The sequence below is a fragment of the Martes martes genome (genome assembly GCF_963455335.1).
Source record: "Martes martes genome assembly, chromosome: 6".
In the NCBI taxonomy this organism is placed as follows: Eukaryota; Metazoa; Chordata; class Mammalia; order Carnivora; family Mustelidae; genus Martes; species Martes martes.
The window spans coordinates 52914576-52986664 of NC_137893.1; positions in this window are offsets into that span (position 1 = coordinate 52914576).

Consider the following 72089-nt stretch of genomic DNA (forward strand, 5'->3'; position numbering starts at 1 on the left):
TCTGAAACCTGACGCAGTGAATCCCTTGTGACTTGAACTGGGGAATTTATGAAGAAAACAGAATGAACCCTGGAGGGCACCTGCATCTTTGCACTCAGACAACTCCATGGAGCAAAGGAGCCCATCACCCATGAGGCGAGTCAGGATCCCTGAGGGTGTGGGCTTTGCTTCCTGGGAAAAGGTTGTGTCTTCATCCTCATCTGAACCAGAGCCATGTTGTCTGGTTATGGAGACCCAGACTTTTATGTGACCACCTCATTATTATTCTTGTTATTTTAAGCATGCAATGTAGACATTCACTTCGAGATCCAAATATCAAAAGGAAAAACGCAAGGTTATATATATATATATCTATATATATATATATATTTATACATACATACACTGAACTTGTGGCACCTCTCATTAGTATGGGCAGTGTAGGGCTGTCCGGATGAGAAAGAACATGGAATTCTATTTGGATAGAAGTGTGCTGTGCACCTGGAGTACTTTATTCTATTCTTTCCCTTACTTCTCTGAGGGGAAAATAGGTTTTAAGAAATGGGAGACAAGAAATTTGAAGGAGCAGTGTTCATGCTGACGTGGAGCTCCATGCCCAGTGAGTGAGGGTTTGAAGCTTGGACTTGGAAGCATTGGTGTTCAGGGAGGATGTGGTCCAAGTTTCCCGCACACAGAGTCGCTCAGCTGGTCTGCCTAAACGGACCCATTCCTGCCTTTTGAAGGGCAGCTTGAAGGTGGCTCAAAACCCTAGGGCACTGGAGGAATGATCTGGAAGGGACACCTGGCTGGGCCACTGTAGACAAACCCAGGGAATTCCAGAGCTAATGATGCACACGTTTCTGAGGCTGGAGTTGGCTTCTCTGTGAGCAGCATTGAGCTGGGGAGGAAAGCAGTCTCTGGGTCTTAGGAGCCACCGTGTCAGCAGGGTGAGCCTGGCAGGGCAGTCAGATCATAGCTGGGAGACTGTGGGGCCGCGGCGGTGGGCCTTCGCTCTTGACGCACAGGCCAGCTTGCTCCAGGGACAGGGCTCTCCTCCCCAGCCAGCCCTCCTACTGCAGATGTGATAGGAAACTTGCTGGTTCTCCAGCCCTCATCTCTGCGGGGGGCTTGGTGGGAAGCAGGCCACAGGCAGCATTCTGCATTCTTGCCCAGTGTGCCCCTTGCTTCCTCGGACGAGGCACCACAGGTGTCCTCTCCTGGCGTCTGTGAATTCAGCTGGTGGAAGCTCTTCTTCCAAAGCCACACCCCTGAGAAATCCTCCACTTTCCTCTGCTGAGTGGAAGAGGCCAGTTTTCATCTGGAACTGAAATCTTAGCTGCTGCCATTATGTTCCAAGGCCACATGGCACACCAGTCTCCTTGAAGCTCTAGTTTCACATGGGGCCTCACATGCGAGCCTGAGACCAAACCTGGGCAGCCTGCTTCTGTTGCTGCTGCTGCTGCAGATTCCTTCCTGAAAACTGTGCAGCAAACCCTGGTTTGTGATGACGTTCCAGGAAAGAGGGACGGGTACACCATTCTGCCCCAGCACAGGAGGATACCGGTCATCAGTCACAGGTGGCTGGTGCAGGGAGGAGAGATGTCTGTTTCCTAGAACCTTGGCCAGAGGGAGATTTGGACCCTGGGATGCTTCTCTGCTCAGCTTTCTCAGATGAGCACATCAGGCAAGGGGAGAATGTGTGTGTGCTCACCTGGAATCGAGGAAGGTGTCTGGTTTCAGGTTTCATGTGCAAGTGGATTCCTCTTAGGGCTCATTTTCCGGGTGGTCTTCAAGGTGCCCAAGGGGGACCCATTGTCCTGGGCATCCTGGCTGTGCAAGAGCTCTGGTCACCTTTCCCCCCAGGGCTCTGGACTAGGAAATCGGAGGGAGTCCATGGTGAAACCATCTGAGTAGGGCTCTGTTTCCCCTTTGACAAGATGGCCTCATGACTGTGATAACTGCTCTGGAAATAGAAAGCAGGAGACAGGGCTCGGTGCTGAAGGGGAGGTGGTGGTGGTGCTTGCTATTCACATGGGGGTGAGGTGGGTCTTCACTAGGAAGGTGATGCTTGAGTCAAGTTCAAAAGAAGGTGAGTGATTTCACACCAAGAGCCTTCTAAACAGAAGGGAAAGCATGTGCAAAGGCCCTGGGGCAGAAGCATACCACATATGTCCAGGAGCAGCAAGCCCTGTGGCCGCAGGAGACAGCTTAGGAGATGACCTCAGGGAGGTGATAGTAGGGTGACAGTAAGCCATGGCAGGGCTGTGACCCCATTGGACCCTGTTTCACTGGGCCATCCTGGCTACAGTATTGAGATCAGATGACACAGGATTAAGGATGGGCAAGGGAGGTCAGTGATGAAGCTTTTCCAGGAAGTCAGGCAAGAGATGGGCTCCAGTGTGGACCAGACAGGCAACTGGGAAGGGTTAGTACTATTCTGGGTACCTACTGAAGATGGAGCTCACAGGATTTGCTGATGGGTTCGATATTGGGAATGGGAGAAAGGAGGAATTGAGGTAAGTCAGAGCTCTTGTGGGTTGTCCCAAGTGAGGCGAAGGAGGAGGTTTCTGAGGGTGGGAGGTAGTCCCTGTTCCGCCTGCTGAGGAAGGTGTCTTTCACAGTGGACTTGCCGATGTTTGTGTCCGGGAGAACTCTGAACTTCTACCCCCTCAGCTACTTTTAAGTACAGGTCTTCCCCACTTTTCTCAAAGTTCATGGTAAGATGGTAAGACACTTGGCTTTTTCAAAAGATCTTTGTTATTACATAGCTCCAGTAGCAGGAAGAAACCTAAAGAGGATTTCTCTCCTATGAAAAAAGTCAAAAAGCGGGCATCGTGTTCAGCATCTGTTTTGTGGGGAACAACTACAGAGGCAGCGTGCACCCCAACCAGCTCCTTCCTGGGCACTGCTCTCTGTGTTCAGCCACCCCACTTTGAATTGTGTCTGTGAGCATCTGCTGTGCCTTATCTCCACTTATTTTGGGCATCTGTTAGGATGTTTTGTCCTGAGACCTAAGAAGAGCCAAAGAGAAGGAACTTTCGGTGCCTGAGCACGCTCACTCATTTTTCTGTAGAAATGAATGGTCATTCCTTTTTCCATTTATGACATTCTGGTGTGAAAGAATTTCCTAGGAACACTGTACTTTCAGGTAGTGGGGGAGCCTGTACCCTAACCTGCAGGGTTAGCTGTCATCTCCATGCTGCACAGAACATTCCATGACTTGCAGATTTTATCACTCAAACATGGCACCTTTAACTACCTTCACCCGTTTCCCCCACACCATCCCCAAATCTGGCAACCACCCATCTGTTCTCATTACCTATGCGGTCAGTATTTTTTTTCCATGTGGAATGTCCATGAGAGTCTCTGGTGTTTTTTTGTGTCTGAGCGACTTAACATAAGGCTCCCAAGGTCAATGTTTCCATGTCTGGTTATTGTGAATAATGCTGCTGTGAATATGAGAGTGTATCTCTCCTCTGGAGGGAGTGTTTTTGTGTTCTCCAAAGAAATACTCAGTAGAGCAGTTACTGGGTCATGTGGTAGTTCTATTAATTTTTCCTGGAACCTCCACGGTGTTTGTCACAGTGGCTGCACCCGTTTCCATTCCCACCAACAGTGCACAGGGTCCCCTTGTGTACACATCCTTGACCTCACCAGTGTCTGTCTCTGGGATGATTGTCATTTGCACAGTTGTGAGGTGATAGCTGATGGCTGTTTTGACTTCTGTTTTCCTGATGACAGTTAGTGATGTTGAACAACTTTCTCTGTGTCTTTTGGCCACCTGTATGCCATCTTTGGAAAGTGTCTATTCACATATTCTCCCCAGCTTTAATTCAGTTTTTGTTTGGATTTGAAGGAGTGTTTTGTGTATTTTGGATATTAGCCTCTTCTCACACATATGATGTGCAGATATTTTTTCTCCTTGGGGAGGTTGGCTTTAATGGTTTGATGGTTTCTTTGGTCATGCAGAAATTTCAGTTTGATGTCCTTTCACTTGTTTGTTTTTGCTTTTGTTGCCTTTGCTTTTGGTGTCTGATGTAAAAGTCTCTTCCCAAAACCAGTATGGAGAAACTTAATACCTGTGTTTTCTTTTCGAAGGTTCATGGATTCAGTTCTTATGTTCAAGTCATTCATCCATTCATAATTTTCATGTGAGGTGTGAGAAAGTGATCCAGTCACATTCTTCCACATTTAGTGTCCAGATTTCCCAGTACCGTTCACTGAAGAGACAGTCCTTTCCCCATTTTATATTTTCTGCTGTGTCATAAGTTAAGACCATGCATGTGTGGGTTAAGGTTTCTGAGGTTTCTATCAATCTTTTTCTTTCTTTCTCTTTCTTTCTTTCTCTTCTTTTGTTCTCTTCTTTATCTCTTCCTTCCTTCTTTCCTCCCTTCCTTCCTTCCTTCCTTCCTTCCTTCCTTCCTTCTTCCTCTCCTTCCTTCCTTCCTTCTATCTGGTCTTACAGGTTATTTATTGGGAAAATATTTTTCCTGTCAGCATGTATGCATTGTGGACTCCACTGGTGACGTCTTCATACTCTTTCTTAGGACTTTGCTATGACATCTGTGTTTTTGTACATTAGTAGCTGGATCTATAGCTTTCACCAGGTTGCACATTTGGGCAGAACTACTTAAGTAGTATTCTATTCTACAGTCAGACACCAGATTGTGTCTCACTGTCTTCTTTTGTGATATTCTCAGTTGTGATGATGGATATCTATATTTCCTTTTCTGTGGTAGGTTTCTTAAAGTGAATGTAACTTTTCCTAAAAGTGTGGATTCTAAATTATCCTTATAACATATATGTATATAAAAACAGCATGTTTTAAAAATACATTTATTGGTAGCAAATGTTGGAACAGGACATCAATATTATAAATTCCCATTCAGAGTTAATTCTATCAGAGCTGTTTAAATATACCTTAATATAGGAATGAAAAAACTTTGCCAAAATCACTATGATTATCAGTTTCCAAGCTTTCTGTTGTGTTCCATTGTCCTGTGTGTCTGTTTTTATGGCAGTGCTATACTGTTTTGATGACAAGAGCTTTGTAATCTAGCTTGAAATTGGAGTGTGGTGACTCCAGGTGGCTTAGTCACTTGTTTACATTCTTGCTTTCTTTCTTTCCTTCTCATCAGTGACATTATTTATTTACTTTTACATAGTTTACATTTGTATGCTAAATGTTTTTCTTTCACTTCTTTTTTATTATGATCATATAATGTGTTATTTGTTTCAGGGGTACAGGTGAGATCCTTCTGTTTTACACAGCACACAGTGCTCACCACACCACATACCCTCCCCGTGTCCATCACCAGCCATGCCATTCCCTCACCTTCCTCTCCTTCAGAAACCCTCAGTTTGTTTCCTGGGATTGTCTTTTTTGCTTTGAGTCCCTCTCTGGTTTCATCTCCCTTTCTTTCTTTTTTTTTTTTTTTTTCCTCTTCCACTATAATCCTGTCTTATTTCTTAAATTCCACATATCCATGAGATCATATGATAATTGTCCTTCTCTGATTGACTTATTTCACTTAACATAATACCCTCTAATTCCATCCATGTCATTGCAAATGGCAAGATTTCATTTTTTGATGGCTGCATAATACTCAGTGGTATATATATCCATATAGATCCACTCATCTGCTGATGGATGTCTGGGCTCTTTGCATACTCTGGCTCTTGTGGGCATTGCTGCTGTACACATTAGGGTGTAGGTGACCCTTCAGATCACCACATCTGTATCTTTGGGGTAAATACTCAGCAGTGCAATTGAAGGGTTGCAGGATAGATCTATTTTCACCTTCTTGAGGAACCTTCACGCTGCTTTCCAGGGTGGCTTCACCAGCTTGCATTCCCACCAACAGTATGAAAGGGTTCCCCTTTCTCAACATCCTCACCATCACCTGTCTTCTCCTGACTTGTTGATTTTAGCCATTCTGACTGGTGTAAGGTGGTATCTCATTATGGATTTGATTTGTATTTTCCTAATATCAGTAGATGTTGAGCACTTATTTAAGTGTCTGTTGGCCATATGGATATCTTCGTTAGAGAAGTGTCTGTTCATGTCTTTGGCCCTTTCTCTTGATTGGATTATTTGTTCCATGGGTGTTGAGTTTGGTAAGTTCTTTCTAGATTTTGGATATGAGCCCTTTATCTGATAGGTCACTTGAAAATATCTTCTCTCATTCTTTTTGTTGTCTTTTAGTTTTGTTGACTGGCTTTGCTGTGTAAAACCTTTCTATCTTGAAGTTCATTTTTGCTTTTGCTTCCCTTGCCTTTGGAGACGTGTGTAGCAAGAAGTTGCTGTGGCCGAGGTCAAAGAGGTTGCTGCCTCTGTTCTCCTCAAGGATTTGGATGAATTCCTGTCTCACATTGAAGTCTTTCATCCACCTGGAGTCTACTTTTTGTGTATGGTATAAGGAAATGGTCCAGTTTCATTATTCTGCATATGGCTGTCCCATGTTCCCAGCACCATTTATTGAAGACACTCCCCCCAACCCCCCGTTGGATATTCTTTCCTGCTTTGAAGAAGATAAGTTGACTCTAGAGTTGAGGGTCCATTTCTAGTTTCTCTTTTCTGTTCCATTGATCTGTGTGCCTGTTTTTGTGCCAGGGCCATACCGTCTTGGTATTACAGCTTTGTAATGGAGATTGGAGTCTGTAATTGCATTGCCATCAGTGTTGGTTTTCTTTTTCAACATCCCTCTAGCTATTTGGGGTCTCTTCTGCTTCCATACAAATTTGGGGATTATTCATTCCAGTTCTGTGAAAAATGTGGATGGTATTTTGATAGGAATTGCATTGAATCTTTGGGTGTTCTGGGTAATATAGAGATTTTTACAATATTTGCTCTTCCAGTCCATGACCATGGAAGGTTTTTCCATTTCTTTGTGTCCTCCATTTCGTTCATGACTATGGTATGGTTTTCTGAGGACAGATCCTCTGCCTTTTTGGTTAGATGGAGTGCTAAGTGTCTTATGGTTTGGGGTGCGATTATATGCAGGATGGACCCCTTAATTTCTCTTTCTTCTGTCGCATAGTTGCTGCAGACAAATGCAAGTGATTTCTATGTATTGATTTTATATCCTGCCACTTTACGGAATTGCTGGATGAGTTCTAGCAATTTGGGGGTGGAGTCTTTTGGGTTTTCCACAGAAAGTATTCTATTGTCTGCAAAGGGTGCGAGTTTGACTTCTTCTTTGCCAATTCAGACGTTTTTTATTTCTTTTTGTTGTCAGATGGCTGAGGCTAAGAATTCTAGTACTATGTTGAATAATAGTGATGAGAATGAGCATCCCTGTCATGTTCCTGACCTGAAGGGAAAAGCTCTCAGTTTTCCCCCATTGGAAATGATATTCTCTGTGAGTTTCCCATAGATGGCCTTTATGATGTGGAGGTACCCTCTATCCCTCCACGGTGAAGAGTTTTGATCAAGAAGGTATGCATTAATTTGTCAGATGCTGGGGTGCCTGGGTGGCTCAGTGGGTTAAGCCTCTGCCTTTGGCTCAGGTCATGATCCCAGGGTCCTGGGATCGAGCCCCACATCGGGCTCTCTGCTTGGCAGTGAGCCTGCTTCCTCCTCTCTCTCTGCCTGCCTCTCTGCCTGTCTCTGTCTGTCAAATAAATAAATAAAATCTTAAAAAAAATTTGTCAGATGCTTTTTCTGCATCTGTTGAGAGGATCCTATGTTTCTTGTTCTTCCTTCTATTAAGGTAATGGATTCCATTGATTGATTCGTGGTTGTCGAACCACCCTTGCAACCCAGGAATAAATTCGATCTGGTCGTGGTGAATCATCCTTTTAATGGGCTGTTGGATCCTATTGGCTGGTATGTTGGTGAGAATTTTTGCATCCATATTTTCAGGGATAATTGTCTGTAATTCTCCTTTTGGGTGGGGTCTTTGTCTGGTTTTTGGGACCAAGATAATGCTGGTCTTATCAAAAGAGTTTGGAAGTTTTCCTTCTAGTTCTATTTTTTTTTTTTTTTTTTTTTAAGTTTCAGATGAAGAGGTACTAAATCTTCTTTAAGTGTTTGGTAGAAATCCCCTGGGAAGCCATCTGGTGCTGGGCTCATGTTTCCTGGAGGATTTTTGATGACTTCTTCCATTTTGTAGCTGATTATAAGTATCCTCAGGTTTCCTTTTCTTCCTGGTTCAGTTTTGGTCTTTTCTATGTTTCTGGGAATGCATCCATTTTTTTCAAGACTGCCTGATTGGTTGACACAGAGTTGGCATCCTATGTTCTTTTTTTTTTTTTAAGGATTTTATTTATTTAACAGAGAGGAAGAGATCACAAGGAGGATGAGAGGCAGCCAAAGAGACAGAAGGGGAGGCATGCTCCCCGCTGAGCAGAGAGTCTGATGTGGGGCTCGATCCCAGGACCCTGAGACCACGACCTGAGCCGAAGGCAAAGCGTTAACCCACTGAGCCAGCCAGGCGCCCCTCCTATTTTCTTATGTTTGCTTGTATTTCCTTGGTGGTGGTTGTGATCTCTCCTTCTTGATTCGTGATTTTATTTATTTGGGTCCTTGCTGTGCTCTTTTTGAGAAATCTGACCAAGTGTGTATCAATCTTATTAATTCCTTCAAAGAAGCATCTCCTAGTTTCATTGATTTGTTCTACTATTCTCTTAGTTTCTACTTCATTGATTTCTGCTCTAATCTTTATTATTTCTCTTCTCCTTCTGGGTTTAGGCTTTCTATGCCACTCTTTCTCTAGGTCCTTTAGGTGTAGGGTTATGTTATGTATTTGAGACCTTTCTTGGTTCTTGAGAAACGCTTGTAGTGCTATATACCTCCGTCCTAGGACCACCTTTGCTGCATCCCAAAGATATTGAATGGTTGTATTTTCATTCTCCTGTTTCCATGAATTTTTAAAATTCATCTTGAATTTACTGGATTACCCACTCATTCTTTAGTAGGATGCTCTCTAGCTTCCATGTATTTGAGTTCTTTCCACCTTTCCTCTTGAAATTGAGTTTCATTTTCAAAGCACTGTGGTCTGAAAATATTCAGGGAATGATCCCAATCTTTGGGGATGAGAATGAACATGCGGCCTCCCTATCTCTGGCCCTGGAGCTGAGAGCTCGGGGCCCCACTCTTCAATGCGCCCTCACAGAAAAGTGGTCTGTCCTTTGTGTCTCCCTGGTCTCTGTCTGCACTCTGCTCATGGGACCTGTGACCAGGCATTTCTGTCTCTGGCACATGACCCTGTTTGGAGTCTCCAAACCCAGCAGACTCCTGCAGCATGCTCAGACACCACTCCTCCAGGGGGAGGAAGGGGTCTCTCTCCAGTTATGCTGCTTCTTGGGCCCCTTTCCAAAGAGCAGTGGCCAGACTGTGCTGTGGATCACAGTTTATGGCAACCTCCAGCTTTGAGCCCACTCCTGGGCTCACTCTTTGCAGCCGGCTTCCCTGCTCTGAAACCTGGGAGCTCTGCTGTCCTCAAGCACCCCTGGTCTCCCTGGGACCCTGAGGATCCTGAGGCCACACTGTCCCATCAAGGGTTCCACCCCCTGCCCAGATGCCAGAGCAACATCCCTCACCAGAGCAGACTTCCAAAAGTTCTGATTTTGTGCTCTGCTGCCTCAAGCACTCGGCAGTAGCTGGCTGACAGAGGCTCCCTCCCCTCAGGGTTTATCTTCCCACCTATCAGCTTAGACTCACTTTTCTCTACATCCTACTTTGTGGAAAGTGGTTGCTTTTCTGTTTGTAGTGTTGCTGCTATTCTTTTCTTGGACCTATGTTTGAATTGCAGATGTTCAGAATGGTTTGATAGCTCTCTAGCTGAATTGCTTGTGCCAGATGAAATGAAGGTGTCCTACTCCTCTGCTAACTTGGACACACTCTCTCTTCTTCTTTCTCCAGATTGCTTTGGGTATGGTGGACATGTTCACATTATTAACTCTTCCAGTTAATGAGCATGGCGTATGCTTCCATTTGTGTGGGTGCATCTTCCAAATCTTTGGCCCATACATTCACCCACCAACACATACGTATTTTTCTTTCCCTTTCCACCATGTGTTCAGTATACCACGTCTTCCTCATTCTTGGTTACTTTTATTCCTAGAATTATTTTTTTTCTTGATGCAGTTGTCAATGGCATTGCTTTCTTAATCTCTTTGTGAAAGTTGGTCATCAGTATATAGATGAGTCTGGCATTGGGCTCCCTGCTCAGCAGGGCATCCGCTTTTCCCTGACTCTCTACTGCTCCCCCTACTTACGCGCTCTCTCTCTCTCTTTCTGTCTCTCTCTGTGTCAAATACATACATTCTTTAAAAAAAGGAAATGTAACATGTCTCTGTATATTGACTTTGTATCCTGCAGCTTTACTGAATTTATTTATTCTAATTTATTCAAATTCCTTTATTTGTTAATAAAAAATTTATTTTTTTTATGGACTCCTTAGGGATTTCTACATATAGTATCATGTCATCTGCAAATAGTGACCATTTTCTTTTCCAATTTAGATTTCATATATATATTTTTTTGTCTAAATGGTTTGACTAGGGCTTTCAATACAATGATGAATGAAAGTGGTAAGAGTGGGCATATTTATCTTGTTCTTGCTGGTAGTGGGAAAGTTTTCAGCATTTCACCCTCGAATATAATGTCAGCTGTGGGCTTTCCATGTAGGGCCTCTGTTTGATTGAGGTGTGTTCCCTCAGTTCCCAGACGGTTTAGAGTCTTTATCATAAATGCATATCGAATCTTATTAAGTGTCCTTTCTGCATCTATTGTAACAATCCTAGGCGTGTATCTTATATTTTGTTAAGGTGGTGTGTGCTATTGGTTGATGTGCAGATGTGGCATCATCCTTGTATCCCTGGAAAAATCCCACTGGATCATGTTGTGTGATTCTCCTGAGGGATTGTTGAATTGATGTTGCCAATAATTTGTTGAGGATTTTTCACCTATGTTCATGAGGGATTTTGGCCTTTCCTTTTCTTGTAGCATCCTCATCTTGTTTTGGTAGCAGGGTACTGCTGCCTTCATGAAATGAGTTTGCACGTATGCCCTTCTCTCCTTTTTTAAAAACAGTTTGGGAAGCGTTGGTATTAATTCTTCTTCTACCATCTGGTTGAACTCCTCAATGAAACTGTCTGGTCTTGGGCATTTGTTTCCTGGGAGGGTTTGATTATCAAATCAGTCTTTTTACTAGTGATCAATCTGTTCAGATTTTTTTTCCTTTCATGGTGCATTCTAGGTTGTTGTTAGGAACTTTTCCATTTCTTCTAGGTTGTCCAAGGTGTTGACCTCTACTTGGTCATAGTACTCTCTAACGATCCTTTGTATTTTTGTGCTATTCATGCTTATTTCTTTTTTAAGTTTTTCACATATTTAATTTAAATTCAGTTAGCCAAGATATAATTTTTGATGCAGTGGTCAGTGACTCATTAGTTGCACCCAGGGCTCATCACCATATGTCCCCTCCTTAATACTCATTACCCAACTACCCTGCAACCTACCTCTCTTCCAGTTCATTTTCTATGATTGAGTCTCTCATGGTTTGTCTCCCTCTCTGATTTCTTCCCATTTAGTTTTCCCTCCCTTCCCCTGTGGTCCTCCACACTATTCCTTGTGTTCCACATATGAGTGACACCATATGATTATTGTTGTTCTCTGCTTCATTGATTTCATTTAGTATAACCTCCTCTGGTTCCATACATGTCAATGCAAAAAATGGGCATTCATCCCTTTGTTGGCTGAGTAAAATTCTATGGTATGTATATACCATATCTTCTCTATCCATTCCTCTGTTGAAGGACATCTCACCTCCTTCCACAGCTTGGCTCTTGTGGACATTGCTGCCATGAACATTGGGGAGCATGTACCTTCGTTTCACTGCATCTGTATCTTTGGGGTAAATACCCAGGAGTGCAATTGCTGTGTCATAGGGCACTCTACTTTTAACTTTTTGAGGAACATCCATGCTGTTTTCCAGGGTGACAGCACCAGCTCGCATTCCCACCAAGAGTGTAAGAGGGTTCCCCTTTCTCCACATCCTCGCCAATAGTTGTTGTTTCCTGTCCTGTTAATTTTAGCCATCTTAACTGCTGGAAGGTGGTACCTCATTATGGTTTTGAATTCCCTGATGACAATTGATGTGGAGCATTTTTTCATGGACTGTTGGCCATTTGTGTGTCTTCTTTGGAGAAGTGTCTCCTCCTGTCTTCTGCCCGTTTCTTGGGTGCTGAGTTTGAGCAGTTCTTTGTAGATCTTGGATACCAGACCTTTATCTGTCATGCCATTTGCAAATATCTTCTCCCATTCTGTAGGTTCCCTTTTGGTTTTGTTAATTGTTTCCTTTGCTGTGCAGTTTTTACCTTGATCAAGTCCCAATACTTCATTTTTTGCTTTTGTTTCCCTGGCCTTTAGAGACATGTCTTGCAAGAAGTTGCAGTGCCCAAGGTTGAAGAGGTTGTTGTCTGTGTTATCTAGGATTTTGATGTGAGACAGGAATCAATTGTCTTTCTTTCCTGATTGTATTTGAGCCCTCTCTCTTTCTTGGTGAGTCTAGCTAAAAGTTTGTCAGTTTGAATTATCTTTCCAGCAAATGCAGCTCATATTTTCATTGATCTTTTGTCTTTTTAGTCTCCATTGGATTTATTTCCACTTTCCTTTTATCTGATTTGGGGCTTTGTTCGTTTGTTTGTTTTTTTTTCCTGCTTCTTTCCTGTATAAGGTGGTTAGTGGAGAGCACATCTGAGGGCACATCACAACTTCTATGGGGACAGAGGAAGGTTTTATAAGACTGGGGGTGGGGGGACGTAGTCAACCCTTGTTAGAGTTACTGATTACTACCATGCAAGCTGTGTACCACTATTCACTCTGTAGCCCTGAGGGACATGTATTTCCTTAGAAACATTTTCCAGGAGGCGCACGGTGGCCTTCTTTAACAGAAAGGTGCCCTGTGGGTTCATGGCATGGCCCTAAGTCATACACCAGGATGTATGATAAATTGGGGGATCAGAACCCAACTTTCTGTTGGAAGTGACAGAAACAGGGCATGGTGAGTTTCATGACAATAGCTGAGGTCCTGAGTGAGCCACTGCATGTTGATGGTCGGGGGGGGGGGAGTGCGACCTGTGGTCTGTCTCATCAGAACCTGTGGAATTCAGGGACACCTTCCTGTCTGAGTTATGTGGAGACAGGTAGACAGCAGTCTCTGGCCAGGCACAAGAGTCACAGTAGACCGCCACCAGAGGGGCAGTGTGTGGTGGGAGCCAGTGCTTGGCTTCCATGAAAATCGATCAGGATCTTGTGACTGTGATTCCTAGCAGCATCATTGGGAGAGGAGGGGGTGGTGGTATACACTTCCTGGGATTGTGGTCAGTACTAAACTAGAGTCCACTGAAGTGAACGATGCCTGACACAGAAGGCACCCAGTCACTGTCGCTGGGGGCACTGTGCCTGTGGCGCTTTCATGCCAGGGGCTTCCACACTACTGCCTCCTATTTTTCATCATCTTCATGGCCATAAGCATCTGTTCCATGGCCCCCCAGGGTATTGCCCTCCCTCCGTCTGGCCCTCATCTTCTGCCTTGTGCAAGATGATGCCAGGGTAGTTTCTCAAGAGGCGGCTCTGTCAATCCCCTGATGGAACACTTCCATCTGTCCCCTGTAAGGTGAGGATGATGCCCTGCCCTGGAAGGAGGCTGCAGTTTCCCAATCAGGAGAGCCATGTCTTCCTTTTCAACCTGGCCTACTCTCCCCTCAGTCCTCCTCAGAGAAGCTGTCCCTACTTCCTCAGGTGACAGCTGTGACTTTAAAAAACCAATATTGCTTTGTGTTTCTTCATGCCTTAGTTCATCCATGGCATATCTTTCAAGCCTCTAAGTGGGTTTTCAGCAGTCCTGTAGGGCTCTCTGCTCAAAGAGGGGATAAACTCGGAGGGCCACCTTCCCTGCCACTGCCCTCTGCATGTCCCTGAGCCCTGGAGGCAGCTGCCCCACTGAGTGCTGAGGGACCCGAGCCAGCCCATCCTGAGCCCAGCCTGTGTCAGCAGTGTAGACTGATGTGTGCCAGGAGTGATGGGCAGGTGGCATGAGCCAGGGGCAGGGAGTTTCTCTTTCTTATTCCTTCCCCCCTCTCCCTCCCAGAGGTAGCTCAGAGCAACCTCCATGCCCCACATCATGAGATCCCTTGACCTATGCCTCCTGCCTTCAGCTAGTGAGCTGGGTGGCTTCCCGTTGCTTCTGTCTTCCATACCCACACCCACGGCAGTTCCTGGATCAGGGGAGGGATCGTACCCTTGTCTGTACTTGACCCTCTTCCTATCCTGCACTGAATCCACCCACCTTTGCTTCTTCCATGGATGTGCTTGGAAGCAAGCTCATCCACAGGAAATCCAGTAGCCAAATGGATCCAAGTCATGACCACTGATTTAGTGATCCAGGATGGAGAACAAACCAGCTCTGAAACCTGTCCCACAATCTGTGACCATCTCATACTAAAACAGAAACAGTAATAGCTTCTTTCTCTACTTAAACTCCCTGGAATGCATAGGTGCTGATCCTGGATGAAAAGGGACCATAGCTCTTCTGGGCTAGGATTAACAGGTAAAGTTAAGAATTTAGTGAAATTTGAATTTGAGGCATTGAATGAATAAATATTGATGAGGAAATACTCCCAAGTAGAGCATATGACCATTGTGTATCAAAGCTTTTTCAAATAGGTTACTGAAAGAAAAATCTTGTTTACTGTTTATTTTAATTCCAGTCGAGTTAGCATAGAGTGTTATATTAGTTTCAGGTGTGCAATAGCTTGAGTCAGTAATTCTGTATATTACTCACTGCTCATCAAGAAAAGTGTACTCTTTTAATTTGAATCTCCCTAATGGCTAGTGATGATGAACATTTTTTCATGTGTCTGACAGCCATTTGTATGTCTTCATTGGAGAAGTGTCTGTTCATATCTTCTGCCCATTTTTTGATATGATTATCTGTTTTGTGTGTGTTGAGTTCTCATGATTCACCTCCCCTTCCAATTTCCCTCAACTCCCATCTCCTCTCCATCTCCCCATGTCCTCCATATTATTCCTTATGCTCCACAAATAAGTGAAACCATATGATAATTGACTCTCTCTGCTTGACTTATTTCACTCAGCATAATCTCTTCCAGTCCCATCCATGTTGCTACAAAAGTTGGGTATTCATCCTTTCTGGAGGCATAATACTCCATAGTGTATATGGACCACATCTTCCTTATCCATTCATCCTTTGAAGGGAATCTTGGTTCTTTCCACAGTTTGGCAACCGTGGCCATTGCTGCTATAAACATTGGGGTACAGATGGCCCTTCTTTTCACTACATCTGTATCTTAGGGGTAAATACCCAGTAATGCAATTGCAGGGTCATAGGGAAGCTCTATTTTTAATTTCTTGAGGAATGTCCACACTGTTCTCCAAAGTGGCTGCACCAACTTGCATTCCCACCAACAGTGTAAGAGGGTTCCCCTTTCTCCACATCCTCTCCAACACACATTGTTTCCTGTCTTGCTACTTTTGGCCATTCTAACTGGTGTAAGGTGGTATCTCAATGTGGTTTTTACTCTGAAAAACAACCTGAGGGTTTTGAAGGGGCAGGGTGGTGGGAGGCTGGGGGAGCCGGGTGGTGGGAGGCTGGGGGAGCCGGGTGGTGGGTATTAAGCAGGGCACATATTGCATGGAGCACTGGGTGTGGTGCAAGAACAATGAATACTGTTACGCTGAAAAAAAAAAAAGTGTACTCTTGTACTCCCCTTCATCTATTTCACTCATCCCTCCATTACCTCCCCTTTGGTAACTGTCAGTTTGTTCTCTGTTGTTAAGAACCTGTATTTTGGTTTGTCTCTTTTTTCTCCCTATTTGTGTGTGTTTGTTTCTTCAATTCTACACAAGAGCGACATCATACGGTATTGTCTTTCTCTGACTGACTGATTTCACTTAGGATAATCCTCTCTAGATCCATCCATGTGGCTGCAAAATGGCAATATTTCATTCTTTTTATGGCTGAGTAATATTCCACTGTGTATGTGTGTACATATCTCTCAGCTCATTTAGCACTTTGTCAATGGACACTTGGGTTGCTTCCATATTGTGATCTTGTAAATAATGCTGCAGGGGGCGCCTGGGTGGCTCAGTGGGTTAAAGCCTCTGCCTTCGACTCGGGTCATGGTCCCGGGGTCCTGGAATCGAGCCCCGCATCGGGCTTTCTGTTCAGCAGGGAGCCTTCTTCTCTCTCTCTTTCTATGCCTGCCTCTCTGCCTACTTGTGATCTCTGTCTCTGTGTCAAATAAATAAATAAATTTAAAAAAATAATACTGCAGGAAACATAGGGGTGCATGTATCCTTTTGAGTTATTGTTTTTGTATGCTTTGGGTAAATACACAGTAGTGTGGTTGCTGGATCCTGGGGTAGCTCTACTTGTAACGTCTTGAGGACCCTCCATACTGTTTTCCAGAGTGGCTGCAGCAGGTTGCTTTTCTACCAACGGTGCATGAGGGTCCCCTTTTACCACATCCTCCCATCACCTGCTGTTCCTTGTGCTCTTGATGGGAGCCATTCTAACCATATGTGCTAATATCTCATTATACTTTTGATTTGCATATTCCTGAGCTTGGGTGATGGTATACATCTTTTCCTGGGACCATTGGCCACCTGTATTTCTTTGGAGAAATGTCTGTTCATGTCTTCAGACTATTTTTAAGCTGGATTGTTTGTTTTTTGGTGTTGAGTTGTATCCACTTCATGTATTTTGGACACTATGACTTTACTGCATAGGATGTTTGCAAATATCTTCTCCCTTTTGGTAGGTTGTCTTATTATTATTACTTCTTTCTTCCTAGTTCTTCTGCTGTGTGGAAACTTTATTTTTATATAGTCCCAGTTGTTTATTTTTGCTTTTGTTGCCTTTGCCTCAGGAGACAGTCTAGAAAAATGTTGCGTTGGTCCATGTGAAGAAGTTACTGTCTGTGCCCTCTTGTAGGATTTTTATGGTTTCAGGTCTTCCATTGAGGTCTTGAAACTGTTTTGAGTTTATGTGTCTGTATGGTGTAGGGAAGCAGAGTAATTTCATTCTTCTGTGAGTAGATGTCGAGTTTTCCCAACACTGTTTGCTGTAGAGACTGTCCTTTTCCTTTTTGATATTTTTGCCTGCTTTGGGGAACACTAATTGGCCACATAATTGTGGGTTTTTATCTGAGCTTCTCTCCTACTCCCCTGTTTGCTGTATTTTTGTGCCGGTGCCATACTGTTAGGGTGACTGCAGCTTTGTAGTATAACTTGAAATCTGGAATTATGACTCCTCCAGCTTTTTCTTTCTCAACATTGCATTGGCTCTTCAGTATCTTTGGTGGTTCCACACAGATTTTTAGAAGTGTTTGCTTGAGTTCTTTTTGTTTAGCTGAATGTCATTGAGCCAACCTATAGAAATCATTAGTTTCAAGTGTAGTGTTCAATAATAGATCAGGTGTGTATAACCCCCAGTGCTCATTACATCACATGCCCTCCTTAATGCCCATCACCCAGTTACCCCATCCCCCATCCACCTTCCCTCCAGCAGCCCTCAGTTTGTTTCTGTAATGAAGAGTCTCTCATGGTTTTTCTCCCTCTGTGATGACTTCCCATTCAGCTTTCCCTGTCTTACTCTCTGATCCTCTGTGGTGCTTCTCCTATTTCACATATGAGTGAACCCATGTGCTAATTGTCTTTCTCTGATAGACTCATTTTGCTGAGCATAATACCCTCCAGTTCCAGCCAGGTGGATGTGATGGTTAAGTCTTCATCCTCTCTGATGGCTGAATAATATTCCATTGTAGATATGAACCACATCTTCTTTATCCATTCTTCTGTCCATGAACATCTGGGCTCTTTCCATAGTTTGGCTAGAGTGGATAATGCTACAATGAACATTGGGAGGCAGGTGCCACTACTTTTCACTCAATCTGTATCTTTGGGGTAAATACTTAGTAGTGCGTTTCCTGGGTGGTAGGGTAGCTCTATCTTTAAGTTCTTGAAGAAACTCAATAACATTTTCCAGAGTGGCTATACAAGCCTGCATTCCCCCAGCGGTGTGAGAGTGATCCTCTTTCCCCACGTCCTTGCCAACACTTGTTGTTCCCTGCCTTGATGACTTTAGCCATGCCAGCTGTTGTAAGGTGGTATCTCATTGAGGTTTTCATTTGTATTTCCCTGATGGCTATTGGTGTGGAGCACTTTTTCATGAGTCTCTTGGTCTCTTGTATGTCCTTTTGGGAGAAAGCTGTGTTCATGTTTTCACCAGCTGGCCATCTACCCCCGACACCCACACTCAGCTCAGCACATCCTCTGCTCTGCTCAAGGGCAGCAAACAGATGGACCAGGTACAGGTGGGAATCCCTCCTGTCAGGTATGGCTTGCTTCTGACTGGTAGGGAAGTGGGCCAGCTCACACATACGTGATGCATTTCCTTGGTTCTTTGCTATTGGCCTCCCCTTTCTGTCACCTTCATCCTGAACCTTTAGCTCCTGGGAGAACGTGGGTTTGCAGATTTCTGTTGACCTTTCCAAGTGTAGATCTGTGTTGCCTTTGTTCCCTGTCCTGGGGTTGGAGAGGAAGGAAGGATGAAAGCAGCAAAAAGAAAGATCAAGTGTGCTCTGCCCCCAGCACCTCAGGTTTGAAAGCCATGGCCAACTACGGACTTCATGTTCTACACAATGAGCTTTAGGGGCTCATGGATGCATGTGACATGAAATCATACTGAAAGATATCTCATTACTGAACTTTTGCCTTGCAGAGGACGGTTTAGGGACACCACCCCTTGCCTGACCTGTCATTTCTGGTCTGGCTGATGCCTGGTCACAATGACACGTGTAGTCACACAAGGGCACAACTGTGACATCCTCCTGGAAGATTCCTGGGCCCCCTGCACCCTAGTCTGGCCAACCCTGCACACCCGCAGTCCTCTTGAGCATCCCCCATTTTGATGCAGTTGTGATCACCCTCCTGGAGTACTCCCAGTCCCCCTACCCCCAGGTCTGGCCAACTCTGCACACCCCCAATACTCCTGAGTGTCCACTATCATGGTACTTGTCACACAAGGCTCTCATTTGTTGTCTCTCAGGCTATCCTTTCTGCTTGGAGTAGATCTCTCTCACAGATGCCTGGCTGGATGACAGGTGGACGAATGGTTTTGGGATCTTTGGTCCTGGAACAGCAGGTGTCCCTCAAAACCCTGATGAGCTGGGAGAGTCTCTGTCCCTCTGTGTGCCCCCAGCCTAGGTGGAAACTAGTGGAAACTAGGACAAGGGATTTGGGAGTCCTCCCAGATGAAGTCTGTTCTATGAAGGTGGCTTCTTCTGAGATCACTCTGCAGCCACATTGTGTGGCTGTTCCTGTGGGACAGAAAGCATACTACTGTATTGTATTCTCCTTGCACACTGTGGCTACCAAAGAAGAAACACATGCTCACACTCACAGGTTCACACTTACACCTCCCTTTCTGAGCATCACTACCATGGAAACAAGAGTGCATTCCCTTTGGGCTGTAGACCTGTAGATGTGCCATTTGAGGTGTCAATAGAGGAGGATGGAGATGTCATTCTGGCTAAAAGTATGGAAGTCCTTGCCTCTGGGGGTGAAGCAATTAGATTTGACCCAGAAGGCGCTATGTTCTACTCAAAGAAGGGACATGATCCTAGGATCTTTGAGACCAGGGATCTACACAGACTTGTGTGTAAAGTCTTCTATAAAGATTTTCTGTTAAGTGTTGCAGTCCATATGGTGTCTTTGACAATGACACAACTCTTGCATTGTGGCTTGATGGCAGCCAGAGACCGTTTTTAACCAATGTTTCACACTCTATTGAGAGAATACAGGGGGAGGTCCCATTTGGCCCATGGGTGGTAGCTTCCCACACCCCAGATCTGCAACACGATGGATGATGGGGGAGAGGGCTCTTCTTTTACAGAGGCAGAGTGGGAAGTCACTGGGATCTATCCTGCCTGATTCTGGCCCCTGCACATGAAAGGAAAAAAAGATGATAGATTGGCCAACAATGAAGGCCTTAGGAATCTCTCCCCACCCCCATTTCTCTGTAGGCATAGAGCTTCCCACAACACTTTTGTCTGTGGTTGAATTCCATGTAGGTATTGTTTGGCTGAGTCAGTCCCCATTGCTGATGGGTATATCTTGTGGGTTATATACCACACAGATGCTCATCTTGTTCCGGCCAAGACCATGAGTACATTTGGGGTTCTGCTGAGTTAGCAGAGGGTCTAGCATGTGTGGGCTTCAGGATGAATCTGATTGAGCCCTTAGCAATGTTATAGAGTACCTGGCTTCCTGGGCCCTCTGTGGCACTGGCACGGGCCTGGTCTAGGCCACTTGTGCAGTTGCAATGGATAAGCCCCTGTCCTGGGTGGTCCACCCCATGATTAGCTCTTTAGGCTGAGACTTAAAATTCCTCCCTCCTTATTGGCTGGGACCAGGTCATATGCCCATGGATGAGCCAATCCCTGGAGCCAAGATGTGGAGCCATGGAAATTGACACAGGTTATTAGGACCTCTGTTGTAATGACTTTTCTAGTGGCCATGCTGGCAAGACTTTCTGGGATGCATCTGCTTAATAAAATGAATATTAATTTCTGATAGTAAGTGGGTCCAAAGTGCTGGCTTAGCACCTAGCATCTCAGTCCCACCATGTCAGTAGTACGGTATTACTCTGCAGAGACAATGGCTGAGAATGAACAAGGTGGATGAAAACTGGTCTGGAGTGCACAAGGCAAGGTTCTCTGTGTGGGGTACAGGGATAATAGCTCTGACCAAGCTCTAACTCCAACTTATCTAGGTTCAAGAAGGTGCAGGGAATCCGTGACGTTTCTCCGTCCATTTTGCAGATGGAGAATAAGCCTTTTGCATGGAGTATGGCAAGCTTGTTCCAAGTATTCTCTAGTTGGTACGGAAGTCGGGGAGACATCACCCTCCAACTGCTAGGATAGGTGTGAGAATCTGAGTGCTCTCAAGAAGGTGTCTGGCTTTTGCAGGGCTCCCTTTGAGCCTGTACACAGGACTATGAGGACAGTCATGGTTTTGTTCTGAGGATGGAGTCTGGAAGAATGTGGTGCCCTGTGTGATCCTGGGCAGGGGACAGACCTGGAGTCCACTGTAGAGTTACTTCGTGGGAGTGGTGGTGATCTGCAGCATCTGCTTCATGAGATGTCTGTCCTTTACTGAGTTCTGGGTGTGGTTTCTGTGACCATGTCCTAACGGCTGGGATTTCCAAGGGGTGGGATTTTTTGGCTTCACTGTAGAAGTTGGTCCTCGGGGAGTGGACAAACCCTGTTCTGCTGCTGAGAAGTGTGTCTCTAGCGGTTGGAGTGTGTATTACCAGCCTAGAGGCCAATGGTGAGGTGGTTACAGTGGTCAGCAGCCTATTGTTATTGATAATTTATATGGATGAATTCCATAGGATGAGATGTTAGGTCTTATGGTTAGGGATCCTCATAAAGTGCCCATCAAGGGTGCTTTTTCTGAGTTTCATATTTGATACCTTCTTATTGCTTCTCAGAGCCCTCCTTGTACTTGGTATTCCAATGAGCAGTGCATTACAACGTTGCCTGCATTTTACCCGTGTGCTGAGGAGGATTTGGGAAAGGAAAATGTTGTCAGTGCTTCCACAAATCGTACACTGGAACAGCCAAATAATAAAATTTTATTGTTGGCACAAAGTAGGAAGTATCCTGCTGTGATCCTTAGTTTAAAGCAGGGGAGGGGGCCCTCTTTCAGTACTGCTAATGAGTACATAGGCTTTCCTAAGGAACACTATCAGATTCTATTGGAGACTTGGTCTTTGTTATTGTGGAAGAATCAGGAACCGACCAGTTACTTGTCTCCTGTTTTATTTTCGATGAACTTTCCCCTGACATTTAGTTTCACACCTCTAGCATTGTAGAGTCATCCCAACTTTGGCACCAGCTCACCCTTCTCTGCCAACAGTGTGTTTGGGCCAAGATAAAACCTGCTTTTGGGTGACTGGGAGACTCTATGACCAGAATGCTGTCAGTAGGAAGTTACTGGGATCCTAAATTACAAACCAGCTCTTGACACCCAGACGAAATGCATTTCAGATTTAGAAAGTTCAGATAGAAATTTTGTGTCCATGATGACAACTGAAAAAAATGTGTCATCCCTAAACCTAACCTTAACCCCTAACTTTAACACTGAAACCTAACCTGACCTTAAAGCCCCAACTGGAAACCTGAATCCCAAACCTGAAATTAAACCTGAATCCTGGACTCTGAACCTGAGCCCTGGATCCAAGCCTTGAACTATGAACCCAAACCCTAAACCAGAACTCTGAGCCATGAACCCTGAACCCAAATCCCAGCATGAACCCAAACCCCAAATTTGACCTTGAACTTTATCCCAGATGCCCTGAGTTTTAAACCCTAAATCATGAACCTAAAGCCCTAACCCTAATTCTGTTTCCTTGCCCCTCACTCTAAATCCTCACCCTGACCCTAAGCCTAAACCCTGATCTAAAACTCTGACTGAAACCTGAGCCTGAACCCAAATACAAACCCTTCAGCACGCTTTGTTTATGCATTCACTATTGATGGATATTTGCAGTTTCTACCTTTTGATTCTTATGAACATTGTTTGGGTTAGGGGCTAGGATTAGGGTCTTGGATTGGGGTCAGTGTCAGGCTTGAGAGCTAGCTGAGGTCAGAGTGTGGGTCTGAGTCAGGGCCAGGGTCATGTTCTGTGCCACATGGACACTGAGCAGCAGGTTCTCCCTTCCAGCCTCCCCTTCTGGCATCCCCAGCCCACTTTACTGAGGCTTCTCTTCATGCTTTTTCACAGTTCCAACCAGGTTGTGGTAGAGTGTTGTAGAGAATTGGAATTCCAAATCCCACTGTCACTCAAGACACGGGGGCCCCCGATTTCATCCTCCCACAAGTCTCTTGCTAACATGTGGCCTTCTGCAAGAGCGAGTGACCTCTCCACGGTGGGTGAACTGGATCTGGTGGGACTTGGCCTCCACCCCGAAGTCTGATGTCCTCTCTGCTTCTGTGATGTGGTGCTAACGTGGATGTTTGGGAGGGTCATTTCCTCTGTGGTGATTTCATTGTGCAGCCAACTTGTTACAGCAGCACAAATGTGCTTTATCTCCACACTCAGGTTCCCTAGCTGTCATTTCTTAACCACGTTTGACACTTTAGACAGAGTGCTTCAGTGTGTTTGACCCCAAACAGGGACAGTGTCCTGCAGAACCACCATGTAACCTGAAATGAGATCATTACAGGTTCCACCTTATCAAAAAGACCACAGACCCACTTCAACTGTGTCCACTTGCCTGACTGTCTGAAATGTCTTTTACCATTCTCAAGATTTCTTCTTCTGCTTAGGGTGAGGGCATTAGAGGTTAGGAGATAAGGTTACAGTTTAGGATTTAGGATTTGGGCTAGTTTAGGGATAAGGGGAGGGTCAGGCTCAGAGTTCATGCTCAGGGGGTCAATGAATGTGGGGGATTGCTGGGATGGGCCCAGCTTTGCCTTCAGATTTCTCCTGCCCTGAAACCTTTCTGGTGTTCCAAATGGCAGAGTTCTTCTGTGTTGCAGGCTTAGTCCTCAGGTATTACTCAGCTGTCCACACTCCCTGGGACATCAGAGGCAGACCTTTGGGGATGGACCTCTCAGAACACAACCTAATGTAAGTGTTTAGAGGCTTAGGGCATGGCAGGACCAATGTGAAGGTTCATCAGCAGGCTCCCTGGGGGGCTGAGATGAGGACGTGGCCTCGGGTGGACATGCAGATTTCTCCTACTCTGAATCCTTATCAGATTTCCAGTTGGCCTGGGTTCCTTCTGGGTGACAGAAGAGTCCTCTGTTATTGTTTAGGTGTCCGCAACATGTAGGGCATGCATGCCGGGACTCTGGGGACAGAAACCTGAAGTCCCAGCCTAGGGTTAAGGTTAGGGCCGAGGGGCATGTCAGGCATGAACTGCCCAGGGTGTTTCAATCTCTACTAGAGGATGAGTTGATAGACATTGTCAGGGTAGCAGACTCCAGCTTTGTGTCTAGGGGGCCACTGAACATGGGGGTAGCCTCAGATGGGCATGCTCCAAATCTTTTCCAGAGCTCCAAAGGGCAAAATTTCCTTCAAGAAGGCTGGTGGAGTCCTCTGCTATTGCCCAAGTGTCTCAAACTCCTGCCCTTCAGAGCACAGCCACTAGGGATGGGCCCCTCAGAACCCAACCAGGGGATAGGGTTAGGACCTAGAGGAATGGAAGGACTGATCTAAAGGTGCTTTTGGGAGTGTTCCCAGTACGGAATTGAGGGCATGGGTCAGGATGAGTGCTATTTCTGGGTTTGTATCCTGAGGTCCACTAAATATGGGCGTGGCCTGAGGTGGGCATGCACATTTCTCCTGCTCTGAAACCTTTCTGAAGATGCAAATGGCATGGTGTACTTCTGGCTGACAGGCTGTGTCATCTGGTATTTCTCCTGTGTCCCCGGTCCCTGGGGATTTGAAGCAAGGTCCTTGGGGAAGGTCCTCTCAGAACCCATCCAAGGGGAATGGCAGGACTGATCTGAAGACCCCATGGAGAGCTGTCTGGGGTGGGGGGGGAAGGAGGGAGCCGGTGTTGAGGGCATGGGTTATGTTGACTGGCTCTGGCTTTGTGCTCCCAGCTCAGCAGGGAGTCTCCTTTTCCCTCTCTTTCTGCCTCTCCCTCTGCTTGTGCTCTCTCTAATGAAGAAATAAAACTTTAAAAAAATTAAATGCATAACCTCCTTCTCTTTTTTACATGTGGCTAATTCTGATTTACCAGTTCAAACATAATTCATAGATTAACTTCTCCATTTTATTGACTCCCATGTAGATATCCAGAGTACACTGTGCATATTTTTATCATTACAATTTCCATAAAATGATTATCAGTGTGTGATTATGTGTTACTCTTTATCACTAGGCCTATAATAATGAATGATAAACATATATTTATTGAATGATAAATATATAGACTTAGATACAGATGACTTTATGACAGAAAATAATGTTCACACTACACAGAGTACATTTTTGAAAGGAAAAATTCAAAGAGGAGTTTGATAACATTCTTCTAGACTTTTATTCATAGTATTTGTTTTTTCATTGCATAACAATAAACTTTTCAAAAAGTTTCAAAGGAACAGAAAGGTTGCAAAAATAATTCTTTCTATGTACTCCACACCTACTTTCCCCTGCTAAGGACACTCGATACAGCTAACGAACAACTGCGTGAACATGATCATCAGTAACTAAATCCATTTCTTGTGTTGATTTCCTTAGTTTTTACCTACTGTGCTAGTTTGTAGGATTCCTGGTCAGGTATTTTACACAGATTCCCTCAACTGGGATTTTTCTGATGGCTTTTTGGTTTTTTGGTCTTCTTTTTTTTTTTTTTTTTTTTTTTTTTTTTTTTATGCTTAGACTGGGATGAAGGATTTTTGGGAGGAAGAGCATAGAGGTAAAAGTCAGTTCTGGGACACCTGGGTGGCTCAGTGGGTTAAGCCTCTGCCTTCAGCTCAGGTTGTGATCCCAGAGTCATGGGATCGAGCCCCCCATCGGGCTCTCTGCTCAGCAGGGAGTCTGCTCCTCCCACCCCCGCCTCTGCTGACTTGTGATCTCTGTCAAATAAATAAAATCTTAAAAAAAAAAAAAGGCAGTTCTCATCATATCATATGGAAGGATGTAGGTTATCAACACAATAGGTCATTTATGGATGTTAAGTTTGGTTATAGTTGAAGGAGTGTTTTTCAGGTTTTGACACAGTAATGTTATTCTCCCCTCTCCTTCCATACTGTACTATTTCAAAAAAGGTCACTATGTACAGACCAGTTTTAAGGGCTTGGGAATTATGGTACAGTTGCTTGAGGTAGCAGAATCTACATGCATTAACTGGAATTCTCTTGCTCAGGATATTTATCTATTTTTACCAATTTATAATCTATTTTCTTAATTTCAGTATAGGCTAAGGGATATTCATTTTCTAACTTGAGCTGTAATCAAATATTTTGTATTACAGAACTTTCGTTTTTGACCACTGAAAGTTCTATCAGTTGGCTCTTATGCCCCCTTTGACATATTCCAGCTGGTTTTGTTTTTAAGCACTTTCTTAGTTTCTGACACAAAATTGTCTTGTGTATTCCCTGCATTAGCTCTAGAGTAGTCATTTTTTCTAAGGAGTCAAAGTTCCTTTTGTTATACATGGTATTAAAAATCTAAATTAGAACACAGTGCATGCTTCTTGTTAAGGGGTGCTGTTGCTTCTAGAGGCTAGTAGTTTACAGAGTCAAGAGATATGTGTGTATAGTAAAAAGTGTATGAAACTTACATATCATTCTTTTTTCCAAATTTACTAATATATAATTTGCATATAAAATTATGTTAATTAATTGTACAATGTGATGATTTGATACATGTATATATCAAATATATATATTTATATTTATATATAAAATATATATAAATGTATATATTACAAAATGATTACCACAATAGGGTTCATTAGCACTTTTATTATCTCACATAATTACCATTTATTTTTTGTGGTGGTAATATTTAAGCTCTACTCTCTTAGCAACATTCAAACACATAATACAGTATTGCTCACTATAGACTCCACGTTATACATTCAATCCAAGAAATTTACTCATAAATGGAAGTTTATACCTTTGATGAATTTGTCCTCATTTTCCCCAATATTCAGCCCCTGGCAGCCACAATTCCAATCTCTGTTACTAGAAGTTTGGATATTTAAAATTCCACATTTAAGATCGATCATACAATGTGGGTCTTTCTCTGTCTGACTTACTTCACTTAGCATATGTCTGCATATTCTATCCATGTTGTCACAAATGGCAGAATTTCTATTGCTGAATAATATTTCATTATATAGATAGATACACAGATATGATAGAAATATAGTATGTGTATGTATACATCTATATATTTTTCTTTATTCATCAATGGATATCCATTACTGGTCTTTTCCATGTCTTGACTCTTTTGAATAATGTTTTCATGAATGTGGGCTATAGATACTCTTTTTAAGATACTGATTTCATTTCCTTAACATATATACCCATAAGTGGGATTGTTAGATTATATAGTAGTTCTATTTTTAATGTTTTTGATGAACCTCCATACTAGTGTCCATGGTGGTTGTACCAATGTCCATTCTAAGAGCACAGAGTTCCCTTTTCTCCACATTCTTATCAGCATTTCTTAACTAATGTCTTCTTGGTAAGAGCCATTCTAACAGGAGTGATGTGATTTTTTTTTTTACTAATATATAATATATTATTTGTTTTAGGGGTACAAGTTTGTGATTCATCAGTCTTATACAATTCACAGAGCTCAGTGTCCATCACCTAGCCACCCTATTCCTCTCAGCCCCCTCCCCTCTGTCAACCCTCTGTTTCCTGAGATTAAGAGTCTTTTGTGGTTTCTCTCCCTTTCTGGTTTTGTCTTGTTTCATTTTTCCCTCCCTCCCCCTGTGATCCTCTGTCTTGTTTCTCAAATTCCTCATATCAGTGAGAGCATATGATAATTGTTTTTTCTCTGATTGGTTTATTTTGCTTAGCATAATACCCTCTAGTTCCATCCAAGTTGTTGCAAATGGCAAGATTTAAGGGGGGGGGTGTTGGTGGCTGCATAATATTCCATTGTATATATACATATCATCTTTATCCATTTATCTGTTGATGGACATCTAGGCTCTTTCCATAGTTTGTCTATTGTGGACATTGCTGCTACAAAATTTGGGTACACATGACCCTTTGGAGCACCACATTTGTATCTTTGGGGTAAATGCCCAGTAGTGCAATACCTGGGTCATAGGGTAGCTCTATTTTCAACTTTTTGAGGAACTCCATACTGTTTTCCAGAGTGGCTGCACCAGCCTGCATTCCCACCAACAGTGTAGGTGGGTTCCCCTTTCTCTGCATCCTAGCCAACACCTGTTGTTTCCTGGCTTGTTAATTTTAGCTATTCTGACTGGTGTGAGGTGGTATCTCATTGAAGTTTGGATTTGTATTTCCCTGTTTCTGAGTGATGTTGAGTACTTTTTCATGTGTCTGTTGGCCATCTGGATGTTGTCGTCTTCTTCTGTGTGTTTTTTTTTTTTTTTCCCCCATCTGGTTGTCTTCTTTGCCAATATGTCTGTTCATGTCTTCTGCCCATTTCTCGATTGGATTATTTGTTCTTTGGGTGTTGAGTTTGAGCAGTTCTTTGTAGATCTTAAATACTAGCCCTTTATCTGATATGTCATTTGAAAATATCTTCTCCCATTCTGTCAGTTGTCTTTCAGTTTTGTTGACTGTTTCCTTTGCTGTGCAAAAGCTTTTGATCTTGATGAAGTTCCAATAGTTCATTTTTGACCTTGCTTCCCTTGCCTTTGGTGATGTTTCTAGGAAGAAGTTGCTGTGGCTGAGGTCAAAGACATTGCTGCCTGTGTTCTTGTCAAGGATTTTGATGGATTCCTGTCTCACATTGAGGTCTTTCACCCATCTGGAGTCTATTTTCATGTGTGGTGTAAGGAAATGGTCCAGTTTTATTCTTCTGCATGTGGCTGTCCAATTTTCCCAACACCATTTGTTGAAGAAACATTTTCCATCAGACATTCTTACCTGCTTTGTCAAAGATTAGTTGGCCATAGAGTTGAAGGTCTATTTCTGGGCTCTCTATTCTGTTCCACTAATCTATGTGTCTGTTTTTTTGTCAGTACCATACAGTCTTGATGATGACAGCTTTGTAATAGAGCTTGAAGTCCAGAATTGTGATGTCACCAGCTTTGCTTTTCTTTTTCAACATTCTTCTGGCTATTTGGGGTCTTTTCTGGTTCCAGGCAAATTTTAGGATTATTGGTTCCATTTCCTTGAAAAAAGCTGATGGTCTTTTGATAGGGATTGCATTAAATGTTTAGATTGCTCTAGAGGGTATAGACATTTTCACAATATTTGTTCTTCCAATCCCTGAGCATGGAATGTTTTTCCATTTCTTTGTGTCATCCTCAATTACTTTCACGAGTATTCTATAGTTTTCTGAGTACAGATTCTTTGTCTCTTTGTTTAGATTTATTCCTATGTATCTTATGGCTTTGAGTGCAATGGGTAAATGGAATGGACTCCTTAGTTCCTCTTTCTCCTGTCTTGTTGGTGTATAGAAATGCAATGAATTTCTGTGCATTGATTTTATATCCTGACACCTTACTCAATTCCTGTATGAGTTCTAGTAGTTTTGAGGTGGAGTCTTTTGAGTTTCCATGTAAAGAATTGTATCATCTGCAAAGAGTGAGAGTTTGACTTCTTTGCTGATTCAGATGTATTTATTTATTATCTGATTGCTGAAGCTAGAACTTCTAGTACTATGTTGAATAGCAGTGGTGATAGTGGACATCCCTGCTGTGTTCCTGACCCTAAGGGAAAAGCTCTCAGTTTTTCCCCATTAAGAATGATACTTGTGGGGCGCCTGGAAGGCTCAGTTGTTAAGTGTCTGCCTTTGGCTCAGGTCATGATCCCAGAGTCCTGGGATCAAACCCCGCATCGGGCTTCCTGATCTGTGGGAACCCTGCTTCTCCCTCTCCCACTCCCCCTGCTTGTGCTCCCTCTTACTGTGTCTCACTCTGTCCAACAAATAAATAAAGAACGATACTTGCTGTGGGCTTTTCATAGACAGCTTTTATGATATTGAGGTATGTACACTCTATCCCTACACTGTGAAGAGTTTTGATGAAGAAAGGGTGCTGTATTTTGTCAATTGCATTTTCAGCATCTACTGAGAGGATAATATGATTCTTGTTCTTCCTTTTATTAATGTATATCACCTTGATTGATTTACGGATGATGAACCAATCTTGCAGCCCAGGAATAAATCCCACTTGGTCATGGTGAAAAATCCTTTTAATGCACTGTTGGATCCTACTGGCTAGAATTTGGGTGAGAATTTTTGAATCCATGTTCATCAGGGATATTGTTCTGTCATTCCACTTCTTGATGGGGTCATTGTCTGGTTTGGGAATCAAGGTAATGCTGGCCTCATAAAGGCCAGAAAGGACTTTGGAAATTTTCCTTCCATTTCTATTTTTGTAGAACACTTTCAGGAGAATAGGTATTAATTCTTCTTTAAATGTTTGATAGAATTCCCCTGGGAAGCCATCTGGTCCTGGGCTCTTGCTTGTTGGGAGATTTTTGATGATTGCTTCAATTTCCTTGCTGGTTATGGGTCTGTTACAGTTTTCTATTTCTTCCTGGTTCAGTTATGGTAGTTTGTACTCTCTAGAAATGCATCCATTTCTTCCAGATTATCTAATTTGCTGGCATAGAGTTGCTCATAATATGTTCTTATAATTGTTTGTATTTCTTTGGTGTTGGTTGTGATCTCTCCTTTTTAATTCATGATTTTAATAATTTGGGTCTTTTTTCCTTTTGGTAAGTCTGGCCAGGGGTTTAGCAATCTTAATAATTCTTTCAAAGAACCAGCTCCTACTTTCATTGATCTGTTCTACCCTTCTTTTGGTTTCTATCTCATTGATTTCTGCTCTGATCTCTATTATTTCTCTTCTCTTCCTGGGTTTAGGCTTTATTTGGTGTTCTTCTTTAAGTGTAAGTTGTATATTTGAGGCCTTTCCCGTTTCTTGAGAAAGGCTTGTATTGTTATATAATTTATCAGGACCGCCTTTACTGCATCCCAAAGACTTTGAGCAGTTGTGTGTTCATTTTCATTTGTTTCCATTTGTTTGTCTTGGAAGCTTTTTTATCTCTCCTTCTATTATCAATGACGGTCTAGCTGGATATAATATTCTTAGCTGTATATTTTTCTCATTCAGTGCTCTGAATATATCATGCCATTCCTTTCTGTCCTGCAAGGTCGCTGTGGATAGGTCTGCTGCCAACCTAATATTTCTACTTTTCTAGGTTACCTTTTGTCCAGGGCTACTTTCAGGATTTTCTCTTGGTTCTGAGACTTGTAAGTTTTACTATTAGATGAGGGAATGTTGACCTATTTTTATTGATTTTTGAGGGGGGTTCTCTGTGCTTCCTGGATTTTGATGCCTGTTTGCTTCCCCAAATTAGGGATGTTTTCTGCTATCATTGCTCCAGTATACCTTCTGCCCCTCCCTTTTTTTTTCTTCTGGGATCCTAATTATTCTAATATTGTTTCATCATATGGTATCATCTCTCCAATTCTCCCCTCATGATCCAGTAGTTGTTTATCTTTTTCTCAGCTTCTTTATTCTCCATCATTGGGTCTTCTATATCACTAATTCTCTCTTCTGCCTCATTTATCCTAGCAGGAAGAGTCTCCATTTTTTATTGCACCTTATTATTAGCCTTTTTGACTTTAACTTAGATTTTTGTTCTTTTATTTCTCCAGAAAGGGATTCTCTTATATCTTCTATGCTTTCTTCAAGCCCAGCTAGTGTCTTTGTAATTGTCATATACTCTATTGTCATGAACTTTCATTCCAACATCTAACTGATGTCTGTATTGATTAGGTCCCTGGCTGTTAGTACTGCCTCTTGTTTTTTGTTGTTGTTGTTGTTTTTTTTTTTTGAGGTGAGTTTTGTCCATTTTGTCATTTGTCCAGAGAAGAATAGATGAATGAGAGAACAAAATGCTAAAAGGGTAACAACTACCACAGAAAAATGCACACAAAACAAATCAGAAGGGATCTGAAACTGGGGGCAAAAGAAAGGGGGAAAAAAAAAAGGAAAATAAAGAATAGGGTCAGGCTGGTCAATAGAACAGAGCCACACCCTAGATTTGGGTGTATTTTGGTCTGTTAGAAGAAACTGTTTCCCAAAATTTTAAGGAAAGAAAAACTTATCTTTACAGTTATACTATGAAAGGATGGAATATGACTGTAAATACAAAAAGATTTTAAAGAATGAGTTGATAAGAAGTTTGTTGAAAAAAGAGGGAAAAAATTGAAAAAAAATGTGATTAGGCAGGGGACTAGAACAAGCCATACACTAGATTTAGGGTATATTTTAGTCTGTTGGAAGAAATTGTATCACAACATTTTAAAGAAAGAAACACTTATGCAAACACCAACAATAAGATTCAATACAATGAAGGGATAGATTATGACATTAAAAATGAAGGAATTGATAAGATGTTGGTTGAAAAGGGAAAGAAGAAAAATTAAAGGAAAAAAACTAACTACAAAGACTAAAGGATCATGGGGGAAAATCAATGAATTCTATATGCTGTATTCCCTTACCACTGGAGATTTGCAGATCTCAGTGACTGGTGAACATGGTCTTGTCTGGATGTTCTTGCTGATCCCCTGGAGGAGGGGATTATTGCAGTGATTCTCAAATGTCCTTGCCCAAGGCAGAGTTGCACTGCCCTTGCCAGAGACCAGGCTAAGTAATCTACTCTGGTTTACAGTCAGCAGCTTTTGTCTCCCTGAAAGCTTTCTGTGGAGATTTGGAGGATGAGAATGAAGATGGTGGCCTCCCAGTCTCCCACCCAGAGGAGCTGAGAGCTTGGGGCCCCACTCTTCAGTGTACCCTCTGAGAAAAGCAGTCAATCACTCTTGTCTCCCTGGTCTCCAGTGGCGCTCTGTGCTTACCCAGCCTGTGACCAGACATTCCTGTCTCTGGCACACAACCTCATTTGGAGTCTGCAAACCCAGCAGATTGCTGTGGCAGGCTCCTGTGCCACTCTTCCTGGGGTAAGAAAGGTAGTCTCCCTGGTTCTGCCCCTTGTGGGGTCCCTGCTCGAAGAGCAGTGGCCCGACTGTGTTGCTGATCATGGCTTATGGCAACCCTGAGATGAGAGCCCACTCCTTGGCTCCCTGCTCTAATGCTTGGGAGCTCTGCCACACTCAGGCCTTGGTCCTTCTGTGACCCTGAGGGTCCTGAGACCACACTATCCCAGTGAGAGCTCTATCCCCTGCTTAGCCACTTGAGTGACATCACTGGAGCAGACTTCTAAAAGTTCCGATTTTGTGCTCCGCTGCTTTCTCACTTGCCAGGACCTGGCTGACAGAGGCTCCCTCCCCCTGCAGCCCATCTTCCCAAATAGTGCCTCGGATTCACTTCTCTGCACATCCTACCTTCCAGAAAGTGGTCGCTTTTCTGTTTGTAGAATTGCTGCTTTTCTTTTCTTTGATCTCCTATTGAGTTTGTAGGTGTTCAGAATGGTTTGATAACTATGTAGCTGAACTCCTGGTACCTGATGGTAGTTAGGTCTCCTACTCCTCTGCCATCTTGCTCCTCATAACAGATGTGATGTAATTTTTTATGGTAGTTTTGATTCATCTTTTCCTGATGATTATTGACATTGGGCAAATTCTCATGTACCTGTTGGCCATCTATGTGTCTTCTCTGGAAAAATGTCTATTCAGGTCTTCTCAATTTTAAAATAGTTTTGTTTGTTTGTTTGTTTGTTTTTTTGGCTATTCATTTGTAGGAGTTCCTTGTGTTTGGGATGATATTAGCCTCTTATCCAGTAGATGACTGTAAATATCTTCTCCCATTTCATCCATTGGTTGGCTTTTTTTTTCCCCCCTGTGCAGCAACTTTTTAGTTTGACATAATCCACTTGTTTTTGCTTTTGTTGCTTGTGCTTTCGGTATCACCTCCAAAAAAATCATTACCAAGATCAAAGTCAAGGAGTTTTTCTTTTGATTTCTTCCAGGAGTTTAACAGTTTCAGGTCTTAAATCTTGACTCCATTTTGAGTTTATTTTTGTAAGTTGTGTAAGTGGGACTCCAATTTCATTCTTTTACATATGATAATATTTAATTTTTTAAACACCATTTATGGAAGAGACTATCCTTGCCCTGTTGAGTATTCTTGGGTCCCTTTTCAAATAGTTGACTGTATATACAAGGGTTTATTTTTTATTTACTGAGAGAATTCTGTTCCCTTGGTCTATGTGTTTACTTAGACTATATTTGTAATAGATTTTGAAAACAAGAAGTATGATGAATCCAGCTTTGTTTTTTCTTAGAATTTCTTTGGTTATTCAAGGTCATTTATGGTTCCACACAAATTTTGGAACCTTAAAAGCTATTTCTGTGCAAAAAAATGCCATTAGAAATCAGTTAGGAATTCCATGAGATCTATAAATCCTTTGGGGAGCTCTGATATTTTAACATGGGTTCATTTCATCCCAGAACACAGGCTATATTTCCATACATTTGTGTCTTTGATCAAAGTTTTTTTCTGGATGTACAGATATTTCATCCCCTTAGTGAAATACATCACTGTAATTTTTTTCTGTTTTGGATGCCATTGTGAATGAGACTTTTCTTTTTCAGATATTTTGTTGTAAGTGTATAGAAATGCAACTGATTTCTCTCTTTTTTGTATTCTTTGACTTCAGTGAAAACACATTAATTAGTTCTAACAATTTTCAGTGGTGTGTTTAGAATTTCCCACATATAAGATCATGTCATCTGCTAATAAGCAATTTTACTTCTCCCTTTCTGATTTCTTTTTCTTACCTGAATGTTCTTGCTAGGACTTTCAGTACTGTGTTGGAATAGGAGTGATGAGAATGGGTCTCCTTGTCTCATTTATGATTTTATTTATTTGACCCAAAGAGCACAAGTAGCAGAGCAGCAGGCAGAAAGAGGGGGAATCAGGCTTCCTGCTGAGCAGAGAACCTGATGTGGGGGCTTGATCCCAGGACTCTGAGATCATGACTTGAGCTGAAGGCAGAGGCTTACCCCACTGAGCCACACAGGTGCCCCTCATTCATGATTTTAGAAGACGCTTTCATATTTTTATGTGAGTATATGTTAGCTGTGGACTTGTCTGTTACAATGTTACAGTATTTTCCTTCTATACCCAATTTGTTTAGCATTTTCATTATGAAAGGATGTTGAATTTTTCTCAAATAGTTTATCATATTTATTGTTTGGCATAGGCTGAATCATTTTTGCATCCCAGGGATATATCCCACTCTATTGTGGAATACAATCCTTTTAATATGTTAAATTTTATTTGATAGCATTTTGCTAACATTTTTGCATTTATATTTAGCAGGGATATTGGTCTATTGTTTCTTTTAGCTTATTTGGCTTTGGTATCAGGATAATCCTGGCCCCCCAAAATTGAAGAGTAAGGAACATTCCCAAACTCATTTTATGGTTGTGGTAATTCTGAAACTGTTACAAGGATTCACCGAAGAAACCATCTGGTCCTGGGGTTTCATTTGTTGAGAGGTTTTTGATTACTGCTTTAGTCTTCTTTGTCCTTACAGGTCTGTTCAGATTTTTTAATTTCTTAATGATGGAATCTTAACAGGTTCTATATTTGTTAGCCTATAATTGCTTATGGTAATCTCTTAGGATCTTTTGTATTTGTAGTCTATCAACCGTAATATCACGACTTTCATTTCTGAATTTAATTTCTCCTTTTTTTTAAGCCTACCTAAGTGTCAATTTCATCTTTCATAAAACCAGCTCTAAGTTGTTGTTCTGGTTCTTATTTATTTCTGCTCTGATCTGGTTATTTTTTCCTTTTACTAGCTTTGGGCTTACCTTGTTCTTTTTCTAGCTCCTTGAAATTTACAGTTACATTGTTTATTTGACATCTTTATAAACTTCCCTCATAGAATTGCTTTTTCTACCTCCTGTAAGTTACAGTTTATGTTTCTATTTTCTTTTGTCTCAAGCTAGTTTTTAACTAGTCTTTTCATTTTTGTTTTTGACTTACTGGTTGTTCAGGAGTGTGTTTAATTTCTACATACTTGGGAATTTTTCAGCTCTCCTCCAGCTATTGATTTCTAGTTTCATGTTATTGTGATCAGAAAACATAATTTGTATGCATTAACTTGAATAATGTTCCCTGTTCACTTGAGAATCTGTATTCTGCTGCTGTTTATAAAAATGTCCTCTATATATCTGTTAGGGCTGTTTATTCTAAACCATAGTGCTGACAAATTTCCTTGTGAATTTTTTAGGATAATCGATCCATTGTTGAAAGTGGGGTAATCAAGTCCTCTATCATGTTTTTATTGTTGTCTATTTCTCTTTTAATATCTAGTAGTATTTTCTTAATATGTTTAGGTACTCTGATGTTTCATTCATGTATATTTGTGATTGGTAGATGTCCTTGATGAATGATCCATTTATCTATAATATGGTCTTCCTTATCTCATTAGTTGTTTGGGGTTTTTTTCCTTGTTACAGGATTTGACATAAGGTCTTTTTTTTTTTCCCCCCCTTTTCCCTTAAGTAAGTATAGCTATTCCTGTTCTCTTTAGGATTCCATGTGGATGCAATATCTTTTTCCATTAACTTCACTTTCAGCCTCTATGTCTCCTCAAGCTGAAATGAGTTTCTTTTAGGCAGCACATAGTTTGGTCGTCTTCTGATTGGAGCATTTAATCCTTTTATATTTAAAAAGTTAATAATTTTTTAAAAAGGTAATGATAGCTAACAACCTGTAGGTAAGGTTGTGTGATTCCCTTGGTCCTTTCTTCCGTTCTTGTCCTCTTATGTGAATTTAGAGTTTTGCATAGTTGTATGTTTTGATTTTCTTTTAATCTTTTTTTTTTTTCCAAGCTACTCCAAGTTTTTGGTTTGTGGTAAACATAAATCATACTTAAAATGACTTATGTTAGGCTAACAACTTCAATTACATTTAAAAACTCTAATTATTTACTCTTCCTTTATGTTTTTAATGTTGCAGCATTGCAACTTAAATATTTTTATTGCATAACCATTAAAATTACTGTGGTTTAGACATTTGTAATATTCTTTCCTTTAACCCTTACACTAGGGTGAACTGACACACCACAAATTAATACACTGCATTATTAGAGTATTCTGAATTGACTGTATACTTAATTGTACCAGTGTGTTTTTATACCTTCATATATTTTCATATTTCTAATGAATGTCCTTTCATTTTAGCTTGGCAAATTCCTTTCAGCCTTTTTTTGTAAGGCAGGTAACATGGTGATTACCTCCCTCAACTTTTGTTTGGAAATGTCTTTACCATACCTCCACTTCTGAAGGACAACATTGCAGGGTAAAGTATTTTGGTGGCAAGGTCATCACCCTGCCTTCCTCCTACCCTCAGCCCCAATCCTTTGACCGTATCATTCCACTCTTAATCTGCAAAGTTTCTTCCAAGAAATCCACTGGTAGCCCTATGGGGATTACCTTCTATGAGAGAATTAACTCCTACCGCTCTTACTGCATTAAATATTCTCTTTGTCTTTGATTTCAGACAAAAATGTATAATAATGTTTTCTGGAGACAATCATTTTAGTTTGAAATTTGGGGATGACATATTATCTTAATGAATTTGGGTGTCCAGTTCCCTCCCCATATTTGAGAAGTCCTCAGCCATTAAATCTTCAAGGTTTCTGTTCCTTTCTCCCTCTATTTTCCTTTTGAGATTCCAACTTACCTTTCATGATATTCCATGGTTCCACTGGCTTTCTTCACTCTTTTTTCTTTGTTCTCCTTTGAAGAATTACAAAGATCTTGTCTGCTACTTCCCAGAATCTTTTTTCTGCTTCAGCAGTATGCTTTTGATGCTTTTTATTGCATTTTTCATTTCATTCACTGTATGCTTTAGCTCCAGAATTTGTTTGGTTCTTCTAAAATTATTTCAGCTCAACTGTGCATTTTGTTGATGTATTTTTTTTCTTGATTTCACTCTGTTATCTTTATTATTTGGGGGGGTCAAAAATGCAAATTTATTGACATTTTCAAACAAGAGACTCCTTTTTTGCTTCATTCCACTGTACAATACATGTGGAAAATATCCGTACAACGTGTTTTGAAGCTAAATGTGCTAAAAATATCATGGATACAGTTGTTAACATCTTATAGTATTTATGTGCAAATTCTATGAGCTTCACTAAGTTTAGAAGACAACAAATTTCATGATCCTGTGTTCTTTGCTAATGCTCCTTGGCTCAGTTGTAGAGGAATTTTACAAAGATTTGCCATACATTTAACTTCAAATGAAAATTTTCTTAAAATAGAAGGAATGCTTGCCTAATATTCAGTAATCAAAGACAAAAAAAACAACTATCGTGATCACACTGCACATGAATGAGCTACATTTAAAGCTCCAAGAAAAGGGAAACCTCATTTGTGAAGATGAACAAGTACAAGAATTTATACTGATGATGATTTTATACACTTTTCTACCATAAATCAACATGCAGGTTTTAATTATTGGTAGTTATGTAAATTAGTTACAAAAACTAAAAAAAAATTCTTGTAGCTCATTGAGATTTCCTAAAACAGCTATTTTGACTTCTTTATCAGGTAAATCATTGATTTTCATTTCTTTGTGGTTGATTCCTGAAAAATTTTTTTGCTGGTGTTGTCATATTTTTGTTGATTTTTTGCACATTCCTTAAAGTCTTGCATTGCTGACTTCACAGTTGAGGAAGCAGTCACCCCCTATAGTCTTCACTAACTAGCTGAGAGAAATACCTTGCCAGCCCTGTGAGAGATTCTGAGGCTTTCCCAGGCTTTTCTTATAGATATACCTGCTGAATACTTTTTGCTACCTTGTGTGACAGAATTCTTAAAGGTCATGTGTCTTCCCTCAATCCCATAAAGCCAGACCTGTTGTGGACAGTCTTCGTTTTGCTTGCCCTAGAATGGTGGCCATCCTCAAGACTGCGGTGCTCTTCCAGGCCCACAGATTTGGTCTAGGTTCATGAACACACTCACCAGCCCTCTGTGAAACTCTTGCTGCTGCTGGGAGTGCCAGTGAGCCCTTTGGGATCTGCATTCTAGGTGTCCCCTGTAACTCACCAGGGGCTTCCTGATGGTGACTGTGACAAGTTTAGTAGAATCTGCTTCCTTCTAGTATACCCACCATGCCCTAGCTGTCCTTTTCTTAACCCCTCACTGCTTCCAAGTCATGAAGTTCAGTACTCAGTATTCTGGATAGGGCAAAACAGAAATGAGACTCTTAGGCTATGTTTTGCCCTGATGGAGAAGCTGTGTACTATTCACACACTTACTTTTCTCCATGGAAGAAATCATGCACTGAAAAAAGAAATTATGCTTAACACTGAGCTTTGCTTGTTTAGGAAATGAGTGATATGGGTAAAACGAACCATTACCAGTTTCCATGCCTCCATCTTGTATTTTTTGGCTGCTACCAATGTACTGAAACTTCCCCAGTGGATCTCTGGATTTCCAGAAAGTCTTCCTTATCCATAGGTGGTTGTCTCAATCAGTGTTCTGTAGGGAAAAGAGTAGAATTTTATATATACACACACACACACACACATATACACACACACACACGTATATATATGTGTGTTTATATGTATATACACACATATATACATATATGTGTATGTATATATGTATGTATACATATGTATATATGTATATATACATATACATATGTATATATATATATGAAAATACCTACTCCACCATTATGAGGATGTCACTCCTATAATTATTTATCCATTGGTGTCTTTTCTAAGCTAAGCATAAGTTCACCCTCACATTTCCAACTCTAATGCACATATTTCATTCTATCCCCTTTCCCCTTTGCTTATCCCCCATTTCAACAGTGAGAACCTGAGTGCCACCATCTTTCATCTATTTACATGATAGTTCAATTCTAGTCTATAAGTATACTGGTTTCATAATTGTTAATCAGTACTCTGATAAGAAACAGCTCTACCAACTAATGCAGTATTTTTATACAGCTTCTCTTATCTATAGTCTTAGACTTTATTAATGTTCAAAGTTCTTTAGAGGACTACCTTGTACTTTTCCCTTTTAGTGAGAATATGTCCTACATTTTGATACAATTAGATTCTTTTCTTCTAGTTTGCTTTACATCTTTGGAATCCCTAACCACCTAATGGATTTTAAAACTTTTTTTTTTTTTTTTTTTTACATTAAGTTTCACTCTTTGTGCTATGAAGTTGTAATGCTTTTGACAAGTTCATGGTCTAATGTATTCATCAGTACTCTTATCACACAGGATTGCTTTATCGTACCCCCTCACAATCCTGTTTCACCTTTTAAATTTTCCTCTCCCTTAGAATCCAAGGTCATGACTTTTTTGCTTTCTGTCCTATAGTTTTTACTTTTTCTGAAGGTCATGTAAATTTAATAATTCAATATGTCGCCTGTTCATGCTGACAACTTTCAGTTAGCAATATGCAGTTAACATTCACTGATATTAATACCTCATGACCTGTTATCCCTAAATACTAAATAGTGGTATATCTCACTGTTTATCCTCACACATATTGAAGGACATCTTGAGTTCTTCCAGTTTTGGACAATATAAATAGTGCTGTTGTAAATTTTCCCATGGATGTGTGGACATTAATTTTCAAAAGAGGTGAACAAATACTAAAAAAGTGATTGCTAGATCAAAGATAAACCTCTGTTTAGCTTTTTAAGAAACTGTCAATGAGTCTTCCAGAGTGGATCACCATTTTCATTCCTGTTTCTCCAAGTCCTTGACAAAATTGTTATTCTTAGGATTTAATTTTTTTAATTTTTACCAACTCTAAAAGGCATGGGGTATTATGTTGTTTTTCTTTTCCCTAATGACAAGTGGGGTTGTTGATGATCTTTGAAATTCCTTAATCTGTGCTTTGTAATAATTTTGAAAGTTTTCTATTACTATTTGAATATTCTGCCGCATTCTCTTTTCCCATTTTTCCAATTATGCCTACATTGAAACTTTTGGTACTGTCCATCAGTTCTTAGATGTTCTGATGTCATTTTCATTTTCTTTTCATATTCTCATTTCTGTTGGAAAAGTTTCCATTGAGTCTCTTGACGTTCACTAACTCTTTCCTTGGAGTGTTAAACTTGGTGAGCAGATCAAAGGCATTCTTCATTTTGGTTACTTGCTTCTTGATTTCTTGCATGTGCTTTTGATTCTCTTGCATTGTTGTTATCTCTCTGGTGACAGAGTATTGTAAAACACTTGTCTGATAATTCTTACATTTGTGTCACATCTGAATTTGTTTCTGAGGATGCTTTTGATTCTTTAAGTTGTGTAATTTTGTTGAAATTTGGACATTGTATGGGCAATAGGTATTATCTATGTTGTCATGTGAGAAGTTAAACTAATTTGCCTACGATTTCAGCTTTCTTTAGGGATAGGTTTCAAATACCTCTACTTTTTGTATTTATACCTCTCTTGGATTTAAGGTTTCTCTTTCCCCTGTTCCTCAGAAAGAGTATATATCATGGGACCTCTTTCAACTGCAATTCACTGTTAATATACTTGAGTTTTATCGGGATGATGGCTGGATATGAGAGAAGGAAAGCAAGCCACATACTTTGGAATAAATCTCAGATTCACAATTCTCCCCTCTCTTTGGGGTTTGCCTTTCTTGTTTTTTCTGGTTCTTTTCCAGGCATACAACTTTCATCTTTTTTGTCCCCTCATCTGTTTTACTTTCAGCATTCACAATCTTTTTTTTTTTTTTTTTTTTTGAAGCCCTGTCCTGTTGTGAATTAGTTTTTCCTTCTTTTTTTTCATATAGGAAGCTGGAAAAGGTACAGTGTTATGTAATTTCTTACTACCATGGGAAATAAATAAGGTCTGGCTAAGGAATTCCCTGAGACTTGGGCTTCATGATGAGGGTTTTGGAGGGTATCATTCATTTATCACTTGGAGTCATGAGATTGTTTTTCTCAGATATTTATTTATTTATTTATTTTGTGAAAGCCTAGTGCAGTCTCTGGAAAGAATTGTGACCCTCAGAAGTTTCTTATTCCAGTCCATACTCCACTGGTGTAAATTTCTGATTTTCCAATAAAGTAAGTCTTACTATCATTCATGGCTTCCAGCTGCTGCTGCTCCTGCCTCTCCACAACTGGGGATAACTGTTTGTCCTCTGCTCTGAGTTTTCTGGTAGTTCTAAGAAAGTTGTTCATTTTCAGATTGTCCAGCTTTTCTTATTGTGGACTAAGAGTGCCAAATTATGACACTTTTACATCTTGGACCTGGAACCAAAAGACTAGCTGGTTTTTAAATTAGAGATAAATTAACTTTAAAATTATATCAAGGATCAATTTCTTTTTTTTTTTAAGATTTTATTTATTTATTTGACAGACAATCACAAGTAGGCAGAGGGGCAGGCAGAGAGAGAGGAGGAAGCAGGCTCCCTGCTGAGCAGAGAGCCCAATGTGGGGCTCGATCCCAGGACCCTGGGATCATGACCTGAACTGAAGGCAGAGGCTTTAACCCACTGAGCCACCCAGGCACCCCAAGGATCAATTTCTTAATGACAAACAGCATTATATTGCATAAGATAAAATTACTGAATAGATTATTATTAAGTGTTAAACTTGTAGGAGCATGTATTTCCAAATATTTAATCCATGCTCGAAAACAAAAGAGTCAAAATGATTTGAAACATTTGGATTTCAACTTCTCAGTTTACAGATCATCTCATTTGTAATTCTGAGCTCTCACAGCAAATTTACTATAGCCTACTATTTATTTCAATGGTATAAAGTATTTTCTTTAGAAGAGTATGCAGTATATAACTTTAGTATAGGAGTATAACACATTTTTATTTATTTATTTTTAAAGATTTTATTTATTTGACAGAGATCACAAGTAGGCAGAGAGGCGGCGGGGGGGGGGGTTGCGGGGGGAAGCAGGCTCCCTGCTGAGCAGAGAACCCAATGTGGGGCTTGATCCCAGGACCCTGGGATCATGACCTGAGCTGAAGGCAGAGGCTTCAACCCACTGAGCCACCCAGCTGCCCTGGGAGTATAACAAATTTTTAAAAATCCTATTACTTCTACCCTTGTTTCTGCTTTATTCTTACCCTATAGGAACTCCATGGACCTCATTGTCTTTTTTTTAGGCACCAGTCCTATTCTTCACTCACCTACCATCCCCAGCTTCACTGATACATGCAGTATCCTATGAGATGCTATATGATACTCATTTAATTCTTTTTTTTAAATTTATTTATTTGACAGACAGACAGAGATCACAAGTAAGGAGAGAGGCAGGCAGAGAGAGAGGAAGGAAAGCAGGCTCCCTGCCAAGCAGAGAGCCCCATGTGGGGCTCGATGCCAGGACCCTGAGATCACGACCTGAGCCGAAGGCAGAGGCTTTTTTAACTCACTTAGCCACCCAGGCACCCCAATATTCATTTAATTCTTAATTCTCTTTAGGCATATTGAGTTACTTGGGGTTCTTTGCACTCAAACTAAAATCTTGTTTCAGAACTCTGTAGGATTCCTAAGCAAGTATTTGTATTGTGTCAATCATATAATATCTTGGGTACTTACCAATGGTTGTTATTTTTCTTGATTTGTATATTAATGTAATTAGCAACCCATCTGTGCCTCAGTTTCTGCTATGTACTTTTCTTAAATCTTTTAGTAGACATGTGATTCTTTCTTCCTTCCCTCACTAGTTCCCAAACCCCAAAATTTCTACTCTACCTTTAGAATCAGATAAAGAATGCATATAACAAAAAAAAAAAGAATGCATATAACATATGAACATTTTATAAAATTACACCGTATGAGAACATTTTATAAAATTACACCGTATGAATAAAGAAATGTACATGAGGTGGTAAAGAAATGTCCATAAACTACGCTTTTTCTGGAGAAGTTAACATATACACATATTTATCTTTCTTCCCCTTTCATACATAATAACTTGGGATAAGGACTTCTCTACATTCTATGAAAACTATGAAAACTAATAAGATGAGTTAGCAATTGGCTAGGTTTGCTTTGTGAAAGTACTAAATGTGATCTGTCCTTAATATGAAAATGCTATTTTAAGTAGTACAGAAAAGTTCATCATTTTTAATGGAATCTAATTAATTTAAATGAACCATCTGAAAGTTAACTCCAAATTAAATGATAGTAACTTTCTTGAACTCCAAACTCTCTTGGTAATTAATGTGACTAACAGCTAGACAAAACTGATTTTAATCATCAAATTTAAAAGCCATTCAAGTACTATTTTGTAGGAATTGCAGAAAAAGAAAACATCATGGAAGGAAATGAAAAAATGATGGAAAGGGTGAAGAAAAAAGTAAAGGACATGATCTTAGGGAAAAAGACATATAGCATATCAGCTTTTTAACTATATTGATTTGATAACATGGTTTAAAATCCCATTGAAAAATGTACATATCTTCATACTTTACTAATTCATGTTTTCAAAGATTTCGCTTATTTGAGATAGAGAAAAAGAGAGAAACTGAGAGAATGAGTGGGAGGAGAGGCAGAAGACAATCAGACTCCCTGAGGAGCAGGGAGCCCAATCTGGAACTCCATCCCAGGACCCTCAGATCGTGACCAGAGCCCAAGGCAGATGCTTAACTGACTGAGCCACCCAGTTGCTACTAACTCATTTTTGATAGTGCTTAGAGCAGTTAAACATACTTAGTTACAAAAGACTGTCACTAGCATCCTAAGGCAACTTTGTGGAAACACAGTTGCTATCAGTGGTATCCAGGGCTGTCCTTTTAAATTTCTTATCCACAGAAGTTTTAGAAATGGAGTCTAAGTAAAAGCATTTGTTCATGCACAGAAGGGAGTAACAATGAGTCAAAATAGGTCAGTGGAATATCCTGCAAGGTTCAGGAGAGTGTGTGGGTTTATCACTGACAAACATTTTATGTTCGTTCTATGGGTACAAAGTGAAAAACATTAATCTCTGCAAAGCTATTTCAGCCAAGAAAGTGCTAATACATTCTTAGATTTCGAGCCACAGTGAAGTCTGTCAGGTCTTGGAGGGATAATTGTGGACATTTTCCAAAAACAAGATGACAATTGCTAATTTTTTCCCTCTCATCACCACAAACACAAGATTATTGGTTCTTGTGTCCTACATACCCTGACTTGTTTTATTTCTCTCTTGCACTGGGATTTCATTATTTTATTTTTTTTAAAGATTTTATTTATTTATTTGACAGAGAGAGAGATCACAAATAGGCAGAGAAGCAAATGGGGCGGGGGGGAGCGGGGGAAAGCAGTCTCCTGTCTGAGCAGAGAGCCCGTCGTGGGGATTGATCCCAGGACCCTGAGATCATGACCCAAGCTGAAGGCAGAGGCTTAACCCACTGAGCCACCCAGGCACCCCTGGGATTTCATTATTTTTATTTAGTTGATTCTCTGCATGTATGAGCATGAGTGGAACAGAAAACTAATGTTTCATCCAAATAGGATCCAGAAGTATTGGATATTTGCCAACATAAGAATATAAGAATGTAATCAAAATATTTGCAGTTGTCATTCTTTGAACAAAAAAAAAAAATAAGACTTTAAAACAGCTTTCAGAAAGTATGTTGGACAGTAAGTCAGAAGATTAAGGCAGAACTAGGGGGAAAGGTTAATGGTGAAGTTAAAAATACTAATAGGTGGGGCAGATAGCAAAGTTTACCACACTGAAGGAGAATTAAATGAAGGAATATGTTTTAGAACAAGAACATGGTACTGAAATATAGTAGAAAGTTTCTATTTAGTTAAAGGTAGGGGTTTTTTTTGGGGGGGGGGGTACCTGGGCGTCTCAGTCATTAAGCGTCTGCCTTCAGCTTAGGTCCTGATCCCAGGGTCCTGGGATTGAGTTCTACATCGGGTTCCCTGCTCTGCGGGAGGTCTGCTTCTCCCTCTCCCACTCCCCCTGCTTGTGTTCCCTCTCTCACCATCTTTCTCTGTCAAAGAAATAAATAAAATCTTTTAAAAAAGAAGTGGAGTAGGGTTGTTGTTGTTTTTAATCACTAGCAGCTATAGTGAAAAGAAAGGTGATGAACATACTGTTAATGTGTAAGGATTACAAAAAGAAGGGACTTTTCCTTCTCATAATGGAGTAACGGGAATAGACTTATGTTTCTACTCAAAACAATGGCTTTCAAGAAACTGGAAATCCTCCAAAAAAGGAAAATAATCCTTGAGAAATGAGAAATGAACCAAGTGAGCCCTGCAATCACCCAGTTTACTGTAATGAGCGTTTCCAGGCCTTAAATCCAGAAGGGTAACCGAGGTTGAGGGGAGGGACTCCCAGAGTGGAACAGATGTTGCTGAAGAGCGTTTGGAGTCAAATTACTCCATATTCTGGTACTTCTATTTTTAGTTTTATCAGGAACCTTCATACTGTTTCCACAGTGGCTGAACCAGTTTGCATCCCCTCCCACAGGGTAGGAGTATTGGTTTGTCTTCACATCTTTACCAACACTTGTTTCTCATATTTTTGATTCCAGCCATACTGACAGGTGTGAGGTGGTATCTCAGCGGAGGTTTGATATGCATTTCCTTGACGTGGAACATCTTTTTGTGTGTCTGTTGTCCATCTGTACATTCTCTTTGGAGACATGTCTGTTCGAGCCTATGTCCATTTTTTAACCGGATGGTTAATTTTTTGGGGGAGTGTTGAGTTGTGTAAGTTCTTCACAGATTTTAGATACTGACCCTTTAACAGATGAGTCATTTGAAAATATCTTCTCCCGTTCCCTAGGTTGCCTTTTAGTTTTGCTGATTGTTTCCTTTGTGGTACAGAAGCTTTTCATTTTGGTGTAGTTCCAATACTTTATTATGGCTTGTATTTCCTTTGTCCCAGCAGACATATCTAGAAAAATGTTGCTACAAAGGATATTAGACACATTAAAGCCTGTGCTCTCTTCTCAGGTTTTTATGATTTCAGGTCTCACATTTAGGTTCATAATCCATTTTGAGTTTATTTTTGTGTATGGTCTAAATGGCCCCAGCTCATTCTCTTGCTATCTAATTTTCCCCAACACCATTTATTGAAGAGATTGGTTTTTTCCCCCCACTGTATGTTCTTGCCTCCTTTGTCAAAAGTTAACTGACCATGAATTTGTGGGGTGATTTCTGGGCTTTCTATTCTGTTCCCTTGATCTTTTTGTCTTTTTTGGTGGCAGTACCATCCTTTTTTTTTTTTTTTTTTTTTTTTTTAACTGCGGCTTTGTAATTTAAGTCCAGATTTGTAATACCTCTAGCTTTCTTCTGTTTCAAGATTGCTTTGGCTGTTCAGGTTTCTTTTTGGGTTCCATACAAATTTTAGGATTGTTTGTTCTAGTTCAGTGAAAAATGCTGCTGGTATTGATAGGGACTGCATTGAATCTATAGATTGTTCTGGGTAGTAGGCATACTTTAACAATATTTATTTCCCAATCCATGAGCATGGAATATCTTTCTTTACCCAAACAATAAAAAAACATTCTTTGAAAAGATTTATGCATACCTATGTTTATTGCAGCATTATTACAATAGCCAAATTATGGAAGCAGTCCAAGTGTCCACTGGTAGGTTAAGGTGGGTGTGGGTGTGTGTGTGTGTACTTCATCAAATGAACACACACACACACATGAATATTAACCCATCATAAAATAAATGAAATCTTGCTACATGAAGTAAGTTATTCACAGAAAGGTAAATACCATATAACTGCACTCATCTGTGGAATTAAGGAACAAAAAAATAAACAAAGAAAAACAAGATATACCAAAAAAGTAGATTCTTAACTGTAAGAGAAGACACAGATGGTGCCTGAAGGGGAAGTGGGTGGGAGATAGGTAAAACAGGTGAAGTGGACTACAAGTAGACTTGTTATGAAGAGCACTGAATAATGCATATGAGTGTTGAATCACTGCACTGTACACCTGAAAGTCCTACAACACCATATATTCACTATGCTGGGATTAAAATAAAAATGAGAGGAGAGAACCCACTGATGTCTGCAGAGACTTGCCGTAGAATAATCGTGGCATATGAACAGGCTCACACACGGGGAAGAAACTACGTGACGGCTAGAAAAGGACCAATGAAAAGGGTTAGAACAGTGTCCAGTGCTCTCATGGGGCTGTGCTACTGGCTGTCTGCAAGCCAGAGTGGAAAATCTAATAATTCACAAGCCAATGGCAGAGAAATTGGAAAGGTCTTCCCTTAGTGGTTGCTATAATTAGCCTTAGAATAAACATCATTCTTTTGTTGCCTAAAAAAAGAAAAAATCTTAAAACACAGATTCAAACGATCAACTAAGCCATCTTCAAGTAACTTAAACATGTCCTAGCATAAAGCTCAAAAAACGTAATTTTTTATCCCTTGAGCTTTCTAACCTCTGAAAAAATTAAAAGTCACATTATCTTGTTGCCATTCAAAAATTACCAAGCATGCAAAGAAGCAGAAAAACATACCTAGAATGAGGAAAAGAAATGAAACAAACTGGACACAGTAGTAACACAGATACTAAAGATAGCACAGAAGTAAGTAAAGCTATAGTTTATATATTCAACAAGCTAAATGACAGGTTCAACATTTTAAGGAGAAAGATAGGAAAAGAATGAATTTGACCTTCTTGTAGCAAAAATTATGTTTAGCATAAAATAAATACATTGGATGTAATTGTTCTAAGACATTGCAGAAAAAAATTCATAAACATGGATACTTCACAGTAACTGAAACAGAAAGCATAATAAGAATGGGAAAAAGGCAATGTGATTTTTGATACAACTTCAAGCAGTCATTATACTTATAATCAGAGTCCCTGAAAGAGAGGGGTCAGCTATATTTAGAGAAATAATTACCCGACAATTTCCCAATTTGATAAAAACTAAACCCAGGTATTTAGGATGTTCAAGGAACATGAAGCCCTAATAACATGAGGAAAATTATACCAAAGAATATCTTAATTATGTGGCTCAAAAGGAATATTGGTTTATTGGTTATAAATTTTTAAAGACATCCTGAGGAAAAGTATACATACAGAGAAACAATAGTAAGGATGAAAGTGATTTTTTTGTTACATCAAAGCAAGAGAGAAGACAGTTGATCAACATCTTGGAAGTATTGAATAAAAAGTCATCAAGCACAAATTTGATGAGTACAGAAAACTCTTCTAAAACTGTAAGTAAGAATTTTTTTCCCACTATAACCTGAGAGAATGCATGTACCAGATTTATACTATAAAATCAGGTAAAGGTAGTGTTTTAGAATTCTGGTCCCATCGAGCAAAGAAGGAAGACTCTGAACTCACCTCCCTAGACATCCCAAATTTACATTATTTATATATAGAACAGTTCCTCCTGAAGAAAAGTAGAGGGCAGAGCTGAACAACCACTGTGCAACAAAAGATAGGCCACACAGAAAACAGGGAGAGAGAGAGACTTGGCAACAAAGGGAACCCCCACCCCTGACAATGCAGATTGCAGCGGGGAAGAAGAGTACTAAGAGACTAGGAACAGATTTGTCCTGGGGCAGAGGGAAAAAAAGCTGCCATTTTATTTTTATTTTTTAGATGGAGAGTAGGGAGAGAGAGAAAATCTTAAGCAGATTCCCCACTGAACACGGAGCCGTCTAGAGGCAGGGCCCATCTCATGCCCCAGAGATTGTGACCTGAGCTGAAACCCAAAGTAGGATGCTTAAGCAACTGAGCCACCCAGGTGCCCCAGAAGCTGCCATTTTAAATATTTTATTTATTTATTTGACAGACAGAGATCACAAGTAGGCAGAGAGGCAGGCAGAGAGAGAGAGAAGAGGAAGCAGGCTCCCTGCAGAGCAGAGAGTCCGATGCGGGACTCGATCCCAGGACCCTGAGATCATGACCTGAGCTGAAGGCAGAGGCTCAACCCACTGAGCCACCCAGGCACCCAGAAGCTGCCATTTTAAAGAGCAACTAGTATATGAAAGATCCAGTTACTTTCCAAGTGCTGGAAAGTTCTCTGTGTCGAAGGAGCTGATGAAAACCACTGTTTACCTTCTCCCCCCATCCTGATAGAGTAGCTAGGGACAGGCTTCCTTCCACAGGCCCTAGGCAGCCTGCAGCTTCAGTGAGCCTCTCAGGGCCTAGCCCACATGAGCCATGAATATCCCAGCTATAAAAAGCTATAATTTAAAAAGAACGACTAGAAAATAAAGGACCCCCAAATGGCAAGGGAGCCTCGAGAACTTTCTCTGAGCCTGAGGGTCTGGAAAGTGCCACCACTTAAATTCCTCATCTACCTTGATAGTGCAGACAGGAGCAAGGTCTGGCCTGCAGCCTCCGAGTGTCCTGGGTCCCCAAACCATACGTACCCTAGCCAAGCCATCAAGGCAGCGCCACTGTGGGGTTCACCAGGACACTCCTGAGCAGCATTCACTGCAGCTCCAGCCACTGGGCCAACCACCACCAACTGAGCACCACAGAAAACTCCACGTCCATGTCACCTTGGCCCCAAACATCTTGGTAGGGCATTCTTGATGTAGACAGAAAACTCTGTGATCTTCTGGTTCATACCTTCTTCTGCTATAGCCAAAACTCCCCAAGTATCCCCTGCATAGGGAGTGCCCTGGGAACTGCTAGCCTGTGCCTACCTTGACTCCAGCCTTGCTGCCAGGAGAACCCCTGTGCTGAACACCCCACCTGACCCTGGCGTGCTTCACTTAAGCTTCAGCAGTTCTGCCAGGGCACCCTCTCTGTGGAGAGCCCTAGGCCTACCCCAGCCTATGCCCACTTCAGCTACAGCTGTCCTGCCATAGCAACCTCTGTTGGGCGTGCTCCAGGATGCTGGCTTGCACCCCCTTTGGCTCCAGCTGCCCTGCTAAGGTGTCTCCTGCACAGAATGCCCCAGGCCCCCTTGCCCACATCCTGGCACAGCTCCATTAACCTCACTAGGGTTCTCTCTGCACAGAGAGCCCCAGGACACACAGACTTCCATTGTATCTTCAACGGTCCTGCCACAGGGCCCTCTGTACAGAGAGTCCCAGGACCACTACATCCCATGAACCCTTGAGCTCTGCCAACCTATCAAGGCACCCACAAAAGAGTCCTGAGATCCCCAGCCCACACAACCACCACTCCAACTTGCCATCCAAAGTCACCAGGCACAGAGTCTACACAGGGAATGACCACATACAAGATCATGACTTCAAATTTAGGGGAAGTAGCTGTGCCACCTAATTCATAGAAACAAATGCAGAAAGTGAAGCAAAATGAGGAGACAGAAGAATATATGCCAATGAAAGAACCAGGAAAAAAGTCTCAGAAGAAGAACTATATGCAATCTGCCTGATAAAAAGTTGAAAAATTTTCCAGGATAGATCACATCTTAGACCCCAAAACAGTCTCAACAAACTTAAAAAGGTTAAAATTATATCATCCAACTTTTGCAATAAGAATAGTACAGAACTAGAAAATAATTAGAAGGAAAAAATGGGCGGGTGGGGAGCATGTGGAGCCTAAACAACATCTTACTAAGCAACTAATGGGTCAACAAAGAAATCAAAGAGGAAATGAAAAAAAAAAAAATGCATGGATACAAATGAAAAAAAAAAAAACAGTCCAAAATCTTGACTCAGTGAAAGAAGTTCTAAGAGAGAAATTTATAGAGATATAGGCCTGCCTCAAGAAACAAGAGAAATCTAAAAAGAAAAACAAAAAAACAAAACAAAACAAAAAAAACCAAAAAAACAAACTAATGTTAAAGGAACTAGGAAATGGAAAACAAACAAAGCCCTAGTAGAAAGGAGATAATAAAGTTCAGAGAAAAAAGGAAAAGATCAAGAAAACCAACAACTGGTTCTTTGAAAAGATGAATTTACAAATGTTTAGCCAGACTCATCAAGAGAAACACAGGACACAAATAAAATGAGAACTGAAAGAGAAGTAACAACCAATACCACAGAACAACAAAGGATTATGAGACTACAATGAAAAATTATATGCCAACAGATTAGACAACCTAGAAGAAATGGATAAACACCTAGAAATAAACAATCTTCCAAAACTAAATCAGAAAGAAGTAGAATAGCTGAACATACTAATTACTACTAACAATTCAATCAGTAATCAAAAACTCCCAACATTACAAAGTTCAGAACCAGATGGATTCATAGTTAAATTCTACAAAACATTTAAAGAACAGTTAATACTTACTCTCTTCAAACCATTCCGAAAAATCTAAGAGGAAGGAAAATTCCCAAATTCATTCCATGAGATCAATGTTACCTGATACCAAAATAAAAAATGCTACAAAAGGAAAACTATAGGCCAATATCCATGATGAAAAATCCTCAACATACTAGTAAAAAAATTGCAACAATACTTTAAAAAGGTCTTTCACCATAATCAAGTGGGATGTATTCTGGAGATACAAGGGGTTCAAAATTTGCAAGTCCATCATGTGATAAACCACATTAACAAAATGGAAGATGAAAGTAATTTGATTATTTGGGCACCTGGGTGGCTCAGTCTGCTAAGCATCTGCCTTTGGCTCAGGTCAGGGTCCCAGGGTCCAGGGATTCTCTTCTCCCTCTGCTGCTCCCCCTGCTTGTTCTCTCTTTCTCTCTCTCTCAGATACATAAATAAAAACCTTGAAAAATTACTTGATTATTTCAATAGATACAGGGGCACCTGGGTGGCTCAGTGAATTCAACATCCAAGTCTTGATTCCAACTCAGATGATGATCTCAGGGTCATGGGATCAAGCCCCACCTCAGGTTTTGCATCTCTCTATCCTTTTGTCCCACCCCCACTTGCATTCTCTTTCTCTAAAATAAAACCTTCAATAGCTGCAGATAAGGCATTTGATGAAGTACAATACCCATTTATAAAAGCTATCAGCTCAACAGGTTTAGAGGGAATATACCTCAGCACAATAAAGATCACAGATGAAAACCCACAGTAAACATCATACTCAATGGTGAAAAACAGAGTTTTTCCTCTAAAATCAGGAACAAGACAGAGATGTTCACGTTCACCACTTACATTTAATTTAATACTGTAATTCCTAGCTGTAGCAATCAGACAAAGAACTAATTGGCATCCAAATTGGTAAGGAAGAAATGAAACTGTCAGTGTTTGCAGGTAACATGATATTATACATAAAAATGCTAAAGACTATATAAAAAATATTAGAAGTAATAAATGAATTCAGTAAAGTTGCAGGACATAAATTAATACACAGAAATTGAGTCTGAGTTTCTTAACATAATGTAGCAGAAAGAGAATTTAAGGAAACAATTCTATTTACAATTATAACAAAAGGAATAGAATATTAAGGAGGATACAAATGTAAAATTATTTCATGTTCATGGACTAGATGAATCAATATTGTTAACATGTCCATAATGCCCAGGAAACCTACAGATTCAATGCAATCCCTATCACAATACCAACAGGGGTGCCTGGGTGGCTCATTCTGCCTGCAGCTCAGGTCATGATCCTAGGGTCCTAGGATAGAGTCCCGTATCAGGCTCCCTGCTCAGTGGGGTGTCTGCTACTCCCTCTCTCTCTCTCCCTTGCTCTCTCAAATAAATAAATAAAATCTTAAAAAAAAACACATAATTTTTCACAGAAATGGAACAAATAGTAAAAAATTTTGTACAGAACTCCAAAACAAACAAACACCCCAATAGTCAAGGCAACCCTGAGAAAGAAGAACAAAGTTAGGATATCACATCTGCAGATATCAAAATATACTGGGAAGCTGTAGTGATTAAATCAGTATGGTACTGACACAAAGATAGACACACAGAGTAATGGGAAAGACTAGAAAACCCAGAAAAACAAACCAACATGTTGTACAGTCAATTAATCTATGACAAAGGAAGTAAGAATAGACAATGAGGAAGAGATAATCTCTTCAAAAACTGTTGGAAAAACTGGACAGTTACATGCAAAATGATGAAACTAGATCACTTCCTCATACCACATTAAAAAGGGAATTTTAGTTGGATTAAAGAACTGCATATGAAACCTGAAACCTTAAAACTCCTAGAAGAAAACATAGTAATTTATTTGACATATATCTTAGCAATATGTTTCTAGATATGTCTCCTCAGACAAGGGAAACAAAAGTAAAAATCAACTACAGGGGCTACCCAAAATAAAAACTTAACAGTGAAAAAAACCATCAACCAAATGAAAAGGCAAGCCTATGAATGGGAAATAACATCTGCACGTAATCTGATTAGGAGTTAATATCCAAAATACAGAAAGAACATATACCAAAAAACACTGAAAAAAATAGAAATAATCCAATTTTAGAAAGGACAGAAGACCTAGTAGACATTTTTCCAAAGAAGACATACAGATGGCAAACAGACACGTGAAAAGATGGGTGGCCACGTCATCAGGGAAATGTAAATCAAAACCACAATGAGATACTACTTTACACCTATCAGAATATCTAGAATTAAAGAGATAAGAAATGTGGCGAGAATGTGGACAAAAAGGAAACATGCACTGTCGGTGGGAATGTAACCCGGTGCAGCTATTATGGAAAACAGTATGGAGAGTCCTTAAAAAATTAAAAATATAAGTAACTTATCATCCAGTGATTCCACTATTGGTATTTACTCAAAGAAAATGAAAACACTAATTTGAAAAGATAAATCTATCCCTACATTTATTACAGCATTGTTTACAATACCAAGATATGGGAGCAATCTAAGTATCCATCAATAGATGAATAAAGAAGATGTAGAAGACACACAGCAATATTACTCTGCCATAAAACAGAATGAGATCTTGGCATTTAGTGACCACATGGATGGGCCTACAGGGTAATATGTTAAATTAAGGAAGTTAGATAGACAAAGACAAATGCCACATGATCTCACTTTTATGGGGAATCTAAAAAGGAAAATAAAGGAATATATGAATAAACAAACCAAAAGCAGAAACAGACCCCTAAAGACAAAGAACAAATGGATCCTTGCCAAAAGGAGTGAGGGCCGGGGGATGGGCAAAGTGGCTGAAGGGAAGTGAAGACTCCAGCCTTCCAGTTTGGAACAAAGAAGTCATGGGAATGAAAGGTACAGCATAGGAAAAATAATCACTTATGTATTTTAATGGCATTGAATGGTGACAGATGGTAGCTGTACTTGGGTGAACACAGCGTAAGTTATAGAATTGTCAAAACATGTTGCATACCTGAAACTAATGTGAAATTGTTAGCTATACTTCATTAAAAAAGTAGTTTTTAATATAGAAGAAAAATGATAACTGATATAAATATGAATCCACAAAAGGAATGAAGAGTACTAAATAGGGTAAGTACGTGGGTTAATAGGACATTTTTTGGTACCACTTAAAATTTGTTAAAACATTGACTTTTTAAAAACAACAGTGATATAATCTGCTCTTTATGATATGTGGTAATTATATAACAATAAAATTTGGGAAGGGAGTTACCTAAGTATATTTTGTACTATTTTTAAACTATTTGTAAATCGATTTTATTTCAGTTAAGTTAGCTTATGTTGTATTAGGGCCAAACTTCAGCTCCCATCATGATCTCAGGGTCCTGGGATTGAGTCACTTGGCAGGCTCCCCACTTAGTGAAGAGTCTGCTTCTCCCTCTCCCTCAGAGCTCCCTCTCACTCTCAAGTAAATCAATGAAATATTGTTTTAAAAAAGATTATGCCATTAAATATTTTTACTCTAAGCCTTAAAGCAACCCAAAAATTTCAACAACAAAAAACTGCTGTCAATATGGCAACAAAACTGATGAAGCAGATCATTAAAAAAATATGTACTAGATCTGAACAAAGGGAAAAAGAGAGAAAGCTGGCAAAGAACAGATGGCACCAGTATAAAATACATAGAAAACTGTATGTTACACTTAACCTTAGTAGTAATGACATTACATGGAAATGGTCTACACACCACCACTAAAGGGAGTAAATGACTGGATTGGATATAAAGTGAGAATCCTATCCTGCCAACAAGAAACATACTGCAAATATAAACAAAATGGGAAAACTAAAAGGGTAGTAAAACATACTAAGTTAACAATAATCAAACCAAAGCTGGTAACAGAAAAAGTAGGTTTCAGAGCAATACATGCTGACAGAGCTAAATAAGGTGATTTGACAACTATACATTGGCTAATTAAAAAAAAAACTTAAATATTTTTGCACTTGATTCAAAATGTTTAATTAACAACTCAAAACCTAGTTCTTTGAGAAGATTAATAAAACTGGTAAAACTCCAGACCAATTGTTCAGGATAAAAAGAGAAGTCACAAATTAACCAATATCACAATAGGAGATATGATGTCACACTACAGAATCTGTATTTCAAGGAAAATCAGACTATTATGAACAACTTTATGCCAATTTGTCAAGAAGTTAGCTGACACAGACATAATTCATGGGAGACAGAGTGTCGAAATATATTCACGAAGAAATGAATAAACTGAAAGGGACAAAATCGTTGAAAAATACAAACTATCAATGTCCTCTAAAAAAAATAAGTATTAAAAAAAAGAAGTAAATAACTTGAAAAGTCTTATTCCTACTTAAAAAAAATAAATCTGTAGTTTTAAAACTGTCAACAAATTAAACCCTGGAACCAAATGGCTTCACTGAGGAATTATACTGAGCATTAAAATAAGAAATAATGCCATATCAATGAAAATGTCTTCAGAAAAATGAAAAAGAATGAATGTTTCCAAATTCATGTTATGAGATTAGCATTATAGTAATACCAATACTAAAGAATGACAGTGTAAGAATATAAAATATCAGGACAATATCCTTCAAAACTATAGATGCAAAATTTCTAAAGGGAAATTAGCACAGCTAATTCAACAATATGTTAAAAAGATAATACATCAGGATGACCTGGGGTTTACCCCAAGTTTGCAAAGTTGGTTTAACTTTCTAATATCAAGGAATGTAATTCACAATGTTAATAAACTAAAAAAAAAAAAAAAAAATCCTGTTACCTCAATTGACAAATAACAAATGTGTGACAAAATCCAAACTACATTTTTCTCATAAAACTAGAAACAGAAGGGAACTTCCTCAACAGGATTAAGAGCATCTACAAAAACCAACAGCTAATAACATTTCTTTGAAGCTAGTAACATTCTTAATGACAAAGAAATGTATGTTCTCCCTAAAAAAATCAGGAAAAAGAAGGTGTCTGCTCTCATTACATAGAAGGTCTTCAACATTACATAGAAGGTCTAGGCACTGAAGTAAAAGGATAAGAATTAAAAGGCATCCACATGGAAAAGGAGAAATAAAAATGTCTTTATTCACAGATGAGAAGATCTATGTAGAAAATCTCATGAGTCTATAAAATCACTGCTAGAAGTTAATAACTTAAGCAAAACTGCATATTATAAATTATGATACAAAATCATATTTCTTCCTAAAAGCTCTGGAAATGAAATTTTTAAATACCTTTTAAAATTGTATAAAATTACAAAATATAATGGGGTATACCCAACAAAAACTTGGAAAGATCTATACACTGAGCACTTCAAAACTGCTAAGGAAATTAAGATAACAAATGTGGAAAGTTAAACTGTTTATGATTTAGAAGACTCAATCTTGTTAAGATACCCATTCTCCAAAAATTTATCAAAAGATTCAATAAAATTCCAATGAAAATCTTAGGCAGTTTGTAGAAATTAACCTACATGTGTTGGAAGAATTTTATATCCCTACTACACTCCCCCAAAAATCTTATACCCCACATCATATAGAAATATAAATTTATGATGGATAACAGATTTTATTTAAAATTTTAAAAGTTTTAGAAGAAAGCCTATTTTAATTATATCAAAAGCATAATTCATAAATGAAAAAAATCTATACATTGGATATCATCAAAAAACTTCTTCAAAGACAGTTGTACGCTTGCACACACACACACATTCTCATATGTTCTTAGGTCTGCTTATGCGTAAATGAAATGACAGCAGTAATACAAGGAATGTTAGGGAGGGATTGTGATTACTTGTAATTATAAGAATCTTTTATTAACTGTCAAATGTTACAGTATTATTTAAAAGTGGATCTGGATTAGGCACAGACCTATATTGCAAATTCTAAGCAACTACTAAAATATTTTAAACAATGCAAATGCTTTTGACAATATGCTAAAAAAAAAAAAAAAGGAGAGAACATGGAATCATAAATTGCTCAATTAAGACCAGGAAAGGACAGCACAAGAGAAAAAACAGGCCAATAACCCTGATGAACACGGAAGCAAAGACGAACATGGATCCTTAACAAAATACTTTAAAGAAGACATACAATATAAACAAGATTTATTCCATGGATGTAAAAATGTTTCAACATCTGCAAATCAATGTGAAATACCACATTAACAAAATGAAAGGCTAAAATCTTATGTTCATGTCAGCAAATGCACTGAAACTATTTCAAAAGTTCAACATCCATTTATGATAAAAAACTCCCAAACTCCTAGAACTCATAACAGCAATTCAGCAATGTGGCAGGATACAAAATCAATGTACAGAAATCAGTTATTTTCTTATACACTAACAATGAAAATACAGAAAGGGAAATTAAAGAATCAATTCCATTTACTATAGCACCAAGAACCATAAGATACCTGGGAATAAACCTAACCAAAAAGGTAAAGGATCTGTACTCAAGGAACTACAGAACACTCATGAAAGAAATTGAAGAAGACACAAAAAGATGGAAGAGCATTCCATGTTCATGGATCAGATGAATAAACATTGTTAAAATGTCTATACTGCCCAGACCAATCTATACTTTCAATGCCATTCCGATCAAAATTCCAATGGCATTATTCAAAGAGAGCAAACAATCCAAAAATTTGTATGGAATCAGAAGAGACCCCAAATTGCTAAGGAAATGTTGAAAAAGAAAAACAAAACTGGGGGCATTACATTTCCTGATTTCAAGCTTTATTACAAAGCTGTAATCACTAAGACAGCATGGTACTGGCACAAAAACAGACACAGACCAGTGGAACAGGGTAGAGAGTCCAGACATGGACCCTCAACTTTATGGTCAAATAATCTTTGACAAAGCAGGAAAAAATATACAGTGAAAAAAAGACAGTCTCTTCAATAAATGGTGCTGGGGAAATTGGACAGCTATGTGTAGAAGAATGAAACTCGACCATTCTCTTCCACCATACACAAAGATAAACTCAAAATGGATAAAAGGCCTCAATGTGAGGTAGGAATCCATCACAATCCTAGAGGAGAACATAGGCAGTAACCTCTTCAACACCAGCCACAGCAACTTCTTTCAAGATACGTCCCCAAAGGCAATGGAAACAAAAGCAAAAGTGAACTTTTGGGACTTCATCAAGATCAAAAGCTTCTGCACAGCAAAGGAAACAGTTAACAAAACAAAGAGGCAACCCATGGAATGGGAGAAGATATTTGCAAATGACAGTACAGACATAGGACTGATATCCAAGATCTATAAAGAACTCCTCAAACTCAACACACACAAAACAGATAATCATGTCAAAAAATGGGTAGAAGACATGAACAGACACTTCTCCAATGAAGACATACAAATGGCCGACACATGAAAAAATGTTCATCATCACTCAGGGAGATTCAAATCAAAACCACATTGAGGTACCACCTTACACCAGTTAGAATGGCCAAAATTAACAAGACAGTAAACAACATGTGTTGGAGAGGATATGGAGAAAGGGGAACCCTCTTACACTGTTGGTGGGAATGCAAGTTGGTGCAGCCACTTTGGAAAACAGTGTGGAGATTCCTTAAGAAATTAAAAATAGAGTTTCCCTATGCCCCTGCAATTGCACCAGTGGGTATTTACCCCAAAGATACAGATGTAGTGAAAAGAATGGCCATCTGTACCCCAATGTTCATAGCAGCAATTGCCACAGTCGCCAAACTGTGGAAAGAACCAAGATGCCCTTCAACAGATGAATGGATAAAGATGTGGTCCATATACACTATGGAGTATTATGCCTCCATCAGAAAGGATCAGTACCCAACTTTTGTATCAACATGGATGGGACTGGAAGAGATTATGCTGAGTGAAATAAGTCAAGCAGAGAGAGTCAATTATATGGTTTCACTTATTTGTGGAGCATAAGGAATATCATGGAGGACATGGGAAGATGGAGAGGAGAAGGGAGTTGGGAGAAACTGGAGGAAAAGATGAACCATGAGAGACTGTGGACTCTGAAGAACTAACTGAGGGGTTTGGAGGGGTGGGGGGGTGGGAGGTTGGGTGAGCCTGGTGGTGGGTATTGTGGAGGGCACATATTGCATGGAGCACTGGGTGTGGTGCATAAACAATGAATTCTGGAACACTGAAAAGAAATTTAAAAAATAAGTAAAAAGTTTTTAAAAACCTCTCAACAAAGTGAATTTAGACAGAATATACTTCAACATAATAAACGCAGTGTATCACAAACCCATAGCGAACATTATACTTGATGGTCAAAAGCTGAAAGCATTTCCTCTAAACTTAAGAAGAAGACAGGATGCCCACTCTCCTCACTTTCATTCAACATAGTATTGGCCACCCTAGCCAGAGTAACTACCAAATCAGAAAGGAAGAAATAGAAAGCTTGTCTATTTGGAGAGAACATATATAAAAAACCCTAAAGGCACCACCAAAAAACCTTTTAGAGCTAATATATGAATTCAATAAAGTTGTAGGATAAAGAATTAATATACAAAAATCTGTTGGATTTGTATATGCTCATAATGAACTATTAGAGAAATTAAGAAAATAATCCCATTAGGAGTTGCAGCAAAAAAAATAAAATATCTAGAAATAAATTTAACCAAGGAGATGAAAGAACTGAACACTGAAAATTGGAAGATAGTAGTGAAAGAAATCGAAGACACAAAACACAAAACTGTAAAGCTCCTAGAAGGCAACAAAGAAGAAAACCTGGTTGGCCTTGGGTATCATGATGACTTTTGGGAGACACCACCAAAGGCTCTAGCCATGAAAGAATAATGGATAAGCTGGACTTCATTAAAGTTAAAAAATGCATATTCCATGAAAGAGAGTATGAAAACAATGACAAGACATGCCAAAGAATGGGAAAAATTCTTGCAAAAGACACATCTGATACAGGATTGTTATCCAGTTATAACATTTAACATACAGGAAGCCTTAAAACCCAAGAGTAAGAAAACCTCATCAGAAAATGAGCCAAAGACCTTAACACATGCTTGACAAAAGAAAACAGACAGATGGCAAATAAGCACATCAAAAGATGCTCCACATCTTATGTCATCGGGGAAATGCAAATTAAAACAACAGTGAGATACCACCTCACACCTGTTAGGGTGGCCAAAATCTAGAGCGCTGACAACACCAAGTGCAAGGGTGTTGTGAAGCAACAGGATTTCATTTGTTGCTGGTGAAAATGCAAAATGATGTAGCCACTTTAGAAGAAATTTGGGTAGTTTATTACAATACAAAATACCAGAATGTCATCTGGCAATCATGCACTTCTTATTTATCCAAAGACATCAAACATTTATGTCTACACAATAATCCAGAAAGGGATGTTTTTAGCAGCTTTATTCCTAAGTGCCCAAACTTGGAAGCATCCCAGATGTCTTTCAGTAAATCAATTTATTAATTAACTGTGGCACATCCTGACAATGGAGTATTATTCAGTACTAAAAAAAAAAAAAAAAAAAAAAAGCTAGTGAGACTGAAAAGACATCAAGGAAACTTAAAATACAAATGACTAAGTGAAAGGCCAATGCAAAAATGCTATATACTGTATGGCTATCAGTATATGACATTTTGCAAAAGGCAAAACTTTGAAGACAGAAAAAAATCGTAGTTGCCTAATATTGGGACAAAGGAAGGATGACTAGGTCAAGCAGGAAGCAGTTTTAAGGCAGTGAAAACACTCTGTCAGATGCTATACCAGTGAGTACTTGTCATTATACATTTGTCCAAATACACAGAAGGTTTAACACCAAGAGTGAATTCTATGATAAACTACAGGCCTTGGATACAATGACATGTCTGTGTACGTTCATCAGTTCTATCAAAGCACTTTGGCATAGGATTTTGGTAATAGGAGAGGATTTGTAAAAGTGAGGACAAGTATACAGAAAATCTCTGTACCTTCAGCTCCATTCAGCTGTCAGTGTAAAACTGCTCTAAAAATAGTCTATTAAAAAAAAAATGAGAACACCTGAAAGGATGGATCTGTCACTTATATCGAGAAAGCAAAGCAGATAATGGTGTGGAAATCAAGCATTCTACTCAGTCTTGGGATACTTAGGTGTGGAAAAGGCTGTTGTCACTGAAATAAAGTTGATAAAAGAGACAAATATAATGATGGCCAAGTTACAACTGAAAGTCTTTAAGATTAAGAGCCAAATACATTTACTTACATGATAAATATTATAGAATATTTGCCTTATATTTTCATAAATTATAATATAAATGTAATGAAACAGGGGTGCCTGGGTGACTCAGCTGGTTAAGTGACTGACTGCCTTTGGCTCAGATCATGATCCTGGAGTCCTAGGATAGCCCCACATCAGGCTCCCCACTCAGCAGGAAGTATGCTTCTCCCTCTGACCCTCCCCACCCTCATGCTCTCTTTCTCATTCTCTTGCTCTTAAATAAATAAAATCTTAAAAAATAATGAAACAGACAAAACTTTATGACCATATAATAGCAGATATTGTAATCTATCTTAATGTGTGTTATAATTTAAATACATATTGAATTGAGAGTAGTAGAATAGCTTAATCAAATATGGACTTAGTCAGTTAGTCTTATAATTTGTTTTAAAAAATAAAAGTATACAGAAAACACACACACATAGTCCAAGAAAAAAGAGATCCCTAAGTGGTATATAGATTTTTTTTCTCAAATACTATCCATGCACTCCCAAGAATTTTAAATGTGGCCATTTGCTACACAATTTAGACTATTCACTGAGTTGGTTTTGTGTGTTGAGTCATTAATTTTACTGCTATTCACCAACATTTTCAGTTACCTTCAAGTTCTGGCTATCTACCTATATCAGTATCTGTCTTTTAACATGTGTACCAATTCAATGACCTTGGAATAGAAGATTGTAAGTGTGGGGAGAATTAGTATCTCTGTTTTCAGTCTAAATTGCATTCCTACCCCAGTAGTATTTATTTTATGACTGATCATCAGTTCTAAAAACAGATTATCTCACAGTTTTGAAGCTATTCTACTGGATAATTGAATTTCTCATAAAAAGCCCTACAAAGGTTTACAAGGTGCAATCACAAAAACATAATTTAGTAATTGTCAATCAGGCTTAAAAATGTATTTAAGACCTACCATGATACATGGTTACATTTAATGGAAAATGTTTAGAAACCATTAAAATATGTTTTTGGATTTAGTTAGATAAACTCACTTATTGACTATTATTATATTTGCGTTATAAATATAGTTACATTTCTTATTCATTGGAAATCCAGAAGGACAACATCTTGTGTATATAGCAATATCTTTAAAGAATAGACGTATATTCAATTCATTCATATAACATCTCTCATGGACACCTACAAAATGAATTACATTTTGGTTTAATTACCACTGTTACCAACTGGGAAAACTATCAATTCAAATTATAGTAAGTAAATACATGAAAAAACAGTATTTGCAATTACATAAGTAGTTGACTTTCAACAACACATATTGGCACCAATTTTCAGAACTTGTAACCAAATTACAGGTGTTATATTTCATCAGATGGTTTGGAATAAAAAATAATTCTTTAAAATTAAATCAGTTCTCAGGATTTCTCTCAAATGTAAATCTAAATGGCAAAAGCTAAAAAAAAATAGCCTATATAAACTTAAATAAATGCATGTATGGAGTAGTGACTCAATGTGAGTACTACTTACTAAATAACTCATTCATACAGTTCCATAAGAAGTTTAAATGTATTTTCCTAAAGGACTTATTTATTTTAGAGAGAAAGCAAGAGTGGGGGGAGGAGCAGAAGGAGAGGGAGACAGAGAATCCCAAGCAAACCCTCCCTCCCCTCCCACATAAGGCTCAATCTCAGGACCCTGAGATCATGACGTGAGCTGAAATCAAGAGTTGGATGCTTAACTGACTGATCCACTCAGGTGCCCTAAATGAATACTGTTTAATATGGTCCAACATGACATTAGAGATGATTATTTGACTATGGAACATGTACATTTTATGGTAAACTTAAAATGAAACACTAGACAAAATGGTGTTATAGCAATCTGCTTCCACACCACACACACACACACACACACATTGATCTGAACAACTATTTTGTACACAGAACCAAAGATTCAGGCCAGGGATTATAGCATACAGGTAGAACACAGAAGTTTAAAAAGATGCACTGAGGAAGACAGTATTACAGCACTCCAGTTGGTCTTAAGGGTTGAGTTCCTTTATGACAACACACTCCTTACCTGCTGCATTAAGACCCTTGATCTGTAACAGAACAAATTTACTTTGTTTTCTATCTGCAGACTACTGCCCTTGAGGAGTGAAGGATCAGGTTTTATCTCACCCACAGAGACCAGCAAGTCTGTTTGACGCTACCTCAGCTTTCTGATTAGCCCAGCATGTTTTTAGGAAAATGTTTTTCTTTGTTTAGGTCACATAAATGATCTTACTAGTCTTCCTTTGTGAATCTGGAGACCTTGTCCTCCTTTGCAGAAAGAACAGAGTGCCCCCGAACCTCACAAGAACCAGAGCCCCTTGCAACAACCCCTCCCACTGAGATAATGTTTGGAGCTGACATCTTCAAGTCTCCACATAATCAAGAAAAGCTGCAGGCCACTACATTCCCTTCTCTGATTTACTGCCCTAAACCCCTTTAAAAACACTTGGGCAAGGTAGAAACCTTATAGTTGGCTTTTGGACAAGAGTCCACCTTCTCCCCAAGTGGCCAGCCTCCCGAATAAAACTCAAATTCCCTCCAATCAAAACTCATCTCTTGAGTACTGGCCTCTTGAGCAAGGGTCAAATTTGGAATTGCTAACAGCAGGAAGAACACATTCATGTATCCCCCATAACATACCCCCCATGTCTAGGTAGCCTATCAAAGATAAAAAGAGTAAGAGAGATGTTCTTCCATGGGAAAAGGGTGGTAAAGTCAGTGTTTGATTTCAGGGCAGACACCAGAGCCAACCTGTCCCAATACCAGGCTTGTGCCCATTGTCCTAGGTCACTCCCTATAGGCTCTAGGGGACCCAGGCAAATACCATGGTCCCAAAGTGGCTTCCACTGGCAAGACTCCAGCCAGAAAAAGAACAAGATGGCATTGGTGAGTCTTTACCTATTAAAAGTTACCTTAAATGTAAATGGACTAGGGGCACAAGAGTGGCTCAGTTGGTTAAGTGAGCATTGATCTCCCTGTTCAGTGGAGAGTCTGCTTGAGTATTCTCCCTCTCCCTCTGCCCCTCCCCCCTGCTCACACAAATGCTCTTTGAAGGAAGTATTTTTTAAAAAGGTAAACAGACTAAACTCTCCAATCAAAAGACACAGTGGATAAATGGATTAAAAAATAAATTGTATGCTGCCTCCAAGTGACTTGCCTCAGCTTTAAGGACACAAATAGGCTCAAAGTGAAGACAGGGAGAAAAACATTCCATGCAAATAGAAACCAAAAGAAAGTAGGGGTAGATGTACTTACATAAGGAAAAAAATATTGGCATTAAGACAAAAATTGTAACAAAAAATTCATTTTACAATAAACAGGTCAGTTTACCAATAGACTGTAATAACCATAAATATTCATCCAATCCTGCAGCATGTAAATGTACTAAGCAAATATTAATATATCACTATAGAGAAACATAATATGATAATAGTAAGGGACTTGAAAACCCCACTTTAAACAATGGATATATCACCCAGACAGAAAATCAATAAGGAAATACTGGACTTAAACTACACACAATGGACCTAATGGTCCTAATGGTCCTAATGGACTTAAACACATATTCAGATAATTTCAACTAACAGCAGCAAAATATACATTCTTTTCAAGCATGCATAGACCTTTTTCCAGGATATGACTTTCCTTAAGTCACAAAACACATGGTGGCAAATGTAAGAGAACTGAAATTATAAAGTATCTTTTCTGACCACAATGCTATGAAAAGGGAAATCAGTAATAAAAAAAAAACCCTCACAAATGTATGGAAATTAAACATGCTCCTGAACTGACAATGAATCAAAGAAATAAAAACAGAAATCGAAAAAACTTGAAAATGAAAATGGAAACACAATATGCCAAAATTTATGTGATGCAGCAGCAACATTTCTAAAAGGGAAGTTAATGCCTACCTTAAAAGAGAGCTCTCAAACAAGCAATCTACAGGTACACCTCAAGGAACTAGAAAAAGAACTTGAGCCCAATGTTAGTAGAAGAAAAAACATGACGAAGATGAGAACAAAAATAAATGGAGAAAAGATACAGATGTGGTGAAAAGAAGGGCCATCTGTACCCCAATGTTCATAGCAGCAATGGCCACAGTCACCAAACTGTGGAAAGAGCCAAGATGCCCTTCAACGGATGAATGGATAAAGAAGATATGGTCCATATATACTATGGAGTAATATGCCTCCATCAGAAAGGATGAACACCCAACTTCTGTATCAACATGGATGGGACTGGAGGAGATTATGCTGAGTGAAATAAGTCAACAGAGAGAGTCAATTATCATATGGTTTCGCTTATTTGTGGAGCATAAGGAATAACATGGAGGACATTAGGAGAAGGAAAGGAAAAGTGAATTGGGGGAAATCGGAGGGGGAGAGGAACCACGAGAGACTGTGGACTCTGAGAAACAAACTGAGGGTTTTAGAGGGGAAAGAGGTGGGAGGTTGGGTGAGCCTGGTGGTGGGTATTATAGAGGTTGGGTGAGCCTGGTGGTGGGTATTATAGAGGTTGGGTGAGCCTGGTGGTGGGTATTATAGAGGTATCATATTATGGACTGCATGTAGCACCGGATGTGGTGTATAAACAATGAATCTTGGAACACTGAAAAAAATTAAAAAATAAATGGAGATTAAAAAGACAATAGAAAATATTATAACTAAAAGGTGTATTTTTTTTAAATATGAGAAAGTTGGCAATCCCTTAGCTAGACTTAAAAAAAAAGAGACTCAGAACTGAAAGAGTAGACATTATACCTAGTAGGAAACACCAGGACCAGATGATTTCACTGGTGAACTCTAACAAACATTTAAAAAAATTAACACCAGTTCTTCTCAAACTCTTCTGAAAAACAGAAGAGGAGGGAACACTCCTAAACTAAACTTTTTTTTTTTTTTTTTTAGGATTTTATTTATTTGACAGACAGCAAGAGGGGGAACACAAGCAGGGGGAGCCAGAGAGGGAGAAGCAGGCTTCCTGCTGAGCAGGGAGCCTGATGTGGGACTCAATCCCAGGACTCTGGGATCATGACCTGAGTCAAAGGCAGACACTTAACTGACTGAGCCACCCAGGTGCCCCCTAAACTAAACTTTATTTTATGAGGCCAGCATTACCCTGATACCAAAGTCATATTAGGACACTATGTATAGGGATATTGGCCTGTGGTTTTTTTGTTTTGTTTTGTTTTTAAGATTTATTTCTTTATTTTAGAGAGAGAGAGAGAGAGAGCATGAGCAGGAGGGGCAGAGGGAGAGAATATCAAGCAGACTCCACACTGAGCACAGAGCTGGATGTGGGGCTTGATCTCATGACCATGAGATCATGACCTGAGCTGAAACCAAGAGTCTGTCACTCAACCAACTGTACCACCCAGGCACCTTCCTGCCTGTGCTTTTCTTATAAGTATATTTGCAAAAAATCTCAACAAAATTCTAGCAAACCAAATCCAAGAGGACATGGAAAAGACTGTATACCATGATAAAATGGGATTTTCCCCTGGGATACAAAGGTAGATCCATATATGCAAATAATTAAATGTAATAAATTAATAAAATGAAGACAAAATCAGAGAGGAAGACAAACCATAAAAGACTCTTAATCATAGGGAACAAACTGAGTGTTGCTGGAGGAGAGTTTTGTGGGGGTATGAGGTAACTGGGTGCTGGACATTAAGGAGGTCACGTGATGTCATGAGCACGTGGTATTCTAGAAGACTGATAAATTACTGACCTCTACCTCTGAAACCAGTAATACATTATATGTTAATTAGCTGATTGAAATAAAAATAAATATGGAAAAATCTTATAATCATCTTAATAGATGCAGGAAAAGCATTGGCCAAGATTCAACATCCTTTCATGTTGAAAACACTCAAGAATCTGGGTATAAAAGGAATGCATCTCAACATAACAGTCTATATTAAAAAAACAAACAAACAAACAAAAAAACCCTCCATGGTATAAAACCAAAAACTTTCCTGCTAGGATTAAGAATAAGATCAAGGTCCCAATCTCAGCCCCTATTAAGCACAGCTGTAAGTCCCACTAGAGCAATTAGGCAAAAAAAGAAATAAAAGGCATCCAGATTGGAAAGGGAGAAGTAAAACTATTTCAGTTTACAGAAAATATGATGTTACATAGAAAATCCCTGAAGACCCTACCAAAAAAAAAAAAAAAAAACTACTAAAACTAATCACCACATTCCAGTTGCAGGAAATGAAATTAATATAAAAAGATTAGTTGTGGGGATGCCTGGGTTAAGTGTCTGCCTTCGGCTCAGGTCATGATCCTTGGGTCCTGGGATCGAGTCCCACATCAGGCTCCATGCTCAGTGGGGAGACAGCATCTCCATCTGCCTGCTCTACCTGCAGCTCTCCCTGCTGTGCTTTCTCTCTTTCTCTCTGACAAATAAATAAATAAAATCTTAAAAAAAATATTAGTTGTGTCTCTGTACACTAAGAAAAAACTATCTGAAAAAGAAACACAGTTCCATTTACAAGAGTATCAAAATACATAGGGATATCTTTAACCTAGGAATGAACATCCTGCCATTCGTGAAAACATCAATGGACTTTGAATACTTGATTTATATATATTTTTAGGACTTTATTCTATGTGAGGTAAGTCAGAGAAAATCAGACTATATGTTATCAGTCACATGCGGAATCTAAAAAAGACAAACTCACAGAAACAGTAAAATGGAGGGTACCAGGGGCTGGGGAATAGAGGGAAAGGACAAATACTGACCGAGTTTACAAACATACAATGAGTAGGAAATAAGCTCTAGGGATCTAATGCACAGGATAGTAAAGACAACAATGGTATTATAACTATTTAATTTGCCAAGAGATTAAAACATAATTATTCTAATCACTAAAAAGAAATATAATGTAACATGATAGAGGTGCTAATTATTGCTACAATGGCAATTATATTGCAATATATAAATGTATCAAGTTAACATTTTATACAACTTAAATTTTACAGTATTACATATCAAATCTATTTCAGAAAAACATTTTAGACACTGATGAAATAACCGAATTCACTGATGAATAAATAAAAATTGTTAAAATGTCCATACTACCCAGAGCTACCTACAGACTCAGTGCAAGCCCTATCAAAATTCCAATGACAGTTTTCATAGTATGAGAAAATCCTAAAATTTTATGTAACAACAAAAGACTCTGAATCACCAAAAGAGTCTTGAAGAAAAACAAAGCTGGTAGTCATCATTCTTTCTGATTTCAGACTTTCATACAAACCTGTAGTAATCAATCAAAACAGAACGGTACTGGCATAAATAGACACACAGAGCAACAGAACAGAATCGAGAGTCCAGAAATGAGCCCTTGCATATATGATGAGCCCCTATTTCACAAGGAAATCAAGAAGATTCAACAGAGGAAAGATAGTTTCTTCAGTAAAGTGGTGTTGGGGAAACCAGACAATAACATGCAGAAGAATGAGACTGGATTCCTATCTACAACACTCCCCTAAATTAACTTGGAATGGCTTAAATTCTTATACATAAGATCACAAACTGTTAAACTACTAAAAGAAAACACAGGGAATATGTTCCTTGATATGGGTCTTGGCAATGATTTTTTTGGATATGACAACAAAAGCACAAGCAACCGTGGCAAAAATAATCAAGTAGACCTATACTGAATTACAAAGCTTCTGCAAAACAAAAGAATTAGGAAAACAAAAAGGTAATCTACAAACAGCAGAAAATATTTTTAAAACCATCTATCAGATAAGGAGTTAATATAAAATCTATATGAATTATTCACACAATTCAATAGCAAAAACCCAAGCAATCTAAATAAAAGGTGGGGGGGGGGAGGGGGAGGGCCTGATAGACATTTTTCCAGAGAAGACATACAGGTGGGTAACAGGTACATGAAAGGTGCCCAACATCACTTCATCAGAGAAATGCCAATCAAAACCATCCTGAAATAGTATTTCACACGTTAAAACACCTATATTGAACACACAGGAGACACACATTGGCAATGCCGTGGGAAAAGGGGAGCACTATTTTGGGAATATAAAATGGTAAGCCACCATGGAAATATAAAATGATAAGCCACCATGGAGAACAGTATGGAGTTTCCTCAAAAACATGAAAAATACTACTACCATATGATTGAGCAAATGCACTCTTAGGTAGTATATATAAAGGAAATGAAAACAGAGCCTTGAAGAGATATTTGTACCTTCATGTTCATTGCAGCATTATGCACAATAACCAATTTGTGGAATCTACCTACATGTATATCAAAAGATAAATGGATAAAGGTAGTATATATCCACAAAAATGGAATATTTTTAAAAATATTTTATTTGAGAGAGAGAGAGCACAAGCAGGGTGAGGGTGGCAGAGGGAGAGGGAGAAGCAGACTCCCCACTGAGCAGGGAGCCCAAGGTAGGGTTTGATACCAGGACCTGGGGATCGTGACCTCACCTGAAAGCAGATGCTTGACTGACTGAGCCACCCAGGTGCCTCGGTCCACACAAAGGAATATTCTTTAGCCCCATGAAAGGAGGAAATTCTGACTTTGCAGCAACACAGATGGAGCTTGAGGACATTAAACTAAGGGAAGAAAGTCAGAGAATGATAAGTATTTATTTATTTACTTTACAGAGAGAGAGAGAGATCACAAGTAGGCAGAGAGGCAGGCAGAGAGAGAAGGGGAAGCCGGCTCCCTGCTGAGCAGAGAGCCATACCCCAGGCTGGGTCCCAGGACCCTGAGACCATGATCTGAGCTGATGGCAGGGGCTTAACCCACTGAGTCACCCAGGCGCCCCAAGGTTTTTCTTTTTTTTTTTTTTTTTAATTAAGTATTACTGACCATTTAGTTTCAGGTGTACAGTGTAATAATTCGACAATTCTATATATTTCTCAGTACTCTTCAAGAGAAGTGCACTCTTAATCCCCTTTATCAATTTCCCTTATCACCCTACTTACCTCGCCTCTGGCAACCACGAGTTGTCTATTTTAAGAGCCTTTTTGGATGTTATTTACATCTTTTTTCCTTTGTTAGTTTTGTTTCTTCAATTCCATATATGAGTGAAATCATATGGTATTTGTTTTTCTCTGACATTTCAGTTAGTATTGTACTCTCTAGGTTCTTAAGTTGTCATTTATGTGCAGACTCTTTAAAAAAAAAAAGCAATCTCATAGAGAAAAAATGGTGGTAGCTAGGGGCTGTGGGTGGCAGAAATGAGAATTTGGTCAAAGTGCACAAACTTGCAGCTATAATATCACTAAGTTCTGGGAACCTAGTGTATAACATCATGACAATAATTAATGATACTGATTTTATACTTGAAAGTCATTAAGAAAGTAAATCGCAAATATTACCACTCTTCCCCCAAATTAAAATTGAGAAGACAGAGGTAATAACTAAGATCACTGTAGTAAGCATTTGTAATGCATGCCTGTATCTGATCAGACTGGACACCTTAACTGGACACCTTAAACTTCACATGTTATATGTTAATATTTCAATAAGGGTAAGGAAAAATGAACATAAAAATTTAAGAAGAAAAATAGAATATAGTTAAATCTAAAAGAAGTTACTTCAATTAAGGGCAGACTAAAGTTGAATTTTATACAGTGGAATATATCCACCAATTAATGCTTATGTCCTGCTGACTACATTGTCAGTTGCATGAGAAAAATTTCCTAAACCTAATCATATCTTAATTCTTAGGAATCACTGGGAATGAATGCATCCATCTTTCCAAGGAAATTGCCGATTATTTTAAGCATATCTCTGATTTGAACAAAACTGAGGTTCATTATGCAAGAAAACCAAGGTAATTAGTGACAGCTTTAGAAACAGTTCCTCTCTTATTCTTTTAGCAGTTTGGAGATTTTAACTTTTATTAAAAGAGACTGTAATTTTATGATATTAAATAATTTTACCTTCCTCAATGAAACATTTTCTACATTTGTTCCTTTAAATCAAAGAACCAACTCGATTTCTGCTCAGAT